At 44.9% G+C, this 72,089-nt stretch overlaps 2 protein-coding genes across 3 annotated transcripts; both read left to right on the top strand.

Moving 5' to 3' along the window:
- Window positions 1-9,461: 9,461 nt before the first annotated feature.
- On the top strand, window positions 9,462-21,600 carry LOC114667489 (nuclear factor interleukin-3-regulated protein-like). Its single transcript, XM_028822794.2, has 3 exons — window positions 9,462-9,638; window positions 15,552-15,676; window positions 17,900-21,600. Exon 3 carries the CDS (start codon window positions 17,975-17,977, stop codon window positions 19,202-19,204), a length of 1,230 nt encoding a protein of 409 aa, XP_028678627.1. The 5' UTR covers window positions 9,462-9,638; window positions 15,552-15,676; window positions 17,900-17,974; the 3' UTR covers window positions 19,205-21,600.
- Window positions 21,601-37,624: 16,024 nt separating this feature from the next.
- On the top strand, window positions 37,625-71,621 carry LOC114667368 (uncharacterized). Of its 2 annotated transcripts, none has more exons than XM_028822642.2 (2): window positions 37,625-37,911; window positions 66,599-71,621. In XM_028822642.2, exon 2 carries the CDS (start codon window positions 67,048-67,050, stop codon window positions 68,698-68,700), a length of 1,653 nt encoding a protein of 550 aa, XP_028678475.2. In that variant the 5' UTR covers window positions 37,625-37,911; window positions 66,599-67,047; the 3' UTR covers window positions 68,701-71,621. The 2 variants fall into 2 exon arrangements, with proteins under 2 accessions (XP_028678475.2, XP_028678474.2); XM_028822641.2 differs by having other exon boundaries at window positions 37,625-37,986.
- Window positions 71,622-72,089: the final 468 nt, after the last annotated feature.

The raw sequence follows: 72,089 nt of genomic DNA, 5'->3' as shown, positions 1-72,089 counted from the left end.
TGAAGCTGTGCAGACCACCAGGGGTTCACCACCTAATGGGATGTGAGGAATCACAAAACATGGGGTTGGGTGATGTGGGCATGTGGAGTGTCGTTTTATGATATATCGAGGTTGATGATCATAAATGTTGTAATATTTTTGATGCTTGATTCTGTACTGGTGGTCCCAGCCCTCTAAAAGCCCCTCTGGGGAAGTGAAAAATAAACAAATCAGAGACATAGGCATGTGGGGTATCGTTTCAGACTATTTCCAGGTCACTAATTACAAAAATTATGTTATTTTGATTTTTTTCCCTACTACAGGCAAGAATATGTACAATTTAAACATTTAAATGAAAGCGCCCATTTTAATATGTCAGATATTTGACTGTTCTTGTTTATTATGTACTTTCACCTCATGAATTACATTTCTTAGGAACAGCCCAAATTAGGGTTGCTTGGTCTAATTTATTTCTTTTCCTGTGATTTAATGATTTAAACTGCATATCAGCTCTGAGAGGTGTTTCGCTGACCGTTTGAAATCTATGTTAGGCTGCCCACTTGAGAATGTGCCCCGCAGGTGGGCGTTCGGCCGGCCAGCTCTCCTCGTTGACCTTCAGCCAGCCTGTCATCAGAAATGAAAGGATTACGCAAGTCTCAGAGGCCGAGTTACATAATGGCAGCCGCTGCTTTCTGTCGCTCGCGTCTTTCCGTTTATATAAGCTCCCTCTTGGTAATGCCAGGTGGCACTAATAGCCTGGCGCTCTCATAGGCCGATTTGTGACTTAGGGGCCAGCGAGACAGACACGGCCGCCTCCGTGTTGTGACTCTTTACTCATCGCCGTTGGACCTTTGCTTGTGTTTGCGCTAACTCTGTGCCTTGTGGATCCAAACGACGGATGCTATTTCTACTTCTCGATGGCTTCACTAGGGGAAGACGTATTTTGAAAAGAGGATGAAACCAATCAAAGGCGGCCGAGGCATTCTAGAACCTCAGGTTAATTTCTGCCCCTTCAAAAAAGGGGCTGCAGGCTTCCATCCCAACCAATAACATCTTTTAATGGAATTCACTGCATTAATCACGCTGTCATTTCCCAGTGTCAGAAGTTAAAAACTTAGCGATTACAGGATGGAGCAAGCAATTCCTTGTGATACACACGAGTGAAGCCGTTCTTTTTATTTGTCTCTTTACTATTTTGATCCTTAATTAATACCGTAAATACTCGCGGATAAATCGGGGCCTGATTTCATCGTATAATTTCCGGTAATTTATAATCACAGTCGTATAAATCGAAAACTCACGCTATTGGTCCAAGAGATTATGACGTGGTAACGCCCACCGGAGAGAGTAACCACGGGGCACACGGCCTTTTCTTTTCTATGTATTGTGCCCACGTGACCACACAGTAATACCCAAACTATTCCGACGTGACGTTTGCAATGTTTTGTGTTTTTTGTATCAACATACACCTTTATCGTTAGAGCATCCCTTATCTACGATGGAGCGTCGATGAGAAGAAAATTTGAAGCTGGTTTTAAATTAAAAGTCGTGGCACGAGTAATTGGTAACTGCGCTGCTGCAACAAAATTCGAAACGTCTGAGAAACTGGTGCGGGATTGGAGGAGGCAAGAAGATGAATAAAAAAAATAAGTGTCGTACGTTTGAACGGGCGTATAAGTCGGGGTCTGATTTTTAATACTCGACTTATACGCGAGTATTAGGTATTCAAGTGATCATTTGCTAGTAAGCACTTAAACACATAACCCTGAATAATAATAATAATAATTCTGTGTATTTACAGTGCATCCAGAAAGTATTCACAGCGCATCACTTTTTCCACATTTTGTTATCTTACAGCCTTATTCCAAAATGGATTAAATTCATTTTTTTTCCCCAGAATTCTACACACAACACCCCACAATGACAACATGAAAACAGTTTACTTGAGGTTTTTGCAAATTTATTAAAAATAAAAAAACTGAGAAATCCCATGTCCATAAGTATTCAAAGCCTTTGCTCAATACTTTGTCGATGCACCTTTGGCAGCAATTCCAGCCTCAAGTCTTTTTGAATATGATGCCACAAGCTTGGCACACCTATCCTTGGCCAGTTTGGCCAATTCCTCTTTGCAGCACCTCTCAAGCTCCATCAGGGTGGATGGGAAGCGTCGGTGCACAGCCATTTTAAGATCTCTCCAGAGATGTTCAATCGGATTCAAGTCTGGGCTCTGGCTGGGCCACTCAAGGACATTCACAGAGTTGTCCTGAAGCCACTCCTTTGATATCTTGGCTGTGTGCTTAGGGTCGTTGTCCTGCTGAAAGATGAACTGTCGCCCCAGTTTGAGGTCAAGAGCGCTCTGGAGCAGGTTTTCATCCAGGATGTCTCTGTACATTGCTGCAGTCATCTTTCCCTTTATCCTGACTAGTCTCCCAGTTCCCCACAGCATGATGCTGCCACCACCATGCTTCACTGTAGAGATGGTATTGGCCTGGTGATGAGCGGTGCCTGGTTTCCTCCAAATGTGATGCCTGGCATTCACACCAAAGAGTTCAATCTTTGTCTCATCAGACCAGAGAATTTTCTTTCTCATGGTCTGAGTGTCCCTCAGGTGCCTTTTGGCAAACTCCAGGCAGGCTGCCATGTGCCTTTTATTAAGGAGTGGCTTCCGTCTGGCCACTCTACCATACAGGCCTGATTGGTGGATTGCTGCAGAGATGGTTGTCCTTCTGGAAAGTTCTCCTCTCTCCACAGAGGACCTCTGGAGCTCTGACAGAGTGACCATTGGGTTCTTGGTCACCTCCCTGACTAAGGCCCTTTTCCCCCGATCGCTCAGTTTAGATGGCCAGCCAGCTCTAGGAAGAGTCCTGGTGGTTTCGAACTTCTTCCACTTACGGATGATGGAGGTCACTGTGCTCATTGGGACCTTCAAAGCAGCAGAAATGTTTCTGTAACCTTCCCCAGATTTGTGCCTCGAGACAATCCTGTCTCGGAGGTCTACAGACAATTCCTTTGACTTCATGCTTGGCTTGTGCTCTGACATGAACTGTCAGCTGTGGGACCTTCTATAGACAGGTGTGTGCCTTTCCAAATCATGTCCAGTCAACTGAATTTACCACAGGTGGACTCCAATGAAGCTGCAGAAACATCTCAAGGATGATCAGGGGAAACAGGATGCACCTGAGCTCAATTCTGAGCTTCATGGCAAAGGCTGTGAATACTTATGTACATGTGATTTCTCAATTTTTTTATTTTTAATAAATTTGCAAAAACCTCAAGTAAACTTTTTTTCACGTTGTCATTATGGGGTGTTGTGTGTCGAATTCTGAGGAAAAAAATTAATTTAGATAGATAGATAGATAGAATTCATTTTCAGCATGCAGGAGGACCTTGAAGACCAATCAATGTACGTCATTCTGCCAGGGACTGCACTGACAAAATTTTTAAGTGGGTCTCCACCGATGCAATGCATCCACTGCAGAAATTGCACTCCTGACTTTCCTTCAATTACTTTGTGGCTGAAGTGCTGCAACACCTTCACCCCCAGTCCACTGCAAGGGGTTCACAACAGAAGTGAATGAGTTTAGTCGCCAGGAACAGGAGGAGCTGAAGACGTGTTGAGTTTTAAAGAATTTGCCATGCACTCTCTCCAACACATGCTACATCATCTTTTAACTGACTTTACTAAAAGGGTGCAAAGGAGGAACCCATCATATTTACACGCATGCACTGACCACAACTTTGAAATCAAAAGCAGGCAGATAGGCTACTGACCACAACACAATGATTTACAAAAGCAACTTTTAATAAAGATGTTTCGTAGCTGTCATTCCTCTCTCTGAAAGCCCAATTTAGCCTTTGAACCCTTCACTCTTTCTGTTATCACAAAAGGAATTCTCTCCCCGGTGCTCATGTGGGAGTGAGCGTCGCAGTCATTGGTCAGATCTTCTGCCTGTTTTGAAAAAAGACTAAAATGATTGGAGGCTAAATGTAGGGCACTGAGGGAGCAAACGGAGTGCTCATCTCCGAGAAACGGGTCAGTTCTAAAACACAGCAAAAATCTAAATGCCCGAAGAATCAACTGGGGGGCCTAAACTGGGACATGTATTTGGGGAAATACGTGACTCCTGATCAGACCATTCTCAAATCTATTATTGCGTACTAAAAATATTTGAGGTATAAAACAGCAGTGAAGGAGCTGGGAGTCACCTGTACGTGAATAGAATGCAATACCAGCACTTTACTTAGCATACCTGTGAATCTTCACTGTGGAACCCCCTCAAGCATTCAGTTCTTCACGGGTGATACAACCAAACCTGATTTTTGGCTGCATTGTGATGATTGATATTTCACTGTACCGGCACCTTTTCGTGAATCTTCAAGGGGGGCTCTCCCAACTCCTTAATCGAATATCACTGTATCACCACCAAAACTAGTACCACCAGTAATTGGTTTCTACTTCAAAGCACTACATCCATACATCCATTTTCAAACCTGCTTATCCTGATCAGGGTCACGGAGAAGTTGGTGCCGATTCCAACGAGCTTCAGGTGCTAAGTAGTGAAAAAGAGGGCAAAACAGAGATAAAGCTATGGGGCGACACCGTGACCCTGTGTATTATAAAGGCAAAAGAAATTCAACACTTCAGGAAAAAAAGAACGTCACTAAGGACTCGAGTCCCAGATAAGATTATCCAAGATGGTGACCATTCGGGTCAAATGCGAGCAAGGCAGGAAGAGGTGGGTCCAGGTGGATGGACACCGGAAGTGATGTCAGAGGTGGTGAGGCTGTCAATCATCCAGTCAGTAGAAGGAATGGAGAGAAGAGGTGTTAGAATGCAGCGCCGCCCTGTGGATTGGTAAGGAGTTACCACCACTAGAGCCTTTAGGCTGATCCCAAGGCGTATGTGTGTAACAACCTCTCAACAGGGCACCATGTTGAACACAGACACACACACACCCACTAGGGCCAATTTAGCAATGCCAGTTCCTGTAGCCTGCATGTCTTTGGACTATGAGAGGAACCTGGTTAGACCAGAGAAAACTCACATGGACATGAAGAGAACTCCACACAGGGAGCACCTGGGACACAAACCCTGGTCTGTCTGCTTGTTGCATGGCAGTACTGGTACCACTGTGCCACCATGTAAGGTAAAAAGGACTTTGAAGTTTAAATAGGGCCTTTCCTTGTTACCATGATACATTTTATGTAAGACGCCCATCAGTGTTCAGGTTAGGGAGCCCAAAGAACATTCACAGCGCTTCTGTTTCATGCTGTGCTTGGGCTCGGATGTACGGATCGTGAACAAAACGCACTTTACACTTTGTAACAGTAGACTCTTCTTCATATTTGTATTTTGCCCAGTAAGCAGGCACCCACACTGGAAATATGTCACACAAATCTGCTCCCACCGCCCCCACCATCCTAAGCCCAGCGTTACGCGAGCAGGTCAAATGGCTCTTGCCACGTCCTATTTAATCTCGCTGTGAGCGTTCACCTGAGCTGGCCTCTCTAGCAGAGCCTCTCCACACAAGGCCCACCGATGCTATTTGCACACTGCAGTCGGCCGCTGAACTCTGACTCACTGAACTGAACTCACCTCGTGGTACCTGGAATGGCCCCTCCAACTGGCAACACTGGCACAGACGCTTGCTTTAATGGACCTTCCATTCTAGTTTATTCATCAACTTTTTCTGCTTATATAAAAATATGAAGTTTTGTGAACTTTAATCCCGAATAAGAAATTCTAATTGGTTAATTTTTCGTTATTTGATAATTCATCAGGATGCGAGAAGATCAGGGATGCATCTGACTTTGTGAGTCACCTTAGTTGCCAGTCTTGCTTTGTTTTGTATTTTGTGTTGGTATGCCCATTCTTTTCTTGGCAGCCATGTTACATGGCTACACACATGCAAATGATACAAATCCCAATAATGTGGCAGAGGATGCCCGCACCTCCAGATCTTTGGTTGTTTAGAACTTTCCGTCGTGCTCAGAGTTAATATGCATTAGCCATGAAAATGTTTAGCTGAACTGTGCATTGTGTGAGAACAGGTTGCCCAGGTTCTATACCTGTCGGCAGGGCTGCATTCCAACCTAGCAATGCCATGTCCTCAGGTGGCATACCTCGTCGTGTTAGCTACAGGGCATGGCTGCATCGACACTTCTCGTGAGAAGGACCTGAAGCCTTGTGTGCAAGGCAGCCCACTGCTGCAATTCTTAGGTCGCATTACACGAGTCACAACCTCTAGATTAAGACCAAGATCAAGGTTCAAAGACCAGCTATCTATCTATCTATCTATCTATCTATCTATCTATCTATCTATCTATCTATCTATCTATCTATCTATCTATCTATCTATCTATCTATCTATCTATCTATCTATCTATCTATCTATCTATCTATCTATCTAATTTTGTGATCCTGCCGACTATACTAAAATGGATGTCTATCTATCTATCTATCTATCTATCTATCTATCTATCTATCTATCTATCTATCTATCTATCTATCTATCTATCTATCTATCTATCTAATTTTGTGATCCTGCTGACTATACTAAAATGGATATCTATCTATCTATCTATCTATCTATCTATCTATCTATCTATCTATCTATCTATCTATCTATCTATCTATCTATCTATCTATCTATCTATCTATCTAATTTTGTGATCCTGCCGACTATACTAAAATGGATGTCTATCTATCTATCTATCTATCTATCTATCTATCTATCTATCTATCTATCTATCTATCTATCTATCTATCTATCTATCTATCTAATTTTGTGATCCTGCCGACTATACTAAAATGGATATATCTATCTATCTATCTATCTATCTATCTATCTATCTATCTATCTATCTATCTATCTATCTATCTATCTATCTATCTATCTATCTATCTATCTATCTATCTATCTATCTATCTATCTAATTTTGTGATCCTGCCGACTATACTAAAATGGATGTCTATCTATCAGAATTTTTGAAACAACAACAACTATGCAGTCACCGTGGTGCCCCCCCACTGTATAGCCCCGCTGTATCTTTCTTGTCCACACTGTCATCTTTGATCTTACAAGAATCCCCGTGTATCTCTGACATTTTCCAGGTTTGTTTTCACAAAAGTAGGAGTAAGTAGGAATGTGGAGGTTTCATGATGAGATCCGTTATACTCACTTAACCTAACCTTTGTACCAACCAAACAATAAAGAAGCACCAGGCCTCACTCTGAAAGTGCCACCTGGTTTGTAGTGCCCATTGTGACTTTGTTGTTTGACCCATGAACTGCACTGGCAGATAAATGTTTGGCACATGTGTTTGCTCTGCTGTCACCGTTACACAATAACAGCAATCAATGTAGTAAAAAAAAAAAAAAAAGTGAAAAACAAAGGTGACGTGCACTTTGTTTGCAGGACCTTAAAGAGAGCTGAGATATTTAGACGTTTCTCTTTGTAAATCAGTTGCAGGCAGACAAATAAAAATAACAAGCAATAAAGGAATAGGCAAAAGCAGACTCTGATAAATAAAGTTACCAGGGTGGTTCTTCAGAGTAACGAAAGAAGGGAACCATTTTTGTATCTTTAAAGAACCATCCACTTGAAGCTTCCAGAAAGAATCTTTATCTATTTTGATGCATAACGAGTTGTTTAAATAGCCATGAATAGATGATAACAGAATTCTCCAGTTCCAGTGGGTTCCGGATATTAAAAGAACTCTTGCTGTATACAAATGACTCAGACTAAGTTCAGGTTTTTCTTGAAGTGTTGTTATCCTGCCGACTATGCTATACTTTTACAGTTTCTGCTTTGTCCACATTTTAGAAATCTTTACGAAGCCTAAAGACCCAAAGATCCCATTACAGAATGAGCTGGTTCTTTTTGAAGGAATGACTCATTCCAGTACAGTGCCGTTGTAGTGCCGGGATTTTTCAAAGTTTGCTGGAATCCAGGTTTACTCAGGGGTTTGTTCTCCCTGTGTCATTTTTATTTTAATTCTTAATGTGTAGAAAAGGTTCAAGATAGTATCTAAATGCCTTTCTTCTTCTATCCATAGTCTGAATTTTGCAGGAAGTGAAACGTCATTTGTTTCTTGAAATTTTTGGAAAACGGAAACTGTGAGTTTCGCTATGAATTCCATTTTGTATGAACTGTCTCGCTCATTGCTACTTTCATCACTAAATAGATCTCTAAACCATTGGATATCAACCATTGCACTCTCTGGAAGATCGACTACAAGTGGAGAGGATTTCTGCAGGCCGTGTTGCCCCAGCAAGTTCAGCTTGTGAGCAGGAAGTAAGATGTTGAAAGAAGTGTCTAAGGAACCCAAAAATTCATTACGAGACCCCCAGAAATCTCTTACCATGGTTGGTGTCAAAGTATCTGAGTCTATACCATTTAGAAAGAGGCCTCACAAATGAGATCTTCAGCGGAGGTGTGCCAGAAAGAACATCACAGCAAGACTAAAGTGTCCCCATGGGCAAAGACTAGGACCTCTGGAACAGACAAGGCAAAGACGGAGTTATTTGGCCACAGAAACAGAAGATGTGTTTGATGAAAATGAAAGGCAGCATTTGACCAGAAGAACTCGATAGCAACTGTCCAGCACGGCGGTGTCAATGTCCTGGTTTGGGGCAGCTTGGCTGCATCAGCTCACCATCAGAGAATCCATTAGAAATGACTAATTTCACCAGAGGGTGATATGAGGATACTGTGAGACCACCTGTCAGATGATTGAAGGTTCACCAGAAGTGGATCATGACAATGACCCTAAACATACCAGTAATCTATAGCTGAAAAGAAAGCAATGGAAGTTTCTGGGATGCCCAAGTTAAACCCTGGATCAGCTGTCCGGGGATTCAAAACGGGCTTGGCATGGAAGAGACCCCTCAAACATCACACAGCTGCATGGAGAGGTGGAGAAACCTGTTGATGTCAGAGTCTGGTAAACAGTCCTAGAAAATGACCACTTCAGGGGACAATGCCAGCTGTTAGAGACAAAGGGGCACCAGCGTGACATGGAAATGGCATATTTGTTCATTTGTTTTGTTGAGTAAATTAAGTCAAATTTTGATTGTTTTTGTTTCAGTTATATTACATTTATCTGACACTGTTCAAATGAAAATCGAATATTGATACGTCCACATATGTAAAAAAATTTCCTGGGGTGTCCTTACTTTTTCACACGACTGTAATTAATAAAGATAAGGCCGCAAACGACGGGATTTCGCCCTTTATAGTCGGGCAAGGCGCCGGTAAGACATCTTAAACACTCAGCCGACTTTCTTTACGCCTTTCGTGCCCTGCTGGTTTCAGTTCAAGTCGGCTCTTATTCTGTGACCCCTCGTGACCAGACAATGGCCGAAAACCTGAGGTGCCCAGCCGGCAGCTGGAGGGTGCACCGCGCTGGGTGTTGGTTCTCATCCGAGTCTGTAAAGAGGCGGGTCGGCTGGGCGGTGTTAGCGGGGCCGTGTGAAGGGGTGGCGGAGGAGTGGAGAGAAGGGAGGAGGGGGGCTTGCAATTGGGGTCGTACGAGGTGAAGCCAGGCCCTTGAATGAACTCATCTGGCGAGGAGACAAATACGGCTGTCCGCTGCGGGAGAGGGGCACAGGCGATCGCGGCGCGCTGGGACAAGGAGCGCACAAGACGGAGCGGCAGGTAGGACTCGGGACTGAAAAGGAGGACTGGGGCGGAACGACAAGCAGTGTCGGGGGTTCCGGCCAAGAAAGAGGGGAAAAGTCCATCGAGTAGCTTTGTGTAGTTAATTGTACCGAACAAGAACTTAAATGATCTAATAATAGGGAAGAGTGAGCGCAATCTTAGAACCTTTGCGCAATCGCGCGCTATTATATAAATATCTGGAGAAGCAGACGGCCTCTGTGTGTGTGCGCGCGCACGTTTATCAGATCGGCCCCAAACCGTCGTTATATAACCTCTGTAATTACACAAGTTGTGGATTTGCGCTGTTGCAGAATAAAGAGCGGAGGCGCAAAGTGATCGGCGGTCCGAGCCAAACCGGGGGGCTCGTTTGTCCGTTTAATGAGGAGGAAAACCGGCGGGCAGAGAGCGCCCTCTCATTGGCACAGCGCGTTAAAGTGCTGGCAGATTAGCGGGCCACGTCTTAATGTATACGACCTATGGATGACTGTAAGCTGCTTAATTATAGTACCCCGAGCAGCATTGCCTTACATGACTTGTTTCAAAATGGGAACACGACTGGGACACAGCAAACTGGGTCGTCTTTACGGACTGCCAAAGGGGCACAGCAGGCAGAACTGCTGGAGTTAAATAAACTCCAATAGTGTTTAAGTAACTATTAAGTGTAAACATGAAAGGACTGAATCCGTATTGAGACCTAAAGTGTTAATTTAACACTATTAATATTAATTATTGCTTGACTGATGCCTTTATCTACTTACAACATCGGAAACATTATTGATTCAATTTCTTTTCCTTTTCCAAACTGGATCACAGACAGGTGAAGTAACTTGCTCAGGGTCACACAGTGTCAGTACACTCCTACAAATGGAGGTGCCATAGTGGTCCTTTAGTGCGATGTATTTCTCAGCCGCTGGGTCATGGCCTGCTGCAGATGGGTCACAAGTTACTTTTGTTTCTAATGGTAATGTTGGGCACTACAGTGGGCATCACTCAGACGATTCTGCTCGATCAACCATGGGGCACTGCAAAGCAAAGACACTTAAATGAGAAAATGTGGATGGTGGCACCAAATAAACTGAGGGACACTGGCACAGGGAAAGCATTTATCTAGTCCTAATTTATTTAAAGAGCTTTTGTATTAAGCCAAATTTCCCCTTGGAGATATCTATCTATCTATCTATCTATCTATCTATCTATCTATCTATCTATCTATCTATCTATCTATCTATCTATCTATCTATCATTTAATTGTCAATTTAGATTTTTAGTCTTGCCTACTACACCATCTATCTATCTATCTATCTATCTATCTATCTATCTATCTATCTATCTATCTATCTATCTATCTATCTATCTATCTATCTATCTATCATTTGTCAGTTTATCTAGATTTTAAATCTTTCCTACTACACTATATCTATCTATCTATCTATCTATCTATCTATCTATCTATCTATCTATCTATCTATCTATCTATCTATCTATCTATCTATCTATCTATCTGTTTGTCTATTATTTGTCAGTATATCTAGATTTTAAATCTTTCCTACTACACTATATCTATCTATCTATCTATCTATCTATCTATCTATCTATCTATCTATCTATCTATCTATCTATCTATCTATCTATCTATCTATCTATCTATCTATCATTTAATTGTCAATTTAGATTTTTAGTCTTGCCTACTACACCATCTATCTATCTATCTATCTATCTATCTATCTATCTATCTATCTATCTATCTATCTATCTATCTATCTATCTATCTATCTGCTTGACGGTTCCAGAAAGATCCATTATTCATTTAGTTCCATAATAGACTCCATAAATAACCATAAATAGATGACAACAAATTTATAAAATCCTTATGGCTTCCTGATTTTGTCAGGACTCTCACCGCCTTCACTCACAGGCGCAGTTCAAGTTTTCTTCATCTGTTTTATCCTGCCAGGTAGCCCAGACACTAAAGATTTCTGATCCTGCCCAAAGGAGAAAGAATCCCAGAATTTCCAAGAGTGGCTGTGGGATTTGAAGCCACAGCCTTAGGGTTTGTGGCCCAAAGCTTAACCAGCACACCACACTAATGAGTCTGTTCTGTGGAAGTCAGTCCTGGATGGGACGCCATTTGATATCAGAAGACAAAACGTTCAGAATGTGTGAAGAGTCTAAACCTGGCGGTGCATTTATATTGGAGCAGCAAAGTGTAAAAGGATGATGGTTCACTTATATAGTATAATGAAAATATGACACACATATTGCATGAAGAATCCATTATATTTCTATATAATAAAAGAGCAAAAGTCATTTTTTTAAACAGTTTTTTTCCTGTGAAGTCTTATCAGGATTAACACTCCGGGCTGCAGGAAGCAATGCTAGTGGTGCACCAGTCTGTCTCAGGGTTCAAGTCGCCATGTCAGGAGGTGACCGTCTGAAGTCAACCTGAAGAAGTGGCGTCGTTATTTGGGTCTCTGGGGCTTTAGCCGTAGATCTCAAGCATCCAGCCCCTGGACTTTTAGAGACAGAGACACCACCTGCAATCCATCCAACCCCTCCACCACCCCTGGTCCAAGGCTTCTAGACCCTGATCTTCCTCCAGGTCTGCTATCTGACTTGCATGTAGAACTGCATGAAAATTTTTTGTGGTACATTAAGACCCCAGTCCCCCCCATCCCGCTATACTGAGTATTGAAAAACTCCAAGCAAACTCAAAGTGTGACCCCCCCCCCCCCCCAACACACATGTTAAATAACTGCATTATCAGAGAAAGGGGCTGAGCCCCTAATAAATGCTGACACGCGACACCCCTGGCCTCAAGGTGTTAGAGAGGCAAGCAGGTGGACTCAGGGCAGACTGGGACTCCTGACAAAGACTGGCGCTCGGTAAATATTGAGATGTGCATTTAAAGATTCTGATTCAGCAAACTCCAAGTCCCATGATGCCCTGCTGGAATCTGGGACTACCACTGCAACCCATTGGGGGTGCTGCCAGCAAGTGGTTCGGGGGAGGCAGTGCCCTCCTGAAGCTGCCTTTCTTCCATCTTTCCACTTCATGGGCATCCTGGATGGGTAAGGATGCCAGCCGTGCCTCACAATACAAACAAACTAACTAATTAATTAATTAAACAAATCTAGAATTTCCTGTCTTGTATATGTCACTACGTCAGTTTGGTTGGCTGGCTGATTGACTTTTTTGGAAGTCCCCGGCGGACTTTCTGTCATGCAGCCCAACAGGGTCCTCCTCATGGTCTGTTCCTTGTATACTCTGCCAGTTGCTGACTGACATTTTTGGGGTCCTTTAGCTTGATCTCTTATTGGGGCCCCTACACCCCCCATATATATTTAGAATTAAACATTCTTAATTTGAATATTTTTTCATTTATGGCCAATATGAAACTTTAATAACTTTTTAATTTTTTATTTTAATTGTTATTTTGTATTAAATCACAGCAGTATTAATACAAGTGTCTAAGGAAAAAAGAGTCTTCAGTGCGAGTCCCCCAATGACGTCACTCTTTCATTACATCTTGAATGGCGTCTCTCTTTACAAGTCGCTTTAAAATCAGATGCAGGCTGAGGTTTCATAAACCTTTTATCATTTATTATGGAGCCTATTAAATAAGTTCAGGTTCATTCTGGACCCCGCGTTTGGAAGGCACTTCAGAGAAAACAAAGATGTTTTCTCGATGGCGTCGCTCTGATGCTTTGTCACCTTTGATGATTTAAGAGGCATGCAGGTAATGTCGTGGATGTGCTAACCGTGCGCACAGCGAAAAGTAGGACGTAGGTGACAATCCAGGACACGAGCTCTGCTGTCCCTTGCGATCACAAACAAAGCCCCCCCCCCACACACACACCCTTAGCGCCCGCACCCTTCCTCGCTACTTCAAAGTAATCCACCTGATGCCAAGTGACGACTGCGGCTTTTGACGTGTCAGCCTTTCTAATCGTCCTAAACCGACGGCTTAAGACCCGAAATGTCAGCTCCAATAACGACCCCCCTGTTTAGCTTCTTCTTTGGTAAAGGCTGTGCCGTTTAAAGCCACTGAGAGCTCGTGTCACTTTTAGCTCGGGACAGTCTAGTTACGCAATAAACGAGGAGTTGTGTGTGTGTGTGTGTGAGTGGGGGCGGGGGGGGGGGGGGGGGGGGGGGGGATTAACAGTTCTCAGGCTCAGTTCTCAGGTTCTCAGTCCCCTCAGGCTCATACAGTTTGTCTTTTGACACCACCAGGAGTTAATGTAAGATTTAATAAAGAGTTCATCTCCGCCACTTATTAGACAAAAGACAACAGTGATGTTTAAACGAGCACATCGGATAATCAGTTCGTGAAGTCGGCGTGATGTTAGGCGTGGGCAAGCAGAGAAACGAGAAAAGAGAAAATCCATCCGGTCAGGCATTTTGTTCTTCTTTCATTCTGAACAGCACCTACACTAGCTGTGAATAATAATAATAATAATAATAATAATAATAATAATAATAATAATAATAATAATAATAAAAGAAGAAGAAGATATTGCATTTATATTCATTATAGCGCTTTTAAGACTCTCACAGCGCTTTGCATAAAGAGGGCGGAGCCACCTCAACACCACCAATGAGAGGCGCAACACAAAAATAAACTACCAAGTAATAAGGTGGACAGTAAGACTTCAGGGACTTTCAGAACTCGACTTGTTGTGGAGTGGATAGGACTAGCGAGCTTTGCTGGGCTGAATGGCCTGTTCTCGTCTAGATTGCTCTAATGTTCTAAACAACATTTATTAATAAAGTTCATCCATTATACTCATCAATTATAGAAAGATGAAGGCTGCTACTTGTACATACCAAAAGGGTGCCCTGCTCCATTGCAATTTCAGAGGGGGCACACGTGGCAAAAGGCAAACTCTGGCACACAACGGCACAACGAGAGCTGCACGCGTGTTGAATGTCGGGAGAAACTGAGGCGGCAATGCTGACCACTCAAGAGACCCATGATAACCTAAACAAGTACGAGGTGTGGAAAAGTCAATCTTTTCAAAATCAGACTTAAAATAATAAGATTCAAATATACGAGATAAATAGAGATGGCAGCCATTATATAATGAAAATCTAAAGATGAAAGGCACTATGTAATCAAAAGAAGTTAAAGGCACCATATAATAATTAGAGAAACGTGAACAGCAGTATGAAATGAAAAAAATGATTGTAAAGTTAAATGCAACTGAAAGGCACTACATGATGGATAGATAGATTTTTAAGGCACTATATAATAGATACATACCTACATATGCAAAGCACTATATAAAACATAGGAATTATAAGGTTTGGGAGCTGGTTCCTTAATTAATCTCCTTAATGTATGCTTTCATTCTAAAAGACGTCCGTTTCTTAATCTTAATATGAGGAACTCTTTTAACATGATTCTTAGAAATGTAACTAAATTATTAGTCAGTTGCCCTCCTTTCCCAGCGTCCTCCCAATCGTCTGTGCAATCTGGAAACAAAATTGGACTTCTATTTCAAATTGGCGCAATCAAAAACTTAGTGCGAAGTAATGAAACTGTAATTCATAGATGTACACCAGATGGCGCTGTTGGAAAGGTTTTACGCTCTTTGTTTTGTTAACTTCATTCTTTCATTAGATCGTGCTCAAGAAATCAACGCACCATCAAGGAGATAGATAGATAGATAGATAGATAGATAGATAGATAGATAGATAGATAGATAGATAGATAGTGCCCACCACCAACTATCTATCTATCTATCTATCTATCTATCTATCTATCTATCTATCTATCTATCTATCTATCTATCTATCTATCTATCTATCTATCTATCTATCTATCTATCTATCTATCTATCTATCTATCTATCTGCTTTCCAATGCCTCTTTTCAGCTTTCTCTTTGTTTCTTGCTTTGTGTGAATTGCAGATGAACACCACAACTCACATTCCTTGTGGTGGGTGAATAAATGAGGAAGTTGAAGTCGGCCTTCTTCCCCCGAGATGGCTTCAGTCTGAGGGGGCACTGATCCTCTGTGTATGCCAAGGAACACGGTTAGTTGTTTTTGCCCCCTTATCCTTTGTCTCTTGCTTATTATTGTACTTTATTTCATTTTAAATGTCTGTGCTAGAAAAACAGATAGACTCTTCCATGTTCGCCGGGTTGTGCAGCCTTTGCATTTCCTAATTTTTTTGTCTTTTTGATCCAACTTGCTTAAATGTCTCAGCCATGTTTTATATTAAGTGAGTAAATGCAGTTCGATTGTGCCCACCAGACATCTGGCCAGTTCAGTTTGCAGGGTGTTGCAGAAGTGCAATGGCAGCCGACTGGGATGCACGAGTCACAGACCTCTGGAGTTAAAGATGCACATGACACGGCCATCAAAGATGATCCCTGATTTGTTTGAAGGTTCATTAGTCCTGACATGATGGGTTGAAGTGAACCTGGCGCGGTCTTCTTCCATTACCAAAAGGACCAAAGGCAGATCGGGACAGTAGAGAGTGTTACTCCCTGACAAGAGAGTGGCGGCTCTGAGGCTTGGGATCTGCACTGGCAATCAGAAGGTTGCCGTTTCGAATCCCGTAAATGCCAATAGGGACTCTGCTCTGTTGGGCCCTTGAGCAAGGCCCTTAACCTTCAATTGCCGAGCACTTTGATTAGTGAGAAAAGCGCTATATAAATGCAAAGAATTGTTATTATTAAGAGGGACGTCTTCAGCAGGACTAAGGCCTCCACTGCCTTAGCAGCACTGAGACTACAATGGGATGGCCGAACAACAACAAGAACAACAAATCCAGACTTACACATAGGGAGGCACTGGGGTCCTGGACTTTTACATTTACATTTATTTGCTTAGTAGATACTTTTATCCAAAGCAACTTACAAAGAAGGTCATCAAAATGGAGTAGACGTCAGTCTGGTGGACTCTTTGGAAACAGGTGTGACAGGACAAGGTGACAAATTGATCGTCACAAGTGAAGAACTCAGAAGAAAATACCAGCAAGTTACAATTTCTTGGTTAGAAGAACCCATCAAAGCTGCCATTGATTAGACAGAAACACAGAAGAAGATGAGGGTCTTCAAACACTTCTTCAACACGCTGAGGGAGTCAGAAGTCTGAACAGAAGTGGGCCGCTCGTTCCCCCAGCTATCTTGAAACGAGTTTGTATTGAAATCTGACGCCATGCAAAGGTGGCATCACCAGAGGTCATTCATGAGCAGACCTGAGTGGTCGAGAAGGAGCACAGGACCTGATGAGTGTCTCCGTGTACACAGAGGTGCTGACCCGCGGACCACCCTGCAGGCCGATGTCAAGTATTTGCTGCTCCAAGGAGACAAATGTGGTGAACTGGTAGGAGGAGGGATGTGTGCCCACCTTGGCTGGCTGAACACGAGACGTTCCACTGCATTTTGAGTCACCTGTGGTGGCTTGGTGACACATGCCACTTCTCAGATATGACAGGATGAAAGCCTGGACTAGGAGTTGATGCCACAGGAACCCAATGTTGTGATGTGTGCCCACCTTGGCTGGCTGAACATCACATGTGTCACTGCATTTTGAGTCACCTGTGGTGGCTTGGTGACATATTCCAGTTCTCAGGTGTGACAAGACCAAAGTCTGGGCCACACCAGGTGTTGTGCTCCATACTCTGTCAGATGTGGTCCGATCTTGCACACGTTGTATGGAGTGAATCTACAAGACTGAGAGACCCCCGCAACACCACCCCAAGCTCACGTGCTGACTTAGCAGTGACGAGCCCAGCTGGACAGAGATGAGGCGCCCAATAGACAGAAGAGCTGGCATAACAAGGAGCTCCGTCTTTGCCACAGGGAGCTGGCGTTGGTGGTCCTTCGTCTAGGTTGCCACATCAGTGTGACAGGCAGAGGGGTCCTACCAGATACTGTGTGGTCCTCTGGAGAGGAGTGATAGGTATCATCAGCAAGAGACCACTGGCCTGGCCGACAGCGTCCACTGAGTACGTGCATAGGAAGAAGAGGAGATGGCCCAGCACCCGCCCTTGGGGGACCCCCATGCTTGCCAGGTGCACGTTTGACGTCTCTTTTAACTAGGAGCAGAACTAGGAGTCAAACTGAGGAATGCAGGGGTGGGTTTGGGTACTTTGGGGCAAAGCACTTGTGTCTATTGGTGACTTTTCTTCTTCACATATTCAAATGTAAAGTAACTGCAGGCGTATTTTGCTTTCTTTTTCATGTAATTCTTTTATAACTCGGGAATATTTGGCTGTGACTTACCATTTTCCTTTTCCTGCCACTAGATGGAGCACATGAGGCGCTAACAGAACCCAACCTGCAGAGTGGACATTTGGAATCGAGCAGCTGGCCGTCCAGAAATGAGTGGACCAATGCTAGGCAGTGCCATCCCTCACCCAGCCTCCGAATTCCTGCAGGAGGTCTTTCCCCCTCTTCACGTACCCACTTCGCTGACCTTTACGGAGGAAGCTGCATCCATCCTGACCACCAATGGTCTCCTGGCCCGCTCTCTGCTCGGACCTGTGCCCGCCAAGCGTAAAGGAGTCAACGGCTTGCGAAGGAAAAGGGAATTCATACCGGATGACAAAAAGGACAATGGCTACTGGGATAAGAGGAAGAAAAACAACGAGGCGGCCAAGCGCTCCCGTGAAAAACGACGGGTCAGCGACATGGTCTTGGAGAACAGGGTCCTCGCCCTCCTGGAGGAGAATGCCCGGCTCAGAACCGAACTGCTGGCGCTCAAATTCCGGTTTGGACTTGTCAAGGATCATTCCGAAGTGGCCGTCCATTCCTTGTCGTGCCCAGTGAGCGGCCCCCAGCAGGGTTCTGCCAAATACCACCCTGGACCAGCAGGTCACTCCAGCTCTTTTCCTTATTTGGCGCAGCCTCCTTGTCCAGCCGAGGGACGTTCCCATATCCATCCCCAGGGATTTGCAGGTCGCCCGTTGAGTGACAACCGTGAAACTCCTAACTTTTCGGAAGACTCAGGGTTTTCCACCCCGGGGGGCTCACGCGTCAGTAGTCCACTGTTCTTTGATGACCGGCTCAGTGAACATGGCAGATACTCTCCTCCAGGCTTTGAGGGGCAAATGTGTGCCAGGATTAGCGACCTAGAGACAGAGTCCCTTGAAACCATAGGAGAAGGGAATTGCCCCAGCGAAGTCGTGCCAACAGGCAGGCTTGACCCCGGGGATGGCATCAAGAGCCTCCCCCACAAGCTACGCTTTAAGGCAGCAGGAGGTCCGGAGTGTGTGGAGCCAACCCCAGAATCCTTCATGCCACAAGGGAAGACCCTGGCACCAACTGTCTGCAGGGGGCCAGTTGAAGAACAGACGTATACTTGTGTCCAGCAGAGGGGTCCCTTGGACCGTAGGGGCATGCAGTCTGGGTGGCACAGACAAGGTGTAGGATCCAAAGGACAGATGTCAGTTGACTCTGGGTACTGTGCCCGGCACCGGGCGCCTTCGGGTAACGAAGCTGGCAGCCCTTCCGACAGCTCCGCACTCAAATCCCAACTGGCCTTCTTGTCAGAGGAGGTTGCCCAACTGAAGAGGCTCTTCTCTCATCACCTTCTGCCGAAAGCCCTCTGAGCCCAGGAGACGATCACGCTGGCTTCACTTCTGAGCGACTAACCTCTTGTCTCAGGAAGGGCATTGAACAAACGGGCATGGCTTCATTAACAAGAGTCCACAGAGAAGCCACCCGAAACTTTAGCTCCACATTGTGGGCGCCACCAGGTGGAGGAGACAGAATATGGCAACCTTGAAAGTCAAAAAAAAAAAAGCTGGAGGGCGTTGTAATCAAACGCCATGATGGTCGCTCTGCTCCGACCAGACCCCTTTACACGGGGAGCGTTTTAAAGAGGGGCGCTGGCTTTGAATCTGGAGAATAGCTGTCTTCTCGGAGGGTCCATCCTTTTTGTCTTTTATCTCTCTATGTATATATGATATGGCGACTGTCAAGCATACCAGAAACGGCAAGTTGGCTCGGAGGGGGTCCTCACTGGGTGGGGTGGGATGCCAGAGCCCTCCCGTGTTCAGTAATCCTCTCCGTGCTTAGCCATTTATGATAAAGCTTTACCCACAGCTGTGCTGACTACATGGCACTGCGGCTCTGCAAGTGCAACGTGTGGTGTTACTGTTTTGTGGCACATTAGGGGGTGAACGGTGATAAATAAAGAAATCATCTCATTACTAAGGTGCTAAATAATTAAATAAATGAACACGTACCTCATGGCATACCTTTGTTACATTCTAGCAGAGAGTGGAGGATTACTGACTACAGGAGGGTCGGACACCAGGCCCCGCCCACACCCGACCCCGCCCCATCCCTCAGCGAAGGCCACTTCAAACAGCCTGCATGTGTAACTGAGAATGGGCGGCTTGTGCTCTGGTAGGTTTAGTGCAGACGGTCACCGACGCGCAGCTCGATGTCACAACTGGGACAGCAGCCACGTGTTTCATGGGCGCACTTTTCTGTCGTTTGCACCCGAGAGGGTAGAATATCAGTGCCTGATCCACGCATTGTGTCATCCTAGGCTCCCACAGGGCAAAGCGTGTGAACATGGACAGCTTGTGAGCCATCCCTAGGAGGGGGGGACTGACGTCTTTCTTGTCCTTCACACCCATTTTGCCTTTTTGTCACACACTCTCAGCAGCTCGGGCTCCTGCTCCAGTTTCACTATCCGTGGTTCAGTTTCGGTTTATCATTAAGTTGCCCTTTACGGCTTTTCGTTTCCCACCATGTTTTTCTTTGTTGGCTCCGCCCCACTCATGAATATTAACGAGGTACCGTTAAGTGACAGAAGGCCTAGAGATATTCCTGCTGTTTTGCAGCGTGGTGTTAATTTATCCACTAGATGGCAGCAGAGTTCCGTCCTGAGTGTCATTCAGTGCTTAACCTCATAAAGCGGGTCATTCCACGCCCCCCCACGCCTGAGCCCGACTCGGGTTTAATTGTCATTACATAGAATTCCGAGCCCAAGCCACCTTCAGGGGTACTTTGGGGCTCAATTGCGCCGTCTCTGGTGTGATACGTGTTGTTCTTCAGGGGAATCAATTTTATGCCCCATCTTCGGACCGCCTCACATCACCAGCTTATGTACAAATGGAATTTTATTCTTAAAGGGACTTCATTCGATTTGTGGGCGCATGTCTAATGTTCAAACACAAGGGCTCAATGTCACAACCATTCTTTTATTCTCATGGTGACGCCTGAGACACACACACACACAAACACACACACTCATTCACTGCAGGAGTGTCTCCCCTCGGAGTGATTTGTTCTACTATTAGTTGTGCAAAGAGCCCTCTGATAGCTCTGGACAGAATGTTAAAAAAGCAATAAATAAATAAATAAAAAGCCCACCTGAATGTTTATTTGTCCATTAGCTTCTGAAATATTCAAATTAATAAGCAGACACAAAAGCCCCGTGACAGATTACCAGGCGATTGATTAAAGGACGGTGCAGCCATGAAGACAACAACAGAGACAGAAAAAGTCACCTGATAGTGGCAGGGCCAGGTGACAGTATAATAATGTCTTAAGGATCAGTCTGTCCCCCCCCAAGCCCCAAGGTGACAGCAGGTGAACCCAAGGTGGGAAAGTGAAGTAGCAGTGCTGATCACCCAGCCCTTGTAAATTCATGTCATGGACAGGGGAGGCCACCAGAGGGCACTCTATGAAGAGCTTTGAGTTATTGGCAGGGCGCTATAATCCCCTGATCCACTGGTGGGCTCATGTCAGAGACTTTGAGGAGGTGAGGAGGCTGAAGGGACACGCTGGAGGAATCCAGAAGAGCCAAAGTGAAACAAGTGGGGACACAAGTGGGGACAAACGTGTGACAGGAGTGTTGGCCATCCTTCATGTAATTTCAGAGAAGTAGCTACAACTTGCTTAACACTGTTTGCAATTTTGACTTTGTGTAAGTCCCTTTGATCATCCCTCCCTTGATTCTGATTTATTAAAACCCTTATTTTTGATACAATTGATGCACATTTTGCTTTTTTTGCTGCCATTTAGAGGTGCCCAGTTCCCCACAGGCTACAATACCAAGGGAGAGCTTCCCATAAAATCTTAATGGAACTTGTGTTGTGTACGCCAGTAGACAGGATTTTGTGAACATTGTGTCACATTTTTAAATATACACAGCATTCCTGCAGTAACGGTGGCATGAATGTTCAATTTTTATGATCACAGAACTAAATCTGAGGAAAATAAAAATGTTTAAAGAAAGAGTCGCGGAGCATTGACTACAGAAAGAAAACCAGCACTTTAACTTGGGGACTTGAAATTGAAAACACACAAAAGAGGGGATGAAGAAGAAGAAGAAGCCATTTAAATGACAAGCCACATGATTTTAGGACCAATCAGAGCTGCAGAAAAAAAGAGCAAGGAGGGAGCAGGGATATTATAACTGTGTTTAATCTCCTGGAATGTGCGCGGTTCAACACCGTCATTAAACAGATGGCCCTGCTTATGAAGTTATGAAGATGAATGACTATCGGTGAAAATGAGTGGTGACAGGCTGGAGGAAAAGTGACGGCTCCAGGGGCAGTCAGTCCTCCCTATGACAGCGTGCCGCATCTGCAGAGTGTGGGAAACAGCAGGAGACGCGCCCACTGTGCAGTTTTTTCAAATTCATTTTTACAAAATGCTTCTCATGGAGAAGAGAAGGTAAGAGCAGCCAGGGAGGCTGTGGGTGAGAATCACTAAGGATCCAAACTCGACAGAACTGTCAGTCACATTAAATGAGTTCAAACAGTGCCATCTGGTGGGCTTCGGTGAATTACACTAAGAGGGACTGCGCACAACTCAAGTCTCCAGCTGTGCAAATAAATCTGTGACTGGATTATTTCACCAGTTATAGATAGATAGATAGATAACCGTTTTAGTATAGTCGGCGGGATCACAAATTAGATAGATAGATAGATAGATAGATAGATAGATAGATAGATAGATAGATAGATAGATAGATAGATAGATAGATAGATAGATAACTGTTTTAGTATAGTCGGCGGGATCACACAATTAGATAGATAAATAGATAACCATTTTAGTATAGTCGGCGGGATCACAAAATTAAATATATATATATATATATATATATATATATATATATATATATACATAGATAGATAGATAACCATTTTAGTATAGTCGGTGGGATCACAAATTAAATAGATAGATAGATAGATAACCATTTTAGTATAGTCGGCGGGATCACAAAATTAAATATATATATATATATATATATAGATAGATAGATAGATAGATAGATAGATAGATAGATAGATAGATAACCATTTTAGTATAGTCGGTGGGATCACAAATTAAATAGATAGATAGATAGATAGATAGATAGATAGATAGATAGATAGATAGATAGATAGATAGATAGATAGATAGATAGATAGATAACTGTTTTAGTATAGTCGGCGGGATCACACAATTAAATGGATAGATAAATAGATAACAATTTTAGTATAGTCAGCGGGATCACAAAATTAAATATATATATATATATAGATAGATAGATAGATAGATAGATAGATAGATAGATAGATAGATAGATAGATAGATAGATAGATAGATAGATAGATAGATAGATAGATAGATAGATAACCATTTTAGTATAGTCGGCGGGATCACAAAATTAGACAGATAGATAGATAGATAGATAGTCTCCTCATTGTGAGTCAGCAGTGCTATTGTTATTTCACCATACAATTTTGAAATAAAAACATTGCTTTTCTATTTATTCATTTTATTATAATGACGTATTTATTCGTCAGCTTGTTTAAAACAGGAATAACGTTCTGTAGAAAATCAAGATGGTGGGTTCAGCTGAATATTGTTGTTTGTTAGCTTTCGGCTTTCTAATTTTTAGGATTAAATGCTACCATTATTTAAAAATTTTCTATGGTGATGGTGGTGTTAAACAAATGAATAGGAATCCATCCAATTAAGTCGAATGCGAGGTCATGCTGGGGTCCACTCTATCAGTTTTAATCATTTTATTTCCTCGGACCACCTTGGGCTAAATCTCCCGACTTTGGACGAAAGCGGGCAGCGTGAAGGCTTAGGCTGCTAACGGGTGCAGTACCTACATTTTACCACTGGAGGGCAGTAGAGCTCACTTAACGCCACCCATCTTAATTGAGCCTTTGAGTGAAGGACGAAGCCAACAAACAGATAACTGTGATCAATAAAGTTTCAATTGATACTTTTATTTAACTGTTTTTGACAATTATTGGTTACCTATTGCACCATCTCGCCGTGACTTTCTGAAGCCCCCCAAGCTGTTTATTCCCCATCTCTCTCTGCTATCCTGTCTCTTACATATATCATTGAAACTGTTCACACTGCCTTTGGATCACCTGCGTTATGAGAGGTGCTCTATAAAGTAACACACTCGAGCACTGGGAATGGTGCATGTATATTTTTTGCCACATTCCCACAAATGATTAAAAAATAAAAGATGAATGGACTAACAAGTGGCAGGCAGTGTGCCCAGATCATCTACCTGACACTTTCATACCGTTTGGCCCAGTCCCTCACTGCCATTGTGGAGGCTGCCTGTTCTCTCCGTGCCAAGGAGTTCATTCCTCCCAGAATCCTTCAACTCAGCTGGGAACTCAAAATGATGTGTGAAGCTGGCATCCCATCTGAGGGCCTGAGTCCTGCTATACACCCACCGTGGACCCTTCAAATCAGGTTGAGTGGATTCTTTGGTGCCAACATCGAATGAATCATACTGGCTCTGTGTTGGCCACCGGGGAGTAAATGCCAAGACTGGTCTGGATGGTACAAGGAGCCCAGGTGTTCAACCCACTTGACCTTCACAGGAGGTACTGGCAGGTGATGATGGAAGAGGACAGGGAGAGGAAGTCCACCTGAAGGGTTGGACCACTCTAAGGTAATGTCCTTAGGCTTGAAAAAGGCAGGGGGTCACATTCCAGCACCTCATGGAATGGCTCCGAGGAGAACTACGGGGAGAAATATGTCTTCTTGATATGGAGGACATCATCACAAAACAACATCTGAAACACCAGGACCCCGTCGTCCACAAAATAATGCAAACTCCTGCAGAGTCCAATCACAGTCTTTGGGGCGTATGGTCTGGTCTGGTCTGGCAGAGGGGTGGGATTGAACCTGTGGTAAGATGTCAGCTGTCCTCCTCCACCTGACCTGATGGCTCTTGGGGTGGCTCGGCTGGTCCCACAATTTCTTCCACAGGTTTGCAGAAGTAGTCGTGGTCATTGACTGCCAGCTCCCAGGATGTTCTGGACAACCTTGAGGAGACTTTTGCAGGAGAGGGTGGTGCTAGAAGTCCATCTTGCACTCAGCTACTCCATCCTTAATCTTTTTGTCCCACCCTTAGAACTTGCTGTTGACCGAAGATATCATCTGTCCTTGGACTGATACATACAAGCCCCCCCAGTAGACCACCTAGACGATTGCCATACCAAATATAGTGCATCCATGTTGCCTTGGAGTGGATTAGCAGGATGAACTCATTCCTGTCCAAGCCCCCCAAAATGCCACCCTTGACAATTGGGACAATCATAGTCGCCACCTGTGCAGCAGGCAGATGACGTTCTCTATGCTTGACTCACATAAATACACAAGTGGGCTGAGGTTTTCCTTAAAGACTTGCCAGACACTGCAGCACCCTCAACATGGCAATGGCGCCCAGGTGAATCCTGGGCCCACATACTCGGCGCTTTTAGGGTGTTGGAGCTAAAAGCTGCTCCTCTGTAAGCACTTGATGCTGAAGAGTCTGCGTCCACCTTTGTCCTGCTCATCGTCTTGGACCCTTTGACTGCTCTGTAGGTGGGCATCGAGGATTTGAACCTGGTAGCCCAATGTGGTGATCTGAAAAAAGGGGTGACTTGTGCCCTCCCCAGCTGGTTGAACCCCAAACATGCAGCTGTATTATGAATCATCAGCAGGTGCCTGGTGACACACAAGACTTGGAGTGGTCCGGACCTGGACCAGGAGCTTTGGTCTGATCTTATGGAGACCGAGAGAAGTGAAGGACCGCTGGCCATCGACCTCCACCTGACTTTTAACCTTAATGACCTGAGCTGAATGGAAACGGGTGAGCTGGGATAACAGGGTGCCAGGTGGAGCTGCAGATGGTGTGCCTTCATCAGGGCTGCAACACCAGTGAGGCACGCAGAGATGATACCGAGTGGTCTTCTTGGGGGAACGACATGACTACAGTGTGGCTGTGCATCGTCAGCATGGCACTGACATGAGAGACCATGGGCATGGATGACAGGGTCTAGTAAGAAGGCGCAGAGGAAGAAGAGGAGATCCTTGGGGGTACCACCCAAGCTTTCCTGGTGCACCCTTGACATCTACATGGTAGGATCTGCCCAAGAGGTATGAATCAAACCACATGAGGGCAGTTCTGTGGCATGGCCAGAGAGGGTGGCAAGGCAGGTCTGGTGGTTGGGCATGTCGAAGGCAGAGGGGTAGATCTAGTAGGACAAGGACTGTTGACATGTTGGTAGCTCTTGCCAGCTGTAAGGAGTCAACACTGGTACGTCTCAGGGGAATGAGGGGCAAGGAGTCTGTTCACACCGTTAGCCCCCCCCACCCAAACAAAAAAAAGAGAAGTATGGCGCCATCTGGTCAAACTCTTTAAGAGGAAGCTCAATGTCCAAAAGGTGCGATATGAAAATATTTGGCATCTCTGAGCTGAGAACTTGGCACATTGCTCCACGAGGCATGGGACTAAGTAAATGTGATGGATATATGCCGTGTTCCCTTTCTTAGTGAAACCCGACACATTAACTGCTGTGAGGTTAACTGATGGATGCCCGCTTTCGGGGTGCCACCATAGCTCATAGCCAACCTGGTGACTAAGCTGTGAAGCTAGTCCTCCTATAGTCTGCTATCTGGGTGGTGGGCACATCGCAGAAGATAAACATATATGGAGAGGGAAGGGCCCTGCAGAGAGCGCTGTGTGAGGGCACCATATTGGGCACCCATTTGTTCTGCTCGTCAGCTTTGCTTGTGCCAGCTTTAGCTGCATATCATTTGCAGATACTTGGCACCAGCTGTTATCAATTTCCTACATGTCACGTCTGCAGTTATGTCAGACATATTTTATTTGCAAACTGTTATAAATATTAACAAGGCGAGTGACGTCTGTGAAGAAGCAGAATGGAAAGGCGACGTTAGTGCCGGGTCTGAAAACCGCAGACGGGGCCAACGACAGAGACGGGAGCGCAACAAACTCAAGAAGAGCCTTAGGGTGCACCCTGGAGACCTCAGAGCATGGAAAAGATGAAGGTGGGAATAATGGCAGGCGGGGGTCGTAGAGCTGAGGAGCAGGGACCTTAAACACAAGTTGTGACCCCACTACTGACTCCCTGCGAAATGCGGAATCTCCCTGGTGGGGCTCCCACTTGTTAATGTCATCACGTATAATGAGCTCTAAGCAATAATTGCTAAAAACAGTTAAATAAAAGAATCATTTGGAGTTTATTGATCTTACTTCCAGTTTATTGATCTTACTGATCTGTTTGTTGGCTTCATCCCTCATTGAAAGGCTAAATTTAAGATGGTGGCGTTTGCTGAGCTCTACTGCCCTCCTGTGGTCAAATTTTGATACTGCAAGGGTTGACTGTGAAGTGTTCATGCCGTCATTTCTCGTCCGAACGCGGAGTTTTAGAGCAAAGTGGGCCGAGGAAATAAAATGATTTTGAAATGAGAGAGTGGACCCCAGCGTTCGACTGAATTGGATAGATTCCTTATTTATTTATTTACACCACCATCACCATAGAAACATTTTAAATAATCAGTGACACTGAGCTCTTCATTGCATTCAGTCTCTCCGGGTGGCTGACACTCTGTCTGGTGTGGACCATATCACTGCCTTTAGTCTCATGGGGTGGGAACACAATTTAGAATCCCACTTCTGTGCCAACCACAACAGAACACTTTACCCCGTCAGATATCTCTGATCCCACCCTTGTCCTCTTACACAACACGGAGCAGGGCACTTTTCTTAGTCTCATTAGATACAAAGACTCTGATCCCACTTCTGCCACCACGTGCAACATTAAGTACAAACACCTTCCTTGGCATGGTTGAACATCTTGTCAAGCTTGGGTTGCACAGAATTGCACAGGAGACTGGAAAAGGGATCAGGTTTCCAAACTTTATTGCTGAACAGGCAGTTGCAGACACCAGACTTTATTCCGAAGGGGATTATCATCAGCAGAAAAGCACACCGGCTGCAGACTGTCAAACGTGGCGGACCAGGTTTAAAGAACACAAAGTCCTCCTCATCAAGCGGGTTCAATGGCTCGGAAGCAGCGACTGGGGCAGACGCACTCTGGAGGGCAGGAGATGGGGGGGGGGGGGTGTTAGGTTGGCCGGGGAGGGGGTGGAAACTTGGTCTTTTAATGTTCTAAACCTTGTGTTATGCAGTAAGCTTGCAAGCCGGCCACTGATCCCACAAAGGGGACGGGTAAGAGTGTGTTGAAGAGGGACTTTCTGAAGGGCAGCTGTGTTTCTTTGCAGGAAGATTTACTGTTTCACAGAGAGGGAGCCCACTGTTAAGAGCGAAAGAGTGTGTGGCTGGTGGGGTGGGGGGGGGGCCGGGGGCTACTGAACTGCACTGAAGTGCGACTGTCACCGTAGTTATGGGCAACTAACTGGTGGTACAATGCTGACTGCAGTCCCACTTCTGTCTCTATGTGTGACACCAAACAGAATGTTTTACATGGCATGTACAGTCTGTGATCCCACCGCTGACACCACGAACAACACCAAGAAGAACAACTTACATGGCATTGGTGCATACACCGTCTACAGTCCCACTGCAGACTCCATTGTGAATTTCCTCTTGGGATTAATAAAGTATCTATCTATCTATCTATCTATCTATCTATCTATCTATCTATCTATCTATCTATCTATCTATCTATCTATCTATCTATCTATCTATCTATCTATCTATCTATCTATCTATCTATCTATCTATCTATTATATAGTGCCTTTCACATCTATCTATCTATCTATCTATCTATCTATCTATCTATCTATCTATCTATCTATCTATCTATCTATCTATCTATCTATCTATCTATCTATCTATCTATCTATCTATCTATCTATCTATCTATTATATAGTGCCTTGTAGCAACCGCACAATACGGATACGCGATTCCTACACTTCACCACCCGTACAGGGGGTGGACGATGTTTGAAAGCATAAGAGCACAACCATATTCGGTCCTTGTCCCCTCTTGCCACGATCCCCTTCTTAACAATTTGCAGCAATAAAACAACAGGAAATGGAACAGAAAAAATATATTAACAGGTGCTGCTACATAAACTTAACCGGTGCTTGAGTGCTTCTAAGTGAACCCCTTCCCCAGACGCCCTCCCTGGCGCCCCGTATACTAACCCCCGGTTTGACACAGACAAAAGAAAAAGAAAAATAAATAATGAGAAAAAACAGTTCTTTGATACGATTAGTTTCACGGAGTCCAAAGATATAGAAAGCACGAAATCCTGCAGTTAGTTCCTCCTGGAAGCAGGAAACACAACCGTCCTTTAGCGGGACGGCTTCTCCGCGGACTATCACGAAAACGAAATTCAGGAATCCGACTCACCAGACGGGAGCACCCAGAGAACACCAGACCCTGGCCTCTTCTCGGGGATTCGTCCTTAAAATTTTTCTTCGGGGTGGCCACCCATGAAAAGCAGACGTCCCTGGGTGAAGTAAAATCCTGAATAGTTCTAGGGCGTAGATAGTCGCTGCGATGCCTTGAAAATTGTGTCTTTGTTCTTCCTCCTTACTTTCTCCTTACTGTCTCCCTTTCTTCTTGTTCCGCCATTCCCCTTAAAAAGAGAAAGTTTCCCGCCGAAAATCCTTGCCTCTCTCGGTTGTCATGGCAACCATACGCCGGCATCAGGCAGCTGGAGAGTGTACTCGGGCGGGATCCTCCCAGAATGGGATGTCACCAATGGTGCCTGAAGGGCTATTTAAAACACCCTCCCAGTCAACATTAAGAAGTGACGGACAATTCAGAAGGCTAACCCGACTGTCCATTATGTAGCCTTGCTACAGCCTTTCACATCTATCTATCTATCTATCTATCTATCTATCTATCTATCTATCTATCTATCTATCTATCTATCTATCTATCTATCTATCTATCTATCTATCTATCTATCTATCTATCTATCTATCTATCTATCTATCTATCTATCTATGTGTGACGACAAACAGATCACTTTACAAGGCATGTATGGTCTGTGATCCCACCGCTGCCACCAAAAACAACACCAAGAAGAACATCTTACATGGCATTGCTGCATACATCATCTACGGTCCCACTGCAGACTCCATGTGTGATGACAAACAGATCACTTTACAAGGCGTGTACGGTCTGTGATCCCACCGCTGACTCCAAACTAAACAATTTACGGTGTACGATTGCATAAACAGGCTGCGGTCCCTTTACTCACTCCATGAGCCCCACTGAGATATTGAAGGTTAAAATAACAGAATACAATGTCACAGTCCATCTCGAGAGGCGCTGCTATTTCTCTAGAATTATAAATAACAATGCTAGTAATCCCAGCGTCTTTTTCTCTGCGATTGATCGTCTGCTAAACTCAGGTCACTCAATGGAATGCCTCCAAAAAACTTCCAGTGAAACCTTTCAGGCTATTGCTGTATTTTTAATCAAAAAATTAATGATATTAGAAACAATATAGTACATCTCCCCAGCACTGATCCTCCTAAGCCCCAGTTCTCCATTATAAACAAATTAATTTTTTTTTCACCAGTACAGATTTGCCTGATTTATATAAAATAATTTCTCACCTGAGACCCTCCACCTGCGTCCTCGACCCAATACCAACAAATTTTTTCAAAGAAGTACTAATTGATAGTATTCTTGACATAGTAAACTCATTATTAGATATGGGGGTCTTCCCAGACTGTCTTAAGACTGCTGTAGTTAAACTCCTGCTCAAGAACAATAATCTCGACTCCTCTGCTTTTGAAAATTTTAGACCCATTTCTAACTTGCCTTTCTTAAGTAAAATTCTAGAGAAGGCCGTCATTATGCAGCTTAATGACCACCTCAATAACATGCTATTCTTGATAAGTTTCAGAACAAATCCCAGTACAGAAACTGCACTCATTAAAGTAGTCAATGACTTGTGGGTCAATGCAGACAGAGGCCATCTATCTGTTCTCATCCTCTTAGATCTGAGTGCCACATTTGACACCATTGATCACAATATTCTTAGAAATCGCCTTAGTCAATGGGTGGGCCTCTCTGGCAGGATCTTAAATTGGTTTGAATCCTACCTGGTAGGTAGAAAATTCTTTGTTAGTTGTGGTAATTATACTTCTATGACACCTGATATTCTATATGGTGGTCCACAAGGCTCTATCCTGGGTCCGCTGCTCTTTTCGATTTACATGCTTCCGTTAGGTCAGATTATCTCGGGGCATAACGTGAGCTACCACAGCTACGCCGATGACACACAGCTGTACTTATCAATAGCACCTGATGACCTCGACTCTCTTGATTCACTGACACAATGTCTTACTTGTGTTTCTGAATAGATGAGTAGTAATTTTCTCAAACTAAGTAAAGAGAATACAGAAATTTTAGTGATTGGCAATAATGGATATAATGATGCATTAGGATTAAAAGTCAAGATGGAGGTAAGGAATTTAGGGGTAACTGTTGACTGTGACCTGAATTTTAAATCACATATTAATCAGGTCACTAGGACAGCATTTTTTCACTTAAGAAATATAACAAAAGTAAGACCTCTTGTAACAGGGGTGTCGAACTCCAGGCCTGGAGGGCCGCAGTGGCTGCAGGTTTTCATTCTCACCTTTTCCTAATCAGTGACCAGTTTTCACTGCTAATGAACTCCTTTTCCCTTCATTTGAATAGCCCTGTTTTTAAGGATTCACCCCTCTCAATTGATCTTTTTCTTCGTTAAATGGCAACCAAACAGAAATGACACGTGAAACAAGCCAACAGATGACCAGCAAAATTGGAGCTTCAGCCTCCAACCAGTTTCACTCCAACTAATTACTTAACAAGAAGCCGATTCTTGCTGTTAATTAAACCCGTTATTTAATTTCAGGATGTACTGCTGTTCTCATTCTGCCACTGCAGACATTCCTAAAAGTATTGATTATCTGTTTTTTCTAAGAACACCGTCAAATTGTTCTGGTGGCCTGAGAGATCAACCTTATCAAGACCTTCACCTTTCTTTATTTTCAGATATTGTGTGATGGCACAGGTGAGATGGTCACCTGGCAGCTCATTTTGTGTCTCGTTGCTGTTTGGCTGCTAAATATGGAAAAAGAAACTAAGGGGGCCCAAGTCAAGTTAATTCAAATTAAGGCAAAAGAAGTTAATTAGCAGCAGATTAATTAAGAAGAAGGTTAGAATGAAAACCTGCAGCCACTGCGGCCCTCCAGGACTGGAGTTTGACACCTGTGTCTTATAACATTGCAAGATGCTGAGAAACGAGTTCACGCTTTTGTTTTCAATCGACTAGATTACTGTAATGCACTCCTTTCAGGACCACCCAAAAAAGACTTCAATCAATTACAACAAGTGCAGAATGGAGCTGCCAGAATCTTAACTCAGAAAAGAAAATCTGAGCAGATCACCCCAGTCTGAGCATCACTACACTGGTTACCGGTGTCATTTAGAATTAACTTTAAAATCCTGCTTATGGTTTATAAAGCCTTAAATAATCTGCTCCATTTTATATATCGGAATGTCTGACACCTTACACTCCAAATCATAACTTTAGATCTTCAAATGAGTGTCTACTTAGAATTCCAAGAGCTAAGCTTAAAAGAAGTGGTGAGGCGGGCGGCCTTCTGCTGTTATGCACCTCACATCTGGAATAGCCTGCCAGGCTGATATGGTGGAGCACATTAAAACATTGCTGAGAACACATTACTGTAACATGGCTTTTTCATAACTTCATTTTAGTGTAATCCTGATGCTCTGTATAGTCAATTAATCCATCCATCCATTTTCCAACCCGCTGAATCCGAACACAGGGTCACGGGGGTCTGCTGGTGCCAATCCCAGGCAGGGTGCCAACCCACTGCAGTAGTCAATTAATTATCATTATTATTTATGGTGGCTCCAAAATCCGTACTAACCCCTACTCTCTCTTCTGTTCTTTTTCCGGTTTTCTGTGGTGGTGACCTGCACCCCCACCACCTGATCAAAGCACCGTGATGTCCCTCCATTGATGGATTAAAGACCAGAAGTCCACGTGACCGTCATCATCAAGTCCTTCCATGAGAACCCTGAATACCATGAGAACTGATTGAGGTCATTGATGTGAGGTAGAATGCCTAGAGGGAGCTGGCTGGGTGGTCTCATGGCCTCGGACCCCCTGCAGATTTTATTTTTTCTCCAGCCGTCTGGAGTTGTTTTGTTTTTGCTGTCCTCCCTGGCCATCGAACCTTACTTTTATTCTATATTTATTAGTGTTCTCTTATTTTAATTCTTATTTTGTCTTTATTTTCTCTTTTCTTCATCATGTACAGCACTTTGAGCTCCATTAATTGTATGAAAATGTGCTCTAGAAATAAATGCTGTTGTTGTTGTTGTAAGCAGAACAATTCACACGCCATTGCTGCACATAATGCTGCCAACTCTGTCTGTGAAACCAAACAGGCTAACAGGAATCGTTGTACACACCGGGCACAATCTGACAGCTCACTCCACGTGCAATGCCAAGCAGAGCAACTTACATGGCATCACTGGATATAAAGGCTGCGATCCCACTTCTTACATTATGTGTTGGCACCGAGCCAGGACAATTCACATAGCATTACTGGATAAACCTGCTGTGATCCCACCGCTGACACCATGAACAAAACCAAGAAGAACAACTTACATGGCATTGCTGCATACACCGTCTACGGTCCCACTGCAGACTCCATGTGTGACGACAAACAGATCACTTTACAGGGTATCATTGCATACCTTGGCTGCGATCCCACTGGTGATTCCAAGTGCAATGCCAAGCAAAACAACTGGCATGAAATTATTGGATATAAAGGCTGTGACCCCACTTGTTACTTTATGTGTTGGCACCAAGCCAGAACAATTTACATGGCATTATTGGATAAAGGCAGTGTGGTGTAGTGGTTAAGGGTTTGGACTTCAGACCCTGATGTTATATAATAATAATAATACATTTTATTTATATAGCGCCTTTCCGATGTTGTGTGTACAAATCCCCTTACTGACACTGTGAGCCTCTGAGCAAGTCACATGACCTGCCTGTGTTCCACTTGGAAAACCGAAAGAAATGGGAACCGATTCTATTGTAAATGTTGCAAGTTGCCTTGGATAAAGGTGTCAGCCAATTGTGTAAATGTAAACCAGTTATGATCCCACCGCTGACACCACAAGCATGGGATTTTCATGTTCAACATTCTCCAGAGATTACTGAGAATTGTGTGAAAAAAACAAACAAAAAAACATCCAGTGAGGTAAGAGGAGAATGGCCAGGCTGGTCTGAGGTGACAGGAAGGCTCCGGTGACACAGATAAACACCGTGTACAACTGTAGTGAGCAGAAAAACATCTCAGAATGCAAAGCTCGTTGAACCTTGAGGTGGATGGGCTACAGCAGCAGAAGATCATGGTGGGTTCCAGTATTAGCCAAGAACAGAAAGCTGAGGTCACATTGGCACAGGCTCACCAAAACTGGGCAGGTGAAGACTGGAAGAACGTAGCCTGGTCTGATGAATCTCAGCTTCTGCTGAAGGCACACAAATGGCAAGAGCAGAATTTGGTGTCGATAGAATGAACCCATGTATTCAATTCGCCTTGGATCAACCGTCCAGGCTGCTGGTGCTGCAATGATATAGGGAGTGATTGCCTGGCACACTTTGGGCCTGTTGGTGCCAATCTATCATCACCTGAATGTTGTGGCCTATCTGCATGTTACTGCTGACCATGTGCACCCTTCATAGCCTACAATTTACCCATCCAGTAATGGCTACTTCTAGAATGATAATGTGCCATGTCACAAAGCAAACTGGTGTCACAAATATGACAAAGAGTTCAGTGTTCTTCAGTGGCCTTCCCCATCATCAGATCTGAATCCAGTAGAACATCTTTGGGATGCAGTAGAGCAGGAAATTCACAGCAGGAATGTACAGCTGACAGCTCTGCAGAAAGTGTGTGATGCCATCACGTCAGCATGGACCAGAGTGTGCCCAAATCTGGGGGAAGAATGCCATGAAGAATTAAGGCTGTTTTGAGAGGAAACAGAGACTCTGACATATTAGTGTAGTGGTCCTGGAAATTGTCTGTGACTATGCATATACTGTACACACACACACACACACACACACACACACACACTGCACATGTGCACAGAAATATACATGCACCATACATATACAAATATACACATGGACAGAGACAGAATGAGCTTCATATACCAGCAGGAAAAATGAAAGAAATCAAACAGTACCTTCAAACACATGGTAATGTCATTAAATTACTGAATTTAAAACAATCAAAAACATTTATAAAATGCAACGTTATGAGAATATTAGAAGTGATAATCAAGTGATAAAGCCTGTCACCATAATGGGCATACTGGCACAGTGCTTAGGGATTCTCCTTCAGAGCTCCAAGGTCCTGGGTTCAAATCCTGGCCCTGCTCACTATCTGTGGTGAGCTTGCATGTTCTCCCTGTGTCAATTAAGGTTTTTCTTCAGGTTCTTTAATTACATCTATCTATCTATCTATCTATCTATCTATCTATCTATCTATCTATCTATCTATCTATCTATCTATCTATCTATCTATCTATCATCCTGCCAACTATACCAAATTAATATCTATCTATCTATCTATCTATCTATCTATCTATCTATCTATCTATCTATCTATCTATCTATCTATCTATCTATCTATCTATCTATTATATAGTGCCTTTCACATCTATCTATCTATCTATCTATCTATCTATCTATCTATCTATCTATCTATCTATCTATCTATCTATCTATCTATCATTTAATTGTCAATTTTTAATCTTGCCTATTGCACCATCTATCTATCTATCTATCTATCTATCTATCTATCTATCTATCTATCTATCTATCTATCTATCTATCTATCTATCTATCTATCTATCTATCTATCTATCATCCTGCCAACTATACCAAATTAATACCTATCTATCTATCTATCTATCTATCTATCTATCTATCTATCTATCTATCTATCTATCTATCTATCTATCTATCTATCTATCTATCTATCTATCATTTAATTGTCAATTTTTAATCTTGCCTATTGCACCATCTATCTATCTATCTATCTATCTATCTATCTATCTATCTATCTATCTATCTATCTATCTATCTATCTATCTATCTATCTATCTATCATCCTGCCAACTATACCAAATTAATACCTATCTATCTATCTATCTATCTATCTATCTATCTATCTATCTATCTATCTATCTATCTATCTATCTATCTATCTATCATTTAATTGTCAATTTTTAATCTTGCCTATTGCACCATCTATCTATCTATCTATCTATCTATCTATCTATCTATCTATCTATCTATCTATCTATCTATCTATCTATCTATCTATCTATCTATCTATTATCCTGCCAACTACACTATCTATCTATCTATCTATCTATCTATCTATCTATCTATCTATCTATCTATCTATCATTTAATTGTCAATTTTTAATCTTGCCTATCTATCTATCTATCTATCTATCTATCTATCTATCTATCTATCTATCTATCTATCTATCTATCTATCTATCTATCTATCTATCTATTATCCTGCCAACTGCACTATCTATCTATCTATCTATCTATCTATCTATCTATCTATCTATCTATCTATCTGTCTATCTATCTATCTATCATTTAATTGTCAATTTTTAATCTTGCCTATCTATCTATCTATCTATCTATCTATCTATCTATCTATCTATCTATCTATCTATCTATCTATCTATCTATCTATCTATCTATCTATCTATCATTTAATTGTCAATTTTTAATCTTGCCTATCTATCTATCTATCTATCTATCTATCTATCTATCTATCTATCTATCTATCTATCTATCTATCTATCTATCATTTAATTGTCAATTTTTAATCTTGCCTATCTATCTATCTATCTATCTATCTATCTATCTATCTATCTATTATCCTGCCAACTGCACTATCTATCTATCTATCTATCTATCTATCTATCTATCTATCTATCTATCTATCTATCTATCTATCTATCTATCTATCTATCTATCTATCTATCTATCTATCTATCGCTATAAGTGGTCGCCCCACAGCCCCTGGAGCCCACACTCAGGCAAGCACAGGCACACTTTGGTGGTAGAGGAAGCCTGGGGGGCGTTTGGAGCGCAAGAAATCTGATAGTCCACCAGATTACACTAAAGAAGCTCCTTTTATTTTTGCTGCGTATAGCCGTACGTTTACGTTTGGGAACTTCGCAGAGATCTGCCTGTGAGACAGTAATGGTTCAGTCGGAAAAAAAAGCATACGTGATTTGTGAAATAAACAATCCTACTTTTAAAAGCACAGAGGCGAATGCCAAAAAATGCGTGTGCTGCAGGCCAGCTGGAGGTGGTGTTGAATGGGCGCACCGCTATGCGCGCGAGTTTCTTTTTTTGTCTACAACTGCAGGCTTGTTTCTAAAATTGTCGCGTCTCTCTCTCTCTCGCTCTCTCTCTTTTCTTTTCTCGCTCCCTCCGCTCCCTCTCCCTGTTTGGTCTCCTCTCTCTCTCTCTCTCTCTCTCGCTCTCTTTCTCTCTCTTACGCGTATCAGTGCCCTACATCTCAGCCAAAGATGCGAACGCCTGGCTCACCGCCGAGCCCCTCCCTCTCTAGAGCTGCGCCCCCGATCTAATTGCAGCCGCCCGGGATAGGAAGGGAAAGAAATGTGTGTGAGGAAGGGAGGGAGAGAGAGAGAGAGAGAGAGGGAGAGAGAGAGAGAGAAAGTGGAAACGTGACTAGGCACTCAAAGAGGGCTGTTATGCAACGAATGACCTACTAACATACATTCAGGAGGGAAACTGGAGCAAGCCGCGAAACATAACATGAGGATCTGAGACGAAATAGTAAAAGGACGAGTGGGGCACCGGAGTGCAGGCAGCGCGACGGACATCTCGACATACGCGAGAGACACGCAGCGATCGCTGGACAGCTCGAGACGAGCCTCCGCAGTGGGAAAGCAGGTGCGCAGCAGGCTTCTTTCTCGACACTCGCGTCCATTCTTGGCTCTTCTGACTGGAAGTTCGATGAATCGGGAGGTAATTGTCGTAAAATGCTGCGACACGGCGTGGATGTGTGCGCGTGCGTGTGTCCCGTTTTTTTTGAGCATTTCTTCCTTCGCGTGTTTTTTTGTTCTTTCATATCTTGGCATGAATCAATAATAAAGACGAGAATGGGTTCAGAGACAAGCATTGCTAGACAGGGGATGTGCACTTTACACCGGAATGACTGAATCGGTGTGTTTCACCAGCAGCTGTTCTGGATGCATGGCACTCTTTGTCTTTCCTTACCTGTCTGGCGTGTGCGGGTGCGTGAATGTGTTTTATTTTCTTTGAATTCAGAAAAAAATAAATAAAACATTCATGATATAGACAGTATTCGAGTGTCCAGTCCGTTCAAATCGCGAATTGCCGGGGGTCTGCCTCTGGTCGCGTTGAGCACTTTCTGGCTCCGCGGCTTTGTTTGGGTGCGAGTGCGGCTGCTCCGATCGGCGCGCTCCTCCACGCTTTTGTTGTCATTCGGATTTTTACACACAAACCGCTCGGGCTACGTGCCTGATCGCGAATGAACTTGAGACGCGTTTTCGGACAAAGAACTCGCGCCCGATTTAGAAGGCTGGATGGATTCGCACTTTTTGTTTTTTTTTTTGGTGATTGATGGTTTGCTTTGAAATGGCTTTCCATGATTGTGTTCGTCGCCGTAAAACAGCAAAGAGGCGCGGCGTGTTTCAGTTGTGATTCGGCTCGGGGGAGGGGCGGCCACTTCACAAACTCCAACAGGCTTATTATGGGAGTCTCAATAACGCGCGCGTGTCTCTTTTGGCTTCGTAAATAAGTCGGCATTGGAGCGAGCCTTTAGGATTTTTTCTCAGACGTCCAGACGTCTGCGATCCGCTATCGTGATTCATTTCAAGGAGAAGCCATTATTCATGACATCAGTGCCCGTTTGTATCGCTAAGACCTCACCTAAATTCCGGAGAATTCCCAGTCTGAAATAAAAGGTACAGACGGCAACTTAGGAAAATATTGTGTGGAGGTAAAGTTTCTTTTTTTGTTTGTTTTCTTCAGTGATTCCAATTAAATCGTCATGCCGACAAGCACGGTGACTGTCATTGTAGTGTCACACTAATGTTAAGATTGGCGCTAGCGAATGCCGGTTTTTCAGTCTGTATATTAGAATTGGTCATCGACATTCACCCACCCGTTTTTCGAACCCTTTTATTCAATGTAGAGTCACGTGGAGTGGACGCCTATATATAGCGCCTTTCCAATCTGTCATTATTAACTTATTTTTTTCCAACACTTGAGATGCAATGGGTTTCATTTGCTTTGTTTTTTTTTTCCAAGTGGCATACAGGCAGGTGAAGTGACTTGCTCAGGGTCACACTCTGTTAGCTTGGAGTCCAATATCGTAATCACTGCAGCGCGTTACAAATCAAAGACTAACCAGTTAAATGGCGTGTGTCAGACTTTGTCTGTCCTTTCCCCATGAGGTTTGTTTTCTCCAGGGATGTTGTTCAAGTTTTTGTTTTCCTTTCTCCATTGTCAGCTGGTCAGAGCAGTGTAAAATAAATCCAATAAAAATACATTACATTGTATTTCCACAGGCAAAAACATACAATGAACGGTTGAAATATTTCGATTAAAAAGGTAAATACACGCAAATTTACATTTGAGCTTTTGTTTTATCTGTCAATGTCAATTGTTTCAATCCGCAAGACTATTTAATGAATAATTACTGCATTGCCGTAAACTCACAACGGTTCAGCCTTCCAAATTTGCATGAAGTTCGGACCATATTTGCATAAGGGAACGCCCCTTTTGCAGTAAAGCCGCACATTCTTCCACGTTTTAACCCGCATATTTCTGCACCGTAGATAAACAAAAATGTAATGATGGTCAGCCAAATCATTTTTGAGCACGTTCTGGGTGTTTGTTTGTGGTTATGGAAGCTGATTTATGCTCAGTTATCTTTGAAATGACGGCGAATGTTTCTCACACATGGCATCAGATAAGCAACGTTCCCTTTCTCCACATGAACGGCGTTCTGTAAACATTGGATTATATGCAATGACTTAAATAATTGTGTTTAAACATTTTTAATGTTTTGCTATAGTAAAGCTGTTTTTCTCTTTAAGGCTTGAACTGTGTCTTGTGTGAATATTTATAACTTAAAAGTGACGTCACAGAACTATTTCTCGTGAGTGATTTTGATTTGCTATAATTTCAAGATGTAATTTTTAAACCGGATAGAACAGTCCAATGTGATATTAACGGTGATAGAATCAGAATTGTCGACCTCCTGAGATACACCGGACGGTTTTTTGGGACAGCTCAGCTGCGGGTCATTTCAACCATAAATTACTGTCATTTTTTGTATTGTTGCTAAAGGGTCATATTAATAGAAGTGTATTATTATCACTCGGTTTGCTTTGTTTGCTGTGTGTTCAAATTAATCTCTCTCTTTATGTTATCAGCCATTTGTAAACTTTGTAATTCTATTGTACTTGTGAACGTGTTTCAGCGCCGCCACTCAACAACTGAAATAATGGAATAATAAGCGCAAATTATATAACACCACTAAGTACATTACCTTTCAATGGGGGGGGGGGGGGGGGGGGGTATTAAGGCTGGATGAGGGTCAGCCGGTCATTCTGCATTGTATACGTAGAAAGCGCGTCTTCTCATCCCGGTACCCCCGCATATCGTGATCAAGTTCTTCAGGACACCGCTTTCTTTTCGAAGTGAAGGATCGACTCCATTAGGGTGGGTGGCAGTGCCCACCCCGAGAATGAATAGCACGGTGGGATTTGTTTGTGCTGTTAAGTTCATTAGCGGTGCTCCGCGATCGACTTGTGGCGTCCGGTCCAGGACCAGCTTCGCCATTTGCGCTCATCTTTCAGAGACCGTGTAAGCGAATGCCAGCTATAACAGTTTATTCTAATTTTATTTATTTATTTATTTATTTTTTATTTATTTATTTTCTAACTATTAACAAGGAATTTAACTCGTCGAATCCTTTTGGACAGCAATAGTAACATCCGGGCATATTGATGTGATGAAACCTAATAGTACTTGAGGAGTCTCGTCAAAAATAGCGACCCCCTATAAAAAATGGGAAGAACTGAGGAAGAAGTAACAGTAGCTGAGCCTAAAGCACAGGGGAGTTAAAGTGATGGCTGTGCCCAACCACTCGGAAGAGCTTGCAGAAATCTGGAAGTTTCTTTGTTTAGTTTTCCCAGGGTTTTTCAATGAATGGCACAGACAAGAGCGCCGATCGCTTGGTTTAAATGCTAACAGTCTTTGAATCTGCATGTGACTATCCTCGCCATGTAGAGCACCACCACCTCGAGAGTGGATCAGCTTTTGAAACTTTTTTTTTATTTTTTACACCGTAATCGTATGTATGGAACAAACTTTGGAACAGAAGCCCTCCTAGCTCAATTCAAGGGGTCGTGTGTAAGAGCCGATCTCGACAGGATCTCCTGCACTGGATGCACGTCCATGAATCGCGCGCGCATTCGCACCCGAAGCCAGTTTTGCATCTCCAATTGACTTAAGGTGTAAGGATTTGGGAGTTGGGAAAAAAAGTAAATACGTAAACAAATAAATTAACATGCACCAAATACACCCCCCCCCCCCCCCCCCCCCAGAGGTAGTCACCAGTAGAGCCCGCGATGAGCGATCCGTGAGTCATCAGCACTGACCTCCTTTCTGCCGTGTGATTTAATGCCGGTTTCCTCCCTCAGTCCAAAGACATGCAGGTTAAGAGAACCGGCGATGCCAATTGAACAGCACATTGTTAAAAATAAAGGTGCCAGTGTGGTTCTTCAGGGCAATGTCTCTGGGGAATCTTTGTGGGTTTCCATAAGGACCATCCACATGAAGGCACCAGAAAGAATCTTTCTTTATTTAGATCCTTAACAGGCTCCGTAAGTAATCAGGGATGGATGATGCCACATGTGGGAATACAGTATGCAGAGTTTCATGATTTTTAAAGCACTCTTGCTATTCGCTCAATTCAGGGTTCTGGCCTACCAGGCATTAAAGATTCCTGTATTGCCCACATACTGTATTATGAACCTTTCCAAAGATCAATTGACTACTTTCATATGAAAGTCCGAATGAGATGGTCCTTTGTCAATTAGTGAAACTGCGAGGAACCCCACAGCCCAGTAAAGTAGAGAACCGGAATTTTTTAAGAGCGGTGCCCAGCGTGTGTCTATGTGTGCGCCCTGCGATGGGCAGCCGCCCCGTCCGGGTGTTGTTCCTGCCTTGCACCCAATACTGGTGGGGTGGGTGTAGGATGAAGCGAGTTTTGAAAATTGATGGATGGGATCGCAGAGTAGCTGCCAGTAACAAATGACAAAAAGCAAATTAATCAACAAAAAAAAAAATCTGGAAATTTACATAATCAAATCGCGCTCTGCGTCATAATCCTTCCGGGCAGCTCAAGCGCTTTTGTAAGATAAGTGAGCGCGGACTTGTCTTATGACCTCAACATCGAAAAATCTGCGAATTGGGGAGTTTTTGGTTCATCTGCGTTTTGTGATGACACTGGCCAGTTCTGATACCGGTCTATTGATTTCTTTTATCTTTATATTTTGCTGATTTTGATACTTTATCGGCATTTCTTGATGTTTTCGACTGTTAGTCTTACGCGCAGAGAAGTGTTACAGAATATCGCGTTACACTTACGAGGCACAATACAAACCAGTACAGCCCCATTTTCGAACTGTTATTTTTAAGAGTGCAGGTGACTGGGAGTTTAGTAATAAGCCGGTATTGTGCGCTACAAGCGCAATGAGATGGCCATCAACACGCTGATCTGTTGCCGCCGTCATTATGTCATCTAACAGTTCTAGATTGGTGCACAGTTTGTATGTCGCGTTTCCCGTGAACCCTAACACATCGCGCAGTGCGCAGCCGTTTATTTGTTGTATATGCAACGTCTTTCATAGTCCTAGAAACTCATTTCAAAGCAATTAACGGCATTACGATTAAAGAGAGAGCGTTTCAATCACAAACTGGAGATACTATAGCAAACAGCTGCCATTATTACCGCGAATTCTCCCTCCATTAAGTCATCTTTTTGTTGTTCAGATCTAACCTGAGCGGACAGAAGATGGTGGCCCGTATGGAGTGCCTGCACCTAATTATAGATTTATAGAGACGGTCACGTGCTAAGAGCGCAGTGTGCGTGCTAATCAACATTTCATTCATTCATTCATTCATTCGGTCGGTCGTGAGTTCGGATATTCATTCACTCGTTCTGTTCTCGCCAGTCAAAAGGGATACAGCTTGTAATAGACGTGTCCGCCCCCTGCAGCCATTGTGGTTTGAAGGGCTCAATCACAACCTTGCCAATGGACTCCCCAGATACGCAACTTGCAGCGGCCACCTTGTGCAAATACAGAACAATGGCACTCTGGCTTGGTGTCTGTAAAGCGCGCCCCCCATAAACAAATGTGTGCTTAGCACAACCAAGCAATCGTCTCAAAAAAAAAAAAATGGAGGGTCTGTGGCACTTTGTGACATGCGGAGCTTCTCCGACCGAAACAGCAGACGGGAGTGACGCGCCTTTTCTTATGGAATTCCGCGGAGGTTCATTCATCGCCCGCATTCTCGTGACTCCCTAATGTCCCTAAGTTTCCAAGTGCGCTTTTATCGATCGCAACTCCATAGCTTATCTCGGTTTTTTTTTTTTTTTTTTTGAAAAGCCACTTAAGTGTCCACTTTTAAATTCTTTAAGCCCCTGTCTGGGAAAAAGAATAATGCTAGATAGAAATGCAGTAAAAGATCAACCCCGTCGGGCCAAGTGGCCACCTTTGCTCCCGAGATAACATCTAACCCGAAGGCTAAGGCAGCGATTCTTTTCTTTTTTCTTTTTTTTTTTTCTTTTGACGGGGTTGAAAATTATCCAAATTGTTGAGATTGCTGGATGGAAGAGGGGAAAGTCCAGCAGCGCTATGTCTCGTTTGGCCCTCACAGGAGGGGAGCGCTCGCGCTTCTTGGAGCTTATTATGATGATTATGGCGGAATCGCTGGTGCTTGGCGGAGGTAATGCTGCTGCATGTCGGCAGTTAACTTATGGCCCCCCCTTGCAAGTCGGTTGTAGTTTATGTATATACTAGAAATAGGAATCCAGTTCCATTAATTCAAGCCTTAAAACTGAAGATATCTGGAAACTGATTTCTACTCAAGCAATAGGTAGACCCCTAGATGTTACAAATTAAACAGGCCATCCATGGGGTCCAAGGTCACGGGTGCCAGAGTTTGTTCTTGCAGCAAGGTGGGATACAACTCTGGATGGGACCACCTCTGGTCATATAAGCCGACATTTCAAGGGGGACCCTTCATCCTCCTTCGTCGACTCTTATTTTGGTTGCCTCGTTCTGGGCTACCAAGTCTTCCTGGGGACGCAATGTCCCTGATTGCTTGCAGGAGACACAGACACATTTTCAAACTTGCCAAATTGTTGAGCGGAACAGGGTCCACTTCTAGTGGCATCAGGCACAAGTAAAGGACAGGGTACCAGTGCAGTGCAGGACATATAAACGGTTATGGCGAACGGACGCAGTGTGACCAAATGCACACCTGAGTGTGAGAGGAAACCGGATGATCTGGTGAAACGTCTCAATGAACACAAAGGCACGTGAACGTCAGACACAGACCAGCCAGTGTGCTCCCGCGCAGCCAGCAAATTCATTCTAACGACAGAAATGGAAAGTCGTGAAGTATCTGCTGCAACTTCTGGAGAACACCATGGTGTGTAAACTCCACACACAGACCAGCCGGTGTGCCCCCGCGCAGCCAGCACATTCATTCTAACAACAGAAATGGAGAGTCCTGAAGTATCTACTGCAACTTCTGAAGAACACCATGGTGTGTAATCTTCACATAGGCCAGCCGGTGTGCCCCCGCGCAGCCAGCAAATTCATCCTAACGACAGAAATGGAGAGTCCTGAAGTATCTACTGCAACTTCTGAAGAACACAATGGTGTGTAAACTCCACACACAGACCAGGCGGTGTGCCCCCGCACAGCCAACACATTCATTCTAAAACAGAAATGGAGAGTCTTGAAGTATCTGCTGCAACTTCTGAAGAACACCATGGCGTGTAATCTTCACATAGGCCAGCCGGTGTGCCCCCGCGCAGCCAGCAAATTCATCCTAACGACAGAAATGGAGAGTCCTGAAGTATCTGCTGCAACTTCTGAAGAACACAATGGTGTGTAAACTCCACACACAGACCAGGCGGTGTGCCCCCGCACAGCCAACACATTCATTCTAAAACAGAAATGGAGAGTCTTGAAGTATCTGCTGCAACTTCTGAAGAACACCATGGCGTGTTATCTCCACATAGGCCAGCCGGTGTGCTCCTGCGCAGCCAGCAGATTCACTCACACAAACGAAATGGAAAATGTGAGATTGCAAATTTAGGCATAAAAGTGAGTTCTGTCAGAGTTCTCCTCAAAAAAGAATGACTGGCAGCATGTAGGCGCTGTGGGCGACCCTTTGGTGGCATCCTTATACTGGAATTAATTATCTTGGTATTGTGATGTGGGATTTCATTACACAAGAAAAATAAACCAGAGTGAAGTAATAAAAGAGACAAGCCAAGGGAAAGCTTCACAAGACCAAGAAAATGGCGAAACACACAAAAAGCCCTCTGCCAATTGCTGTGCAGCTGGTTCTTCTACCTTCAGCTCTGAGGTCAGAGGTCAGGCCTGGGCGTTCAGCGCTTTGATGTGATTGAGCAGCGTTTGTGCTTTTATTTATTTATTTTTTCATTTTAGCCCCACTTCAGATCACAAGGTCAGGTGCACTCAATGGCTTCCCACTACAGAACAGGTTCAGCAAGATGGATGGAGGACTCCCACAGCATTCCCCCTCCCCAACTCTGACCCCCCCCCCCGACACATAATGGGTCTGTCAGCTTAAACTAACAAATCAGAAGCAGTGAAGGTCCAAAAACCTGCTGATCAGGGTTTAGAAGTACAACTGCCAAAGCTATGACCCCCTCAAAGGGACTGAGCAGCAGAGGAGGAGTGTGAGGCCAAGGTGACAGTGACAGATAAAGGCCGGTGGGGTTTCCTTTTCTGTTAAATTACTTGATTTAATAATAAGTGTTGGAAAATCCCCTCAGGTGGTCTCAGGTTTTGATGTTTGAAAGCCAGTCAGCCCAGTCCAGGTAGCCGGGTAGATGGTTGTCCTTTTATGGGGTGAAGTTCCACCCAGCAGCTGTTATTGATGACTGTGCATTTATTTGAAATCCCTTTACAGTATAGAAGCAGGCAGAAGGAGTTAGCAACTGCGCCCCCTCTTGGTGTGCCCTGGTACTGCTTACTCTGTCAGTAACACTGAAGCTGTCCCCTAAGCCAGTGTTTCTCAGTCACCGGGTTGCCACCTTGTGGGCCGTGCATTGCCATAATTGGTTTGCAAGTGGGTCACGGTGGGTCACCTTAGTAATTGTAAGCATGGAGTGACGTGTTTCCCTGTTTCTAAGTGGGCTTATTTCACCAAAGGGGGAACCCCCTCTGCTCCTACAATAGCTCTCATTTCACTAAGGGTGACCCCACCCCTTGCCAGCACCAGTTTCACCATGGGGAAATCCCCCAAAGCCAACCGCACTCTACAACAAGTGGGCAGTTTACAATTTCTACTAGTGGGTTACTGAATTAAAAAAAATAAAAACGGGGTTGCAGGACCATAAAAGTCAAGAAACACCGACCTAAGCAGTTGTGTCTGACAATATACAGTATATGTGAATGGTTGGGGTACCCCTTGGGTAAGCCCCCTGTAGTGAAATGAAAAAAAAATAAAAAACAAATTGTAATAATACAAAACCAACCAGGTCTACCAAAAAACAATATTCTTGATACAGGCAGTCAAGGCTGGTGTGGTGGTGGGCCTTGAATGCCCGACCTCCGCGTTTGAGGCTCTTTATATCCCATCCGAAACACAAGGGGCGTAACTGAGAGCGCCCTCACGTGCTCAGCAGTGGAGCTGCCATCAGCATCAGAGCCCTGTAGATGCCCGCTATTCACCCGCTGTCTGGCACTGCAGTTTTAAGAGTTAATAGCACAAATGTATTGATTATTTATATAGTGCCTTTCCAAGTGAGCACTGTTTATATTAGTTAATTCGTGTTATACTTGCCTTTTGCACGAACCCCCCTTCTGACCAATCAGTCAATCAATCAGCCGTATTTTTATTTTATTTAAGTCGCGTCTTTTTCAAATATCAGATCTTTACCAAGCTAATCTCATTATCAGGAAACAAAGTGTTCCTTCTTTTATTTGGCAGTTTTCACATTTTTTTTTCAAAGTACTGCAATAAACCAATTATTCTTAATTTCTTTTCATTTAACAATAAGAACAAATCTCAAAAAAATTGCAATTTCATGGCAGGCAATACCAAAAAAGTACCTTAAAAATTGAGCAATCAGTAGAATGAAACAACTAAAGTGTCTTTTTAAAGATCAAAGCCGACAAAGACTTTATTTTTGGCCACAATCACATAAGCCAGGAAGTCATCTTTATTGGTTACTTCCTAAAAATCGCCAAACTATTTACATAACCGATACCCGCTTTTAAACATTTTATATAACGCCTTTCACGGGGAGCGGCATCACAAAATCACAAATTTCAGCCCCTTAACTTTTCACTTAAGCACATCGTTAAAAGGCCAGAACTATCATTTTAAAGCCGTTTTTTTTTCATAAGCGCGGCTCTCCTGCCATGGACTGGCACCTCTTACAGCTTCTCGGACTGGCACCGACTGCCCGTCAGCCTGAACTGGAGAGCGAGTTAATGAACGGAGGATTTTATAAAGCGTCTCCTATTGTATAAATGGTGAATTTCCAGGATGGGGCGGTTGGGCACAACGCTGTACTTTCGGGCCGCCCCTCCTGTCCCAATGGTTGTGACGTGGAGTTCACTGCTGGAGGTAACGAAGTGCGGCTGACAGTTAAGCGGCCGGAGAGGGCTGTGTGTGTGTGTGTGTGTGTGTGTGTGTGCGGCAAGACATGTTTTTCATTAACATTCCTGAAGGGCATGTAGTGACCCACATTTGATATTAAGTAGGTCTGGGATGGCAGGATCGCGTTTCACAAAGCGCTAAGATAAGACGCGAGACCAAGCGTGACGCAGGAGGTCTGTCAGAAAAGCCTGAAACGTTAACGGATTAACACCAAAGCCTTGGCAGTTTTGAGTTCTTCTCAGATCGATGGCCGCTCTGGTCACGTTACGTTCTGGCTCTGCGAATAGAGACATAAGCAGGACGTGCGTGTAGCCCACCGTGTGGAGTGACAAGCCCACCTTGTCACGTGTACTGGAGATGGAGACGTGCAGAAGCATGGAAGTGGAGTTACTGGGTACACTGGGAATAACAAAAATCAGTCTAGCATTTAAGCATCCATTTCTCCAACTTTATGGATTCGCGTGGACGCAACAATGGAGCCAACATCATTACGTAACGGAACGCTGGGCATTTGGAGGCAATTCCGCGTGTCTCCCGATTTATCGATAACCCGACGTTCGTTAAACGTTATCCTTCATGCACTTACTTTGAAAAAGTTTTGCTAATTATTTTATTTTTAAAAGGTTATGCTAAACGCGATTAGTTTCAAGTGCAGACAGCCACCTTTTAAGCCATTAACTCATTAATGACTCATTAATGGCTTAAGGATGGCAGCATGAGTGGCTGATATACTAAATGATCTGACTTTGGTTTCGCTTGCTTTTTCGTTTGCCATTTGTCACACATTTGACAATTTTTCCAGTCAATACTTCTTTATCTATGTCATTTTGCTGGTGCCAGTGAGCTTGTGTGCCCAGCGATGGACTGGCGGTCCTCTCAGCCGTTAACTCCTGAACTGAATAAGCGAGTTAAGTAATGGATGGATGAATGAATGCAAGTCCGTCTGTCTGTCTGGCCATCCATCTTCAAACCCATTTATCCTGAGGGACACGGGGAAGCTGGAGCCTAAATCCCCCCAAAGCATTAGGTGTTGGTTATAACTAATCTGATAATCAAGGGGCATCTTGCCATGCACGTTATATATTAACTTCAGCCGTATCACAGTACGGTTATGTTACATTTAATCTCTGATGTCCTGTCGTTGGTGCGTCTGTGCCAGATATGCGAGTGATAAATTAATTGTAAAGCGGACAGATGACAATACATTTGAACCCGAACTTGATAAGATTAATGATGACTGCTGGTTTCTTTAATTCGAGTGCGGGTAGCCCCCGCTAAATTCGGCGGGGTCTGTTCTTCATTACAGTTGGACGTCCTCGCGTTTAAAATGCCAGACGTGCTCAAATGAAAAACGCAGACGTTTGTCTTGAACTTCAGCGCACTGTCAGTCTGGGCAACAGGGTGGGCAGGGGATACTCAGTGCCCCCCTGGTGGGGTACATTACGCCAAGCTGATTACTAGCCTCGCGCCTGGTTCACAAACCCCGCCTTCCGACTCCGCGGCCCCGCCCATATTCGCTCTTGGTGCACTCTCGTTTTCTTCAGTCTTGCAGATGATTGGTTGGGTGAACAACAAGATCGCTCCGCCTCCATTCCCGTACGTCTCTCTCTCTCTCGCGGTGTCTGCCTCTTTGTCTGACGCTCCGTCTATAAGCGTGGTGGTGTTGATGTTTGACTTGCTTTGTGGTGGTATGTGGTGTGAAGGTGCTGTAACGGTCGTTAGTCTGCAGTATGCTGGTGTTTCACCGAGGGTGGCACGACAGAATGGGTGTTTTAATAATAATAATTATTTGCATTTATACACTGCATTTCTAACTACGCAAAGGTCCAATTCATTCATCGCCAATGTTCAGCATCCACCTGGATGATGTGACAGTAGCCATTCCTACGCCAGTACACTTGTCACACGTTTACTATTATGTGGTGAAGAGATAAGAGAGAGAGTTAGCCAATTAGATACAGAGGGTGATTAGGGGGCCAAAACGGACAAGGTCATGGTGGGCCGTTTAGCCAGGACTACTCATTTTTGAAAGATGCCCAGGGGTCTTTAATGACCACAGAGAGTCATGATCTCGCTGTTAGGTTTCATCCGAAGGAGTTCACCCGTTTTTCACCCGTTTTTTACAGGACAGTGTGAGGCATAGGGGTCCACACACCGACCATAGGGTAAGTGCCCTCTGCTGGCCTCACCAGCATCTCTTTTACATAACATTGGGTGCCAGGCAGAATGCCACCTGCACTACAGAACAAGTCAGCATGTTTAGGCCCAGGCCAGTACTTGAATGAGAGGCCATCTCGGAAAATGCTTGGCTTGCTGCTAGAAGAGGTAGGTGTTGGTGAGGACAACAGGGGGCACTTACTTGAGGAGGGGTCCTCCACAATCTCCAAAAAAAACTCCGGATCTATGTGTGGATGGGGCAGCTGACTACAGATCCTGAACATTTGTGGGATTGAGGAGGACCGCTTCAAAGCTACAGAATGAAAAAGAAAAAGAAAATGGCCGTGTGCAGGTGATTCCGGGTTGGATGCTTCCTGAGTCGGAAGAAGCTGATTGGACCCCCCCTCCCTGCCCCCCCTATTTTCCATGGTAGTGTCTAGAATTAAACTAGAAGACCCTCAAGCTTTGGGTAAAGTAAAGGGTGTGGTAGGTAGCAGCAGCACATTTCCAGCTCGGGGATGTGGACTTCATTCACTAGTAGTGCCTGTTACGTAACCCAGGGTGCCAGGCAGAATGCCAGGCTCCACGGTGCTCACTTGGGTGTGGCAGGTTCTGCCGTTGAGAGCTGTTAGACTTTTGTTTTGTTCCTTGTGTCACATTTTCCTCCCCCCCACTAAGCCAAATCCTCTTTAGAATTGTTAGCCCCCCCCCCCTTAAAAAGTAAAACAAAAACTAATTGCATAATAAAAATCCACACTGGAATGGCTGTAGAAAACAAGGTGATGCCATTGAAGGAGGTCCACAGCGTTTCTGTTTTGTTTGTTTTCTTTTATTTTTTGTGCTCTGAGTGCCGCCATGCCAGCAGAATGTTTTCATAACGCATCGCTGAAGAAGCTGGGCCGCCGCAATGTAGGTCAGATGAATCATACCGGCTGGCTGCCTGGGGGGCGAGGGGAGGGAACGCCAGGCGATGCTTGATGAAGTCGCCCGACGATGCTCAGCCGCTCCTGACTCTCCAGCCACCGCCGAGCTTTTGAAAGCCCAGACCACCGAGAGATTACAAAATAAAACCAAATGGAGGATGAGCTGGCTAGCTGGAAAGGTGTCCATGGAGTAGACGGGACCGCCAACTGGGGGGGGGGGGTTTGGGGGGGGGCTCGTCTGCACTAACATGCTACTCAAGCCTGGGGGATCATAGGGGCACCCCACTGCTGATGGTATCGTTCAGGTGTTTAAGTTTTCTGAGAGAGCCCCCCTGCCCAGCACTCCCAAATCACAGCCCATTGTTTAATCAAATCCACGGGGGGTTTCAAACAGAAAGTGACCCTCCTACGAGATGTGAATGAGCCTGGCGGTGGCGCGTGAGTGGGTGTGAGGTGGACACTCAACAAAGCCCACTACAATGCAATATTAGTCCAAGTGTGGGTTGTATAGGGGGCTGGAGGCTGTCCTGGCAGCGGAGGTGCAAGGCAGGAGGTCACCCTGAAGAGAGCATCAGTTCTTCACAGGGTGCAAAGTCCACATGGATAAAAATTGGGAATTATGTAATGAACGTTTTGTGAGAGATCCAGGATGGATAGTCACATTACGTGAAGAGGAGGGGCAGCTGAATAAATTTAAAATATCTGCCCTAAGGACCTGGATGTCTCTTGACCAGCACTTGCCTGCAAAGCCTCCTTCTCAGAATCACCGACCCCCTGGCCCAAAAGGCTGGGGTTCAGATTCATATGTTTTGTCTCTTTCGTTCATTTTTGATTCTTCTGTCATGTTCCATGGGTTTTGGGGGAGATCCCCCAAAAGGCGGGGCCACCAGCCAATCACTGCCCTCTAAAACCAGGAGGATCTTCCACAATCCTTGGAGGTCCACGGTGAATGCGCTTGGGAGTTGGTGAGTGTACTGTGAATGATTTGGATCTCTGACATTTCAACTGTCTGCTTTGTTTGTGTTGTCTTCGCCTTTGGAATTTGTTATGGGATTTGTTTGGTTTGGATTGCAGTTCCATTTTGCCCTTGTGCTCCACGGAGCTTCATTGTGTTTGGAATATGTTTTGTGAAGAGTAAATCTTTTATTGTAGAAAGATTCGGTGTTTACCTTTATCGCTGACCAGGGTTTGATGGCGATAACCCCCTCTAGTGGACATTGTTGGACGTGTTTGGAATGGCGTGCTTTGCAAGTCTTTAATGCTTGTGGTTCACAGCAGAAGGGAACTCTCAGTGTGGCTCTTCCATGTGTGTCTCACACTCTCAGGGACCAATCACAGCAAAGCCAAATGGACCAATCACAGCAAAGCCAAATGGACCAATCACAGCAAAGCCAAACAAACCAATCATAGCAAAGCCGAAACGGACCAATTGGATTGCTCCCTGGGACTGGACACACAATCATACGGTAGATTCTGAGGTTTTCTTACCCAAGGAGTCTAATGTTGCCGTTTGTTTTCTTCTAACATACGTCTTTGAAAATTGAATATTTTTACCGCCTTTCTGCGACGCCACTTTGTTTTCTTTACACACACAGCTATTTTACTCCAGTTTCATCAGCTGTTGCTACGGCAAATTACCCACAATCCCACCTGACATAATCAGCGCAGCCATTTATAAGCCGGCACTTGCAGAGAGTTTTGAATGCCAACATCGTTGGTGTGTTTTCTTGCTTGTCAAAATACTTTTCGGTTGCCGTACTTTCTTGCTGCCGTTAGGGTCTTTAATTTTTTTTTTTTTTACAAATGTCGATTGTGGGGTTTGATTTTTTGGTTATGACGATGGCTTCTCTTGTTTTTCTTATTCTGATCCTTTTCCTCTTAAATCTCTGTGGCCCTTTGGATGTTGTAGAGGCACAGGATTTGAACCCAAGGCACTGGATTGGTGAGGCAGCGGCAGCAGCACCAACCCACAGCACCACTACCTCTGCACACTTCTCTAGTACGAGGAGAAGCGGACTTCTCGCTCTCCTCTGTTGAGTGTATTCAGCGTTTGTGTTTGCAATGCGCCATCTGTTGGAAAGCATTTTGTGATCCATGTATTAATAAAAGGTGTTGCAGTTTTTAACTGCAGTGATTTATTTATTTATTTATTTATGACAACATATATATTTTTTCTGAAATTTTGAAACGCCTAGGTTTTAGTTGGACTTTTATGGTCTCCCTTTATATTTGGTGTTATTTGTTAACCTCTGCATTTTGTTTTGTTATTTTGTTGTCTTTCACAAGACCACCAAAGGGGTTGCCATGGCACTTACAGCCTTTTGTGCTCGCCGGAAGTCTCAGTTGGTGACGTCGTCCTTGTGACATTCCTAAATTCAGCACCACATGGAGTCTCGTTATCCTAGTTTGTGGAGTCTTTCAAAAAACAAACCCTTTATTGTGCCCTTTGTTTCTGAATGTTAGTCATTTGACCTTTTAGCTCGTGTTTCTTTGGTTTCGCGTATTTGGCTTCGTTGTGGCATCTTTGACTGGCCGGTTTATTTGTCACTTAGTCCTTGTTATTGATCCTTTTAGCATACAGGAATTCACCACTGGCAGATTGCATTCCAACAGGTGGCGCATCTCAAACATTAACACTGCTGTTGAGCATTTGATAGCAAATGCCACTTAACTGAGGCAACTGACAAACAAAGGACATTGTAACTTAATACAATACATTTTAAATAGGAAAAAATATAAGAAATTTAAAAAAGAAATATCAGAGGGAGTCAAGTCCATTAAACATTGTGGTGTTCTGAGAATAGGAATCAATTATGCAAATAAAAAAGAAATTTTGTGAACACGCTGGTCTCCCAGGACCTGAGTTTGAGACCCCTGTGGTCAGACAAATCAGTGTGACAGCTGTAAATATACAATGGGCAAGAGAGGAGAAGTTGGGACCCCCCCGTTTAATCATAAAGGATGGAATGAAATGGTTAACTCTTCCGACGTTCATCGTAACACAGGTTTTAAGCGCTGGTGATGTCAGCCATGATACTTTATATGTAAGCTCCCTTCTCTTCTAAAGTGGGCCCAGCAAGCAACGCCGATTTCTGGTTAAGGAGCAATTTGAGCATTCGGGAAACCAGAGGGGGCGGGGCTTGAGCCAAAGCCAATCATCTTCTGGCTGCTTCTCTTCCACAGTCGAGGACACGGAAGCCGTGTCACATAACCCGGGAGACATTCGCCAGACTCGTGTGTATGACGCAGTCAATGGTCGCCAGACCACATGAGATCCTAAGGGTTGTGTGTGTCTGTCACGCGAATACTCGCGAACCATTGGGGCTAGAACGTTGATCTTGACCTTAATCGATAGCTTGTGATGAGATAGGTGCTGATAAAGCAAAACGTGTGGCAGCAGCAACCTCCGTGATGTTATTGGGGTTCCAGTCTTTCTAACGGGAAAGTACCTAGGTGGACTTAGGGTGACGTCTGAGAAAGAAAAAGAAGAGCAGTGACATCTGCTGAGTTTGAAGCAAACTGCAGACGCTGATTACGTGATTGGGATAAGAAGAAGAATGACAGCTTCGGCATCTGCTGCCTGTCAAGCACATGTGGCAGGGTAACCCGCAGGTACTCGTGAACTGCTGGAGTTGGGACCTTGATCTTGTTGTGTGTTTTTTCTATTTATCATTTTTTCCTACTAAAAAAAATTCCTTTATTATGTGTTTTGTGTCATTTTGTGTGCGCCATCCGTTGGAATTAAAAATGCATTGCGTTTTATTTGTACATGCAACAAACGGTTTGGAATGAGCATGTTGAGAATGATGCGTTTGAGTGCATGGGGTGAGTGATGCCGTTGTCATGGTGGGCTGCAGTGCATTTCATTTAGCTGACGCTTCTGCACGTAGCCTGAAGCGCTGGACCAATGGGCTATGGCTTATCGTGGATTAGGACACCTAGAAGTTAAGATCTGAAGGCCCCTTATGATTTTGTCTTAAAGGGTCTCTGTTGACTCTCTGTGGTCTTAGGTTGTCTACTTTAGCTCACCTGGTGTGAAGCCTGTGTGGAAGGCACTATATGTCACTTAATGTTGTTCAAGAAAGTCACCTTAAGTCCTTGCGAGTCATTTAATGGCAGGAGGTGTTCACTGTGAAAGGGACTTTATAAAGCAATGATTGGCATTGGGGCGGCTTAACTGACCTGGTGGGCATGTATGTTAGCCCTGCCCTGTGAGTACTGGGGTGGTCTCCAGGTGCGTCGTTGCCCACCCCAGGATAAGCAGGTTCTGAAAGTGGATGGACGGGTGGATGCCCCCAAACCAGGCCTGCCCACTTTGAACATATGCCATCGTATTGATATAAAATTTTCCGAGGTGCTCCCTTTGAAGTGTGCCATTTAAAAATACACAAAAAGAGTCATTGAAGTCTCCCTGCATGCCAAGTCTAACATTTTAACGTAAAGCCCTACGAGAGTGGGCTCGTCTCGGCCCCTCGTCCGCCTGCGTGGTCATTGTAAGAGCGCCTCAGACGCAGGGAAAAGCAAACTGCAAGTGTGCCTGAAGGACGCGTGCTAGGAAAGTCTGTCAGAAGTTGGCACGAGCTCCGCCCCCCCAGCCCCTCCCTCTGTATGCCATGTACCCCTGCTGTGCCTGTTGCTGGGCAACACTAATTATGCTGTAGTCACGTGAGGAGAGAGGTAGGGGTGGAAAAGAGAGGGAGTTTGGCTAGTAGTCGTGTAATCATTGTTGCGTAGCAACAAAGAAAAATGGGAGGGGCCAGGGGCAAATAACAATTAAAAAGAGGTGCGCTGGGGGGGCTGCCAGACGTACTTTATCAGCTAACTGTGAAAAATATGAGGTATGCTGCTAAACACCTGAAGAAGGCGGTCATGATGAAGACGCTGTAATCACGGAGGGTGTTGGCTGACCTTCTCGCAGCCTGATGCAAACCACCCAGTAATTGGTGGAGGACCTGAAAGGCGCCTTATAAATTTAGGAATTCAGCTAGCACCCCAGCCCCAGAGCCACACGTGTGGAGTTTTCTCTTATATTCCAAAGACAGTCATGTTGGGTTAACTGGCTGGCCTCAATTGTGTGCCAGGGGACTGCCTGGCATCCGGTCCTGAGGAGCCCCCCACCTTGTACCCAGTGCTACTGGAATAGGCACCAGTTGCCCGTGGCACCTAAGATGGGTGGGTGGGCGGATAGACTGTATACCACTTTAACACAAGGCCGATCTGGAACGGCACTTTATAAAATAAACGTTGAGTCCTGAAAAGTTCACCTAAAGGGCCACAACTTAAAATGTACAGAAACATTAAGTCAGCAATTATAAGAACACGTGATATGTTTTGATTCCTAGCCCAGTGAGTATTTAGAAGCGTTTGCCATGAAAGGCGCTATATGAAGATAGATATAACATGTCATTGGGCGGGGCTGCCAGATTCTACAACTTGATGGCACCTGCTGTACTGTTAAACAGAGCACCCTGAGATGGAGCATTTGGTGAAAGGCGCTATATTCATTTCAGCATTCCGACGCTCACATGCTGCCTTCGTAACGTGGACTCTTTTAAGGCGGCGCTTGCTTTCAAAGTAAATGTGTGAAATGGACTCAGAGTGACCGCGTCCTCAGCCGGCCTCTACCTTAACTTTGCTATGACTCTGATTTGAAAGGCGCTATATAATAAATGACTGACATTAACACTTATAAGCCCAGGTGTGCTACGGCGGGTCGCTTCTTACACCAAGTCCTGTGTCCCATTCACAGTTTGCATGTTCTCCCTGTGTGACGGTGGAGGGTGACAGGCTAAACTTTCTTATGGATACTGAGATGTAGAGTAAAGAAAAACTGAAGGGCGCCCCCTATAGACAGCAATTATACAAAATAAGGAACATCTATAATGAGCTATGATGGTGGAGTAGGCTAGCCACCCATGCAAGACACTATATAAAGGCAAAAAGAAATGATCACTTATGAAAATGTGCGATATAAGATAAACTAAGGTCTCCTATAAAAGATGAAATCTCAAATAAGAACAACCTCAAATCATTTGTAAGCAGTGTGGCGTAGCGGTTAAGGCTCTGGATGTCAACGCCTGGGCTTGTGGGTTGTCAATGATCCACACAACATGGGAAAAGTGGTTAGGGGGCAGCCGCCCATATACTTGCAATTGGATACCAAAGTTGAAGAAAAATGGTGGATCAAATGACACAGATCAGCGCATAGCAAAGAACAAAGCAAACGGGCAAACGTGGTGGTTATAAAGTGGGAAACGGGAAATGATGTCATCAGACAGGAACCAGAAGTGGCGTCCTCAGGGCTGGACCCGGACGTGGTGTCATCGGGCCCAAGCGGAAAATCCTGTCAATGGAAAAGAACAAGGATTAGTGCTCTCTGCCGTCCCCTGGATTGGCAAGGAATGGCCGTCTTGTAGCTGCCTCCCATGCGTACGTGTGTGATATGGTTCAAATCCCACTGCTGACACCAAGTAACCCCGAGCACGTCACTTTTTACGATTGGAAAAACAAAAGAAATGGAACCCATTGTGTCTCAAAGTGCTGTAAGTCGCCAAATAAATGTAATAAAATATAAAGAAAAAAAAATAAGGGGTCCTATGTAAATTAAAAGGAAAAAAACTGCTGCAGAAAACAAAGAAATCATCTATGAAAGGCGCTATATAAAATAGAGCCAAACTAAAGCCACATTGAAAAAGTTGTGGCCTTCCAGGACCACTGCAAAGAAAAAACTAAAATGCTGTATAAGTAAAGAAAGATTCAAATCATCCCTGAAAGGCTAAATATGAAATAAAGAAAAGCTAAAATCGGCTGTTAAAGGCAATATGGAAAGCGTAATCATAATCACCAATAAAAGGTCAAATATCAAAGATACAAAAAGAACGTCACGCCACATAAAATAAAGTTAAACCAAAATGCCCTCCTGCAAGCAGCCTAATGGTCAGGTCACGTGAGAATCACTGAAAGGCACTATATGACATATGAGGGGAGCCCCCCAAGGGGCTTCCTCCTTCTTCCACTGACATTACCATCTTTGCTCGTCCATCTCTAGCAGAGCACACAGGGCAGCTACACAGAAGTAAATGAAACTCAAGGTCACCGGCGGACCCCGATCGCGACTGAAGTGAAACGAGACCCCCAGGAGAGGCGCAGCCCTTCTCCGCCTCCTTGACGTACTTTCTTTTTCTGTTCCTCCCAGTTCCTGTTGGTGTTCGCTCCTCAGTGAACCTCATCTCTATTTATAGCCGCCGACAGCTGAAGTCGGGCTTATGTTTGGTGTTCTGTGCTCTTGAGACGTTTTTAATTGGGATTCTCAGAGGTGCGAGCTGAGAGCAGACTGTCTGATGGCTCGGGATTCGCTCGCTCTGGTAGCACATCACACCAGGCCAGGCAGAGGGGCTGCATTTACCATTTTGAGGACTCACACACACACACACACATACACGCAAAAATATGCACACACACACACATACACACACATGCACACCCACTCACACACACACGCACCCACACTCACACACACTCACACACGCACAAATATGCACACACACACGCACACTCACACACACTCACACCCACACTCACACTCACACACACTCATACACACACACATATGCACACAAATACAGACACACACACACACACACTCATACACACTCAGAGACGCTTCATGAATGAGGGGGGTCTTTGTAATCCCTACAGGCCACCTACTTCACGCAGCCCCCCCGATTTTCCAGTCTCGTTGTCTTTGTGTCTTCCATCCCATACGATTTCACTTCATGTCCTGGGTGAATGCGATATGCGGAAGTACTAACAGGGATACGATGCCAAGCTTCTGGTCCACGACCGAGGGTCTTCTCGTGTCCCAGTTAGCCCACTTCCAGACCCGACCCTTGCTCTTTGTAAACCGCATTTCCCAAGACGAGCTGAAGGACAGCGCTGGGATGCCATTGTTCCATCACACAAATAGAGTGTTAGCATCCATGGGCACCAAAACCGGAGTCAGAGTCCTTGTATGTGTGCATACTTGGCCTATAAATCTGATTCTGATTCTGAGGAGGGGTAAAGGAAGGGTCTCAGCTACAGAGCTGTAGTAATTGTAATAGAAAGCATAAAGAAGGGAAGCTCATCCAGACAACAATCAGAATGTGTTAGCAGGGGACCCCCCTGTTAAAAAAATTAGTGAATGAACTTTTATTATTAATGTATAAGGAGAGCAGGTCAACTGCAGAACAATGGGAAAATATTAGCAGGGGGACCCTCGTATTAAAACCAAAAGTCAATTAACATTAATGAGAGTTAAGGAAAGGGGGCTCAGTAACAGAGCAATAGTAATCTTAACAGAACGTAGAAAGAAAAGGGGGCTCATCCAAGTGGCAATGGAAAAGTGTTTGTAGGGGTATTAGTATTAAGGTAAGAAGTGAATGAACTTATATTAAAAAATAAAGAGAGTGGATCAAAAACAGAATAATAGCAAGGTTAACGATATTAGCAGGGGGACCCTCGTATGTAAATCAATAATTAGCATCCATGAGAGTTAAGGAAAGGGGCACAACTACACAACAACAGTAAAGGGGGGGGGTCACTGAAATGACCACGAGAAAGCATTAGAAGGGAGACCCCCCCATTAACGCAAATGGTGAATTAGCATCCGTAAGGCTGAAGTGAAGGGGGCCAATCACAGAGCAATAGTGATCTTAAGAGAAGGGGGGGGGGGGGGCTCATCCAATCAGCAATGACAATGTGTTAGTAGGGGAACCCTGCTGTTAAGGTAATAAGTGAATGAACAAATATTAAAGAATAAGGAGAGCAGATCAAAAACAGGACAACAGTAACCTACTAAAAATAGTTAATTAGCATTTGTGAGAGTTAGGGAAAGGGGGGGCTCAGCTACAGAACAATATGAATCATAACGTAAAAGTATAAGGAAAAGGGGGCTCTTCAGAATATGAAGTCTTAGGAGGGAGACGAAGGACCGAGTAACGCATAGGGGGCTCAAGCGTCCCACAACCATTATCTTAATGTTAAAATGCCAGGGAGCAGGCAGGCTTGAGAGACAAGTAACGAGACGGCAGGAGAATGGTATGGCAGTGCCACCCTTCATGGCATCGTCAAGTGAGTAGCAGGAGCGAACTGCACGACTCTAATTGAATTTGAGGGAAAGGAGCGAGGCAGCAGCAGATTAGGGGGCCATACTAACAGTAGTGTTAAGAGTGCATTTGAGCAGACCTGCAAAGCCATGCAGTGTGTGTGTGTGTGTGTGTAAGGAAAAATGGACAACAATGTGAAAGGTGCTATGAACTGTGGTCAGCGAAGACTTGGGTTCAAGGATTTGGGGTGCCAGCCTGGCAATCCCCTTTCAATAAGAAACTCACAGATCCTAACAGCAGGACAAAAGCAGGCTACAGACCCCTCCGACTTTCTCTTTTGGTGGTCTCAGTCCTTCTCCCTCCATTGAACTCCCACTTCATCCCTTCTAGCGGTTGGCCCAAAAGGGGCGGGGTTTTCCAAGCCTGGGGCGGAGTCAGGAGTCGTCTGGGTTTTTACTCCTCAGAGCTGAAGGCAAAAGGGGAGAAAAGGTTAGCGAGAGTCCGTCCCCCACCCCTCGTCTGGGCCAGAGCCTTGAAGGTGTCCCTTAGGGGTCCACGAGGGTGACACTGCGTAAACCCTCAAGTTGGATCAAGCGTGTTCACTAATTATGTTAGAACAGGATCGGTTTCTCTGATATGGCTTAAGTGACACTACAAGATTGGAACCAGGGATGCCAGTCCATCACATTAAAGGGGGGCACACGCTGAGCTAATGTGGAACTGATAATCCGCTTCCTCTGCGTGTGTTTGGGATGTATGAGGAAAACAGGAATATGCCGATGGAAACCCGTAGACTGGGTGTGAGATTTGAAACCTGGTCACTGGATCCATGAAGCAGCAGTGCCACCTGTCCACTGTGCTGCCACACTTTGATGCAGAACTGGAATTAGCATTAAGGAATTCTGGGGATGTTCTCCTAAGTTTCTTGGGTCTGGATGTTATCGCCTGGCTGTGTCTGTGAGTTCACCCTGTGATGGACCTGCGCCCTGTCCAGGTGTTGTTTCTACCTTGTGCCCGCTTCCCCATGTGCCAGCTTCTCCATGACGCTGCTCAGGATCAGTGGGTTTGGAAAATGGATGGCTGTTTCATTGATATTCCAAATTGATTGGTGGAGGTTGGCCTGGAGGGCTGAGTGGCCTCAAGATTTTGACCCCCAATTTTCTGTTTCTCCTGATGGGGGTCAGTGATTTCCCATTTCACAGAATGAGGTTTGACAGGCCTGATGATTTTTGAACCCCACCTATCTTATCTTGTCGCACTCCTCAGTGGTGGACGGTTCATTCCTTTTTAGGACACTTTGGATGGATGGTCTCTTGGGACGTTTGTCCTTGGGGTCTGACACCTGTTATGCTGTCACAGTGCCACTTGCCCAGCATTTCCCACTTCTCTATATTTCATTCCTTATTGCTTGACCCCGGACAGTGGACCTCAAAGCCCCCTGCAGAGACCCCCCCCCCCCAGCTTCTTGTCTCCACCAGAATGCATTTAGCCCCACGTGAGCCGCTCCGAGTCTGCGAAATTCCTTTTCCCGGCTCTCCTGACAGACTCCTCCTCGCCACTTCTATTTTTGGCCGCCTTGCTGCGCTTGCAGTCCCACTGACCTACTTTCCCTGGCAACGGCGCCGGCGCACAGCGGCGTGTTTATAGTAGAGCGTCAGCACTTTGTGGGTCAGTGGGACACGCTGAAGCTTTAGAGGGTGGAAGAAGAAAAAAAAAAAAAGAGAGAGGGAGACAGAAAGTGGGAGCCCGGAGGAGTAAATCACGGAGGAAGGAGATCCGGTGGGCCTAAAGCCGGAGTCCTGTGGGCAAGCAGATTGTTTCAGGGTCTCAGGTGTGGATTCAGGGCACCACCCATTACATCAACGAATCCTGAAGGTGGGCGTGTCTACTTTGGCCGAGCTCGGGACCCTCTAGCCGGGGTCAGGCATCAGTCCAGATGGCTCAGGTGGCTTTCCTTGATGCACATGGGTTCCTGTAGTGGTGCCAGTGGAAAAACATTTAGGACAAGTGGCCGGGTTTTGTATTTACGTGACACTTTGGATTTCAAACACGAAGCCGTGCCAAAGTGACAGGGTGACGTCATGGCTCTGGGATTCAAAAGTGGGCTGAGGGGTGTTCCTTTAGCCTGAGAACCAGCGTCACAAGTGTGTGCAGTCAGTGCTTAGAACAGGAGTGCCCTTAGAATGCTTTCTATGATTTGGGCTGTGCCAAGCTGCATGACTCGATGGCCGGTGCCCATCTCAGAAGCAGCATTGGGTGCAACCAACCCCAGATGGGATGGCACTCCATCGTACACACTGGGCCAATCAAAATGATGTGTTTGGGTTGTGTGTGGAAACAGGAGCATCCAGAAGCAAACCCACAGACTGGAGCGTGAGATTTGAACCTGAGTCACTGGATCACTTGGAGCATAAAAATGTCACCTCAGCAGCACCTTCAGTGGCCTCCGGGCTAAGAGGTGGTTTGTTTAAAAGTGGTAAATGGATTAGCAAATAGCGAAATATGGGGACAGGGCCTTGAGCAGTGTGTATCTGGGAAGTGTGCACTTCTGCAAAATGTGTTATGTAAGAGTGAACAGAAATCAAACACACCTTGAGATTGTGACGTCACATCACGTCAGGTTGCGTCACGCATCACTTCAAAGATCCCTCTCCCATCTGTACATCATTTAAAGAGTGCTCTTTCGTCTCAGTCCTGACGTTTATATAGCGCCTTTCAGTGTCTATTCTTTCTTACAGTGCAGTTCACTTTTTTGCATTCTTGAGGGAATTCAGGCGAGCAGTGAGGTGGCAAAGCGGTTAGCGCTGCTGCCTTACGGTTTCCACTGGATTGAGTTACACTGTTGTGTTAAATCATTTATTTCTTGAAGTGATATAGCGTCTTACATAGCAAAGGCAGTACATTTTTGTTCCCTTGGTTCATGGACTTTTTGAAAGATAAATCATACAGTTGAGTAGTATGGTGGCACAGTGGTTAGCACTGCTGTTTTCGATTTTCAATTGGATTAAGTTAGATTTCTATGTTAAATCATTCATTTGTTGAACTGATATAGCGCCTTTCATGACAAAAACAGTGAATTTTTATTCTGTCAGTTCATTTTGTACTGAGGAATTTTTATGACAGGTTGGATAATGGATGGATGAAATCATTCAGATGAGCAGTATGGTGGCACAGTGGTTAGCACAGCTGTCTTACATTTTCAATTGGATTAAGTTAGATTTCTATGTTAAAACATTCATTTGTTGAACTGATATAGCGCCTTACCTGCCAAAAACGATTGCCCAGCTATAACCATGGCGCATTTTCTAGTGAGTACTTTTAGATCGATAAATCATGCAGTTTTGCAGCAATTCGGGCAGATCTTTATGTTATATAGTGCCTTTCAAAGCCAGAAGCTAAAAGAACAGCAATGCATCAGTCTTTGGAGAGAACTTAAATAGCCCACCGTTTTTTGACCTTCTCAAGGTAGTGAGAATTTGTGATAGCAAAGCTGCTGTCAGCCTTTAGGAAGGGTGGGAGATGCCCAAGCTGGGTGGTCACTTTGCAGGCCTAGTCATTCAGGCTGTGAGGTGCACGTTTATGAATTCAAAAATCACATCATGTGTCTGCTGTACAGTTTTTGTGAAAGGCACTATAAAGAGTTAGGTTTGCCCCCCCCACCCTCGTTGGTGCCTGTGGACCGTTTCCTTGAAGTCACAGCTCTGTATTGCCGGCGGTCTCCTTTGTGACTGCTGCCTGACGTCTGTGGCCACCGAGTCACCATCCGCGTGCACCGTGACCCCCATCTCCTCGTGACCGGCCCACTGTTCTCAGGCTAAACACTGCAGGCCAACGTGTCTGTCGGCCACGTGTCGCCGGATCGCACTTGTTTTTATCCTCACAGTGCGCAGCCCCTCTGTGTGGGTGGGTGTTTTTTCCTGGAGTTCAAACAAAAGGGAGCCTTAAGGGTGTCACTTGATGAGCACAGGACTTGTGCACGATGGGGGCGGCTGTGCCACTTTGATACACGCAGATGTACGCTATGACGGCTCAGGGGGTCCGGCCACCAAAACTTGACAAGAGAGAAAACACGCGGCCCTCCTCTCAAAAAAGAAAAAGAAATGATGCCCACTCATGTTTTCAGTGTGAAAACGTCAGCTTGTGAGGTAAACGGAGAGCCCTACGACAAAGGAGTGAGGGCACAGCGCCAGGTTCAAAGGGCTTCTGCTGCGTGCCCAGGTCTGTCTGATTGATTGAGTGATTGACTGGCACCATGTGACCTCGAACAAGTGACTTCACCTGGCGCTGCCCCAAGGGGGGAAAATAATATGAAAGAAATGTGACAAGCTGTTTCTGAGCTGTTGTAATAATAAGTTATCAATAATAATAATAATAATAATAATTGATCAATGGGCACAATGAGGAGGCTCATTCCAGACGCATCAACACCAACATGTAAGCACAGGGGCCTCAGGCTAAAGGCAAAGTGAAAAACATTCAGATTGATTGATTGATTGGCAGAAGTGCTGATATATAAGTGTACTAATTGATTGATTGATTGATCAAGAAGATTGATCTCATTGACAGATTTAAAACAAACTACGTGTGAGACCCAATAGAGACAAGACCTTTATGGAAGGACTTACAGTATACACATATTGTACACTTCAGTCTGTAATATGTAAATAATTAAAACTTGATTGATTCTTCTCCTTAATAACTGATTTACTACTTACCTGATTGATTATTGATTGACACCCTGGGAAATGGAACACATAGGTCACTTGAGTTGTACTGTATGTATAAGACTCACTAGAGGACAGACCATTATGTATTTACTGTATAAGATATCACCATCCAGGAATGAGCTGTTCTTATATTCTGAGAACTAGAAGGGGTGGAGCTTCTGAGGTGGGGTCAGTCGTCCCTCTCAGTTGTTTTTTTGTGGTTGCAAGGAAGAAAGGAGGAGATGACGTTAGCATCAGTGCCCTCTCTTGTCCCGGGGTGGTATTGCTTACCTCATCAAAGCCAGGACGGTGGTTCCCAGACATGCGTGACAAATATATGCATACATATATATATATATATATATATATATATATATATATATATATATATATATATATATATATATATATAAAGAAACAAAATAGAGTGGAGGCAGAAAAAGGTTTGGCGATGGCCACCCTGTATACTGAAAAAAACTAAAACACATCTTTCCAGAGAGGAGTCCACGACTGAACTGACTAAAATTGAGGAGGCACTTCTCCTTATATAGAGTAGACAGGAAGAGGCGGGATTTCATGGACCAGAACCAGAAGTGAGCTCATCGGGAGGAGGGTTCTGTGAGGCGGAAGTGATGTCATCAGGAGGGCTCTTTGGTTGTTCTGCAGAGGCATAAAGGGAGAAAGCATTAGATGACAGCGCCAACCCCTGGTTCGGCTGAGAAACAACATTATTTGAGCCCGTAAACTGTCTCTCGCGTGTGATAGTCTGCTTTTCACGAGAGAACTACTTTACAGATTTAGATCAGGTTTTTTTCTATAATTTGCTCACCCCTGATACAGTGCATTTCATATCTAGCTATATATCTATTATGCTGCCAACTCTACCAAAATTAATTTCTATCATGTAGTGCCTTTCACATATCTCTCTATATCTGTCTGTGTCTCTCTATATATAAAATCCAATGTCTCTCTGTCTGTCATTTTTTTTCTATGATTTGCTTGAACATTCCGGTTGATTCTGCAACTTCTCTCATCGCGCTCAGTATCAGAGTTCTCTTGTGGTACCAAGGGGAGGGGGAGGCAGGACCTCAGGAGTGGGGAGCTGGGCGGGGTCCTCATCACTCATGCGCCAGCCTCCACTCGAGTCGCTCTACCTGTCGCCACGTGTTGGAGCGCACCTTGCCCTCGCTTAACTAGCACTACCTGTTTCTTGATTGCTTTGTAAAGTTTGTCCAGTTTCACAACAATTGGGGGGGGCGTTGCGGGGTGGGGGGGTCCATGACGACTAGTATTCTATAAGTCAAAGGTCAGGTATGCACAGGAGGGTGGGGAGAGCAAATTCCTCTCTTCTGGACAGGGAAGGCAAGCTTGAGGTTGTAAATATTGGTGGCAAGCAGTGGACGGGCTGTTAGGCCGGAGTAGGCCCTGTCAAGTGAGTGTGACATTTTGGGAAAGGTGCTGCGCCCAGCGAGCTGGTGGCAGGATGGCAGAGAATGGAATGTTGAAAGGACAAACGTGTTGGGAGATAAGAATTGTAATGAAAGTGCGATTTGCCCCTCATTGGGCGCTCATGTCACTTGATTTGTATACCTCAATCTGCACCCTTCCCGAGACCCCGTGTGCCCGCTCTTGAAGGTTGGGTGGCATGACAGTAGCACACCCAATACGTCAAGCTTCTCACATTGAGGATCGGCCGGGTTGGGTGGCCCAGTTTTATGGTCTTCAAGACTTGAAGGGTCTTTTCATGCAAACGTGGATCCTAACTGCGTTCTCCTCTTTGTTTTTTCCCCCTCAGGATCGCTCCTTCAGCTCTCACACACGAAGCAGACAGGTGGCAGCCTTTCCAAAGCTGGAGTTGCGTCCAAAGACGAGGAATCCTGGAATGTCTTGGGACTGCTGAACCCGGCAGGCAAGATCCAGAATCTTCTCCCATCCCCAGAGGTCGTCCTGTGCCCACCGGCTTCTCACTGTCTGCTGACTTTGTGGAATTTCCATCTCCTGCTACTCAAAACTTGACTCTCAGTTCACCAAAGACGAGACCCCTTAGTATGTCAGCTAAGTGCCCGACTGCTTTATCTGGCACGGGTCACCCACCGTTTTTTGTTAACCTTGTGACCTAAGCCTCCCACGTCCCAAAAAAAAAAAAAAACCCACAAAATCGGTTGTTTCGGTGAACGTTTTTTTTCCCCCCGGATCTTCAATGTCAGCTGAACCGCACCAAGTAATGCTGGCAGCTACGGGAGAATGGAAAGCCTAACACCGCCATTGGTCACGATTTCAGAAAGTTTCACTGCCTTTGATGACGACCTCGCCTCCCCTCAACCCCCAAGACTCCTGAAAACCAAGCTTAACATGACCTGCCGACGCAAGCGAGAGTTCATCTCGGAGGAGAAGAAGGACGCCTCCTACTGGGAGAAGAGGCGCAAGAACAACGAGGCGGCCAAGCGCTCCCGGGAGAAGCGGCGCCTCAATGACATGGTCCTGGAGAACCGCGTGTTGGCTCTCAACGAGGAGAATGTGCGGCTGAAGACGGAACTGCTGCAGCTGAAGCTTCGCTTCGGGCTCATCAGCACGGCGTCCTACGTGGAGAAAAGCCAGCAGATCAGCGGCAACGCGGTCAACCATTACTTCTCGGGCGGCTACTCCAGCGGCTCCCAGGTGATGCTCAATTCGGATTCCTCGGAGGCGGAGCAGTCAGTCCGGGGGCGGGGCAACAACACGTTGGCGAAATACTCGCCGCGAGGCTCCCTTTCCGATATGTCGGACGGCTCTTCCAGGGACAGCCCCGAGCCCATGAACTATGAGGTCAAGCATGACGACTCGCACATGGACATCTCCTGCCTGGACGCGGACACTTCACCGATGATATTCCGGAACATGAACTCTAAACCCAATCACGAACTGGAAATGGCGCTAGACTTCAACGACAAGCAGGATGGCGCACTTCCCTCTATTGTGGCGCCCTCTAGAGGTGTGATCCTGTACAGGAGCAGTGGCAGCTCCTACCTTGTGGACAGCCAGGCACTGCTGGACTCAGAGAAACAGCCACGACTGGCACCACTGGGGGGAGGCCCACTCAAGCCAGACATCCCAGACCAACTCTCGGAAGAAGCTGCTCAGCCGGAAGAGATGGAACCCAAGCCTCCCTCTCCTTATAAGACGTTAGTGATGGACGCGCACCAGTATCGGGAGCATCCACATCTCCCCCCGAGCTCGTTTGCTCCGGATCTGGTGAAGACCGGATGCGGTGACCACCAAGAGGCGTGTTCTCCGGCCTATGATCATTGCTATCATAGCTCCCAAGATGAAGAACCGCCAGTCCTCACCTTCGAAGGCAGGAGGCATTCGGACGTCTACTTACACGAGAGCTTAACCAAAGATAGCTCCTCCACCGATGGGGATGTGAGGAGTTCAGATAAGGAGACGTCTGCCGATGAAGATTCACCGTCGTTCTCCTCCTCCTCCTCGTCTTCCGAATCTGGAGGATACCACGGGCTCTTAGCCCAGTCGCTCTCACCCACAGTGGTGGCACCAGCTCTGCTTGGCTCCGCCGAAGGTCAGGTGGAGGTCAAAGCTACCGCCCTACCGCACAAGTTGCGCCTGAAGTACCGGGCGCTAAGCAACAGCGGGGGCAGCCCACCCGAGTTGTCGGTAGCGTTACCACAGCACCCTTACCTAGCACTTACTCACGTCAGCCCGCCATCTGCTCTTGAGAAGGACAGTCCCAGCAGATGCCAGGTCTATGAACACATGCCCATCATGCCCACCAGGGACCCTAACGGCTTCTGTAAAGTCAGGGCTCCAGAGTCACCACAGGGGGACATAAAGTACTGTGAGGGGAACTCATCGAAGGATTTCGAGAGGCGGGCTGCTTGTCGGAACAAGCGGCGTGACTGAGCAGGGAGATGGCGGAGTCGGCAGGATCAACCGACCACTTGGCCAAAAAAAAGCCCCGCTGGCTCAACAGTTGAGGTGGCCCGGGTGACTTGGCGAGCTGACCCCATAAGCACTTAGGGAGGAAGTGCAGTGACAGAGAATGGAACTCCATTGGGATTCGGGGAGAAGTGGAGGTGGGGGAAATGGGGGAAGCCGAATCTTGATTCTTCTTCTTCTTCTTCTCCTTCTTCTCCTTTGTCATTGTTATTCGTTTATGACTGGCAAGTTCAATGGGGCCACCAACTGGACTTTTGTTGCTGGAGACATTTCTTCAACCAAAGAACCACCCCACAACTCCACCCCCACTGCGCCGGCTTCCATATCCCATTGGGACGCCGCAAGAACCTTCTTCCACGTCTCTTTTTTTATGGAGCACTTGGACTGTAAATGAGTGTGAAATATTATAGAACATACGATATATACAAATTTTATTTTATGGAACAGATACCACACACATATATACTGTATGCATTTGGGTGGAGGCATCACCTGGGCACAGTCAGTCTTGCACCTTTGTCAGCTGAGTGACCCCAAGCCACTGTCTTTGTTTGCCACTTTCTGGTGGGACTCCCAGCCACCCGAAATGGCTGCAAACTGCTTCATTCCAGCACAATAAAACGGTTCCAACTTTTTCCAAGAGCCTTTGTGTGGACCATCCCGAGGTACCAAAAAAAACAAAAAAACGCCTTTTTCCACTACGGCCCACCGACTGCCCTTACGTTTGCTCATTGGGTTCTCATCGTCCCCGTTTTCATGCACATTTGCCACACTGGCACTGACGATATGTGGACCTGGAAGCAAGTCATTGTGACTTGGGTGTATATAGCGCCTTTCACAGGTCATAATGGAGGAGACCAAAACTGAACAGCATGCCACCACATTTTTCAGCCTGGCGTGGCATTGCAGGCTGGCATAGCGGGCAGCGCCGCCGTCTTCTGTGGTTTAGAGATCGAATCTTGATCGGAATTTGTGATGCTTGTAATGAACATCCTGCCAGTGTGACTTGGTGTGGGCCAGCAAAGCGTGGGCCGCACTTCATTTTGGTGGGCAGGCAGGCAAATAGAGGTTGAGTGCATTCGGGTGCCATAGTGGAAAAAGGACTTCAAGGTTTGTGTATATCAAGTCCAAGTAAAACGTCGATGGGTGCTAAAAGTGTCTGTCCGATGCCATGCTACTCACCGTTGGGTCCAGGGAAAGGGGCAAAGGAATTCTTCATGGTTGATGTTTGTTTGTCGTTTTTAATTCCTCTTTGTGGTTGTACTTGGATTTGCCTCTAGGGGGCACACCACTATATCTCAACCCTTTTAGGTGTCCCTTTTTTTTTTTTTTGGTTTTATGCTTTTGATTTCAGGGGTACCCCACCCCCAATATCCCACACAACCCCTCACCGGAACCCCCCCCCCCCAACAAAATACTTTGGTTGTATGCTCAGTTCACAAAAGATCCTTTTTTTCTTTGTTTTTGAAGTGAGGACAATAGCAATTTCAACAAGCTGCTTTTCTGCGTTTAAAGCACTTTAACATTTTCTGCTTCATTTTTAAAGCAGTGACAATCTTTAAATAATAAAAAATAAAAGAAATTAAAAAAAAAAAGAAATATGAAAGAACCCGTCCTCGAAAAGTGACAGCAGATTTTGCAGAGCCACCCAAAGCTTTCTAAACGTGGAAATATAAAAAGTCAGTTAGCCCTTTGATTGCTGGTGAATTCCACCTCTTCAGCTTGGGCCCGTCCCATTAAGTGACACCCCCACACCCTCACTTGGAACCAGAGCCACATGCTGGCCCAAATAGATCCTCACACCCCTTACTGGGCAAGCGTGAGAATTCACTGTGGATACGGAGATGGGGGACACTGGCAAGATCCGTCAAAGTCCAACGGCTGACAGCCACCACCATGATGTCCTCTTCCCTCCTTGGTATTCTCAGCTCTCCTGGTCTTCATTTGAGCCACCTAAAGGGCGGTCATTCCACCTGATATACTGTAGCACCTTTCATACTGAGCGATGTCACCATGCCCATCTATTAGAGTCACGTCTGAGGAGGACTTGGCCTGTCAGTCTTCATATGAGCGCAATCCCAAATTTATTGCAATGTATCCGTCAGTCTGCACCTTATATAGCGACTTTCACAGAGAGCACTTAGTACGGTTATATTTGAGGAGGACGCGACCCGTCAGCCTATCCTATATAGCAGCCTTCTTCCGAGCACAATCACAACGTCCTTTATTACAAATAAAGGAGAGCTGGTCAGTCAGTCTGCATCTTATATAGCACCTTGCACCGCCAGCGCTGGCCCACTTAAAGGGGACTCAGGCAGTCATTATAATGTGGGACCTTTCACAGGGGGCACCATCACAACACCCTTTATTACAACTGTAGAGGAGCTTGGTCAGTCACACTAGGTCTTATATAACGCCTTTCACTCTGAGCACTCGCACAATGTCTTTATGATCGTTATATTTGAATTGCCCTCGACTGGCTGCTCTGTCTTCTATTGCACTTTTTATAGTGAACTGCATCACACCGCACTTAATTACAATTAAAGGGGAATCGTTAGTCCATCTTTATTTTAAATAACACCTTTCATAGTAAGCAATATCACAGGCCTTTATTACAGTTCCAGCTGAACTCGGCCCTTCTCTCTATTTCATGTAATGCCCTTTGCAGTGAGCACTTAAATACGACACCCTTTATTACAATAAATTCTACTTATCTATCCGTCTATTGTGGTCGCCTCATAAAATGTGTGGCCCCCATTAATCAGGTTCGTTTCTGTCTGGTTCAGCAATATTCCTGAGTACCACCGAAAGGAAATTAATTGGGCAGTCTTTATTATAGAGGGTCAGTTCCTAAAGTTCCTGTCCGCTAAACACTTTACCCCCCCCCCCCAAAAAAAAGTAAAGAGTAACCCTGGGGGTCTTACTATCTGCTTATCCTTTAATATTACCAAATGAGGGTCCTGGTCTCTGAGCATCTTGCTGCTGTCCCCGTCACTTGATTTGTCACATTGTTTACTTCCTATGCCTATTTATTTATTTTTTTTGGTGGAGGGGGGGCGGCACAATGAGGGTTGAGAAGGAGCTGGAATGTTCCAGAAATTGTTGGCAGCAGCGGTTTGGAGAATTGTCATTAGCCGTATCCCTTGGTTGCAGAATTAGGTCTTGCGGTGACTCACCAATTTATTTTTACACCGCACTCTCTGCCTCGAAATCAACGCAAGCGATGTACGGAGGGTCCTTCTCGATGTGTGTCACTTGATTGGGGGGCTGGTGTCACACCACATCAGCCAGACTCGGTTTCAGCCACACGTACTTTTCACTTCCCATTTCTTAATGTGCTCCGTAGATCAGAC

Source organism: Erpetoichthys calabaricus, chromosome 17 (genome assembly GCF_900747795.2).
Source record: "Erpetoichthys calabaricus chromosome 17, fErpCal1.3, whole genome shotgun sequence".
NCBI lineage: Eukaryota > Metazoa > Chordata > Cladistia > Polypteriformes > Polypteridae > Erpetoichthys > Erpetoichthys calabaricus.
Note: the sequence above shows the minus strand (reverse complement) of the source record. Positions and strands in the feature narration are given on the sequence as shown.

Bases quoted from the DNA above. Each gene is read 5' to 3' on its own strand.
- LOC114667489 (XM_028822794.2), top strand. From the start codon at position 17,975: ATGAGTGGACCAATGCTAGGCAGTGCCATCCCTCACCCAGCCTCCGAA.
- LOC114667368 (XM_028822642.2), top strand. From the start codon at position 67,048: ATGGAAAGCCTAACACCGCCATTGGTCACGATTTCAGAAAGTTTCACT.